General features: G+C 40.5%; 3 protein-coding genes across 5 annotated transcripts; all 3 read right to left on the minus strand.

Moving 5' to 3' along the window:
- Positions 1-7,694: 7,694 nt before the first annotated feature.
- Positions 7,695-9,096, minus strand: twist1b (twist family bHLH transcription factor 1b). 2 transcript variants are annotated; one of them, XM_084357118.1, is made up of 2 exons: positions 8,551-9,096; positions 7,695-8,264 (listed from the first exon to the last, which is right to left on the minus strand). In XM_084357118.1, exons 1-2 carry the CDS (start codon positions 8,962-8,964, stop codon positions 8,184-8,186), a joined length of 495 nt encoding a protein of 164 aa, XP_084213244.1. In that variant the 5' UTR covers positions 8,965-9,096; the 3' UTR covers positions 7,695-8,183. The 2 variants fall into 2 exon arrangements, with proteins under 2 accessions (XP_084213244.1, XP_084213243.1); XM_084357117.1 differs by having other exon boundaries at positions 8,432-9,096.
- Positions 9,097-25,367: 16,271 nt separating this feature from the next.
- macc1 (MET transcriptional regulator MACC1) lies at positions 25,368-36,499 on the minus strand. Its single transcript, XM_084356546.1, has 5 exons — positions 36,381-36,499; positions 30,381-30,503; positions 28,269-30,307; positions 27,989-28,177; positions 25,368-27,285 (listed from the first exon to the last, which is right to left on the minus strand). Exons 2-5 carry the CDS (start codon positions 30,493-30,495, stop codon positions 27,082-27,084), a joined length of 2,547 nt encoding a protein of 848 aa, XP_084212672.1. The 5' UTR covers positions 30,496-30,503; positions 36,381-36,499; the 3' UTR covers positions 25,368-27,081.
- Positions 36,500-43,936: 7,437 nt separating this feature from the next.
- On the minus strand, positions 43,937-46,908 carry sp8b (sp8 transcription factor b). Of its 2 annotated transcripts, none has more exons than XM_084357154.1 (2): positions 46,811-46,908; positions 43,937-46,384 (listed from the first exon to the last, which is right to left on the minus strand). In XM_084357154.1, the coding sequence occupies exons 1-2, from the start codon at positions 46,829-46,831 to the stop codon at positions 45,047-45,049; spliced, it is 1,359 nt and encodes a 452-aa protein (XP_084213280.1). In that variant the 5' UTR covers positions 46,832-46,908; the 3' UTR covers positions 43,937-45,046. The 2 variants fall into 2 exon arrangements, with proteins under 2 accessions (XP_084213280.1, XP_084213281.1); XM_084357155.1 differs by lacking the exon at positions 46,811-46,908 and adding an exon at positions 46,559-46,713.
- Positions 46,909-72,089: the final 25,181 nt, after the last annotated feature.

Consider the following 72,089-nt stretch of genomic DNA (forward strand, 5'->3'; position numbering starts at 1 on the left):
CAGTCCATCTGTCTACGATCACTTAAACTAATATGCGTTCATACAGCCTGATGACACAATGGGAAGTAATTACTTCCTTAATGTCAGTGATCGTAATGTGGACTCATTCTTCAGGAATCCAACCAACCACAGTTTCTTTGTAAGAAAGTATTTCTCAAATCTGATTTCTGTATTTTTGCTCGGGTGAAGTTGCCAGAAACATTTCTTAATCCGCAAAAGATGGAGCCTTTATGTAAAAATGTTATAAAAATAAATGAACAGAGATGGAAAGTCAAGTCGGTTATCGCTCAGATCTTATCAGACTGACCGGTGTGCCTGAGTGAAGTGTTGCTCTGCCAGAGGTCACAGAGAGCTGCGAATCAAAGGGGGAGCCAGAGGTTGACCAAACACGCTGTTCTCCCACTGCCCTCATGTAAAACTATCTGCCAAACACCAGTGGTCCTCTTTGAACTTGATTTAGCACTAAGGTCACAAACAGCCGGTCCTCTGTTGTGGAGGACGAAGCCAGCACCCTGATGACATGGGGATAAGATGAGGTCTCTGTTGTCTTACACTGAGATTATCAGTGGCTTCTTAATGGGCTCTCAGAGAGACTTCACTTTTATAAAAGTATATTTCTAATAACTAGTCAGCTTTTTAAATATGTGTAGATTTTAGATGTACATATTTACAATCATTTCAGACATAATACTATATAATACTTTTTTTACAACCAGTTGTTTTTCAGAAACTCTTAAGTTCATTGTTTGCTTGTTTTTATGGCTGGTGTTGAGCAGTATATTAATGCATGAGAATTACAGTACAGCTTATCAGAGAAACACAAAATATTTTGAATTATTTACACAAAGCTGTTTTTGATAACTACACAACCATAAAACTAATCATAGATGCTACAACAACAACAAAAGAAAAAAAGAAAAGAAAAAAAGCTTCATATTGTTACTGTTGTTCTTGATGTCATTGTCTTCGTCATTCGACCAGGTGGCTCGTCTGAAGGATCCTGACGCCACGTGCGAAGAGTCAGCGTCCTGCACCGACACTCCTGCTGGGATGCGAGGAAACACACGATGAGTCATAACTTATAGAGAACATTAAAGCCAGGTGAGAACCGGCCTGAAGCGACGCATGATCAGAAATGATCCTGTTTACAGCTCAGCGACTTACGCTACGGCAACAGTCAAGTGATGATTAGAGCTGTCCAAAATGCAAATATAATCCCCTTATTTGTTTTTCTCCATAGTTTCTTTATACTCAGAATATTTGACAGTTATGAAGCTTAACATCCGTTTGTTGGTGCTATATTCGATCTGAGCACAATTTCTGTGCCATGATAGTTTATATAAAAAAGTGCATCTTTAATTTCAGTTACGGCAGCAGAAGGGCATTTGGGTGGATTCACACAGCAAAAGAGATTATGTTCAGTTCTGGCTTAGCATCATGTTATCTTGATGAGCAACATGACCCTCAACAGCCGGTTTTCATTTTGCTGTTTACTGCTACATTTCTGTGCATTTTCTAATTTCTATGCATCATAAAATTATAAATTATAAACTAACTTTTTCTTTTTGCTGTGTGTGACTAACCACTTCGGTCTGTATTACAACAGGTTTTTGCAGTGATGGTCAATTAGATTTTCCCTGCACCCACATAAAGCTGCTTCCTGCTAAGAATTCACTAAATTGGATAAGAATAAAGTATTTAAGGTGATTTGGAAGGAATAAGGAGATCATTGTAACTCAAGGTACCAACACATCAATTATCAGCGTGACATAAGAGTCCCAGTATTCAGCGTTGGTGGGACTGGTGGGCCAGCAGGTTAATGAAGGCAATGGGATTACTACCCGGTGTGAGGAGCGCCCTCAGGGACAGATGCAGGGATGCTGCGTCATTAGAGCCCAGTTATCCCCCGGGCGATACACAAGGACAGCATGTCTCACTCAGAGCCTCAATAAGGGACAAATTGTGCTCCATCTTTAGTCACATCCAGGAGGAGGTTGAGGTTGAAACTAAGGTGACATCCTTCACAGCACACATAGGTTATTATAAGAGAATGGTATTGAATTTGAAAAGATTGAACTTTTCACTCATGTGCGTCCGTCGTGAGCTTTTCTAGATGTGTGGCTGACTTTCCAGAAGGAGTGAAACCCTCATCAAACAGTTTACATTTTAAAGTGAGCTATTCTTTTTCCCTCTTCCCTCAGAAAATAATCCTTCGTATTTCATGCTCAAACTGGGGCTACAGTTATACATATACCCCGTCTTGATTGAACATAAACAGGAATGTTTGAAATCATTGCGTTGGACCACGGCTGCCCTCCACTTCATCTGTATGTTTATACTTCCTGCGAGAGGCCCTCTATTTATGGACAACTGAAGAACACAAATAATCATCCCCCTCCAGTGAAAAATCTGCTTTTATTATCTGCAAAGTTTTGCAATGTCTTTGTGTACGCTCACGCCGCCTTCTGATTGCCTGTTTATTATTGCAGCGTTTCTGCTGAGCCAATGGGGATCCGGCCAATTCCAGAAAGGTGCCAAGCCTTTCCCAGCCCTTTTCCTGTCTGTGACATCATTGTGTATTCCCCTAAAACACACTGATCCGTGTCTTGTCTGCAACCTGGGTGGCACACATCACACGCAACGAGGGTTAAACACAAGGTGCACACGCTTCGACTGTGACCTTTTGGACGTGTATCAAAGGACGTCTCCGGTCGTGGATAGAGTCACATCGCCTGCCTGAATCATGGCGTCATTCCTCATGACCAGTGTGATGAAACGCTGACCTGTAATGGCTTCGCGTTTTCGGTTGAAATCTGTAATTTGCCAACTTAACACAGAGGGTGTCCCCAAGCCTTCAACCAGATTTAAACAAGCATCGGTTAACATTTTCTCAAACAGCCAGAGGTGTACGAGTCTGTCAGTTGTGTTCGCTTTTATCCAAATATCTCGAGAAATAATGTGTTAACATTGTAATTGTTGACCATAGATCATTTTCCTCGAGGATCATACCACTTTTCAGAAAAAAAGCTTTGTGTTGTCGTATGATCTCAGGATGAAAATCTTTAATTATTGCAAATGAGTGGAGACGATTCATTTAATGCTAAAGTTTTTGGTCTTCTCTCTGCCAACATTCTTCATTCTTAAATGCACAAATAAAGGGTTGAAATATGTGTATTGACTTTTGGAGGATAAGGGATAAATAATGCAGTTTCTGTCTGCTTGATAAGTAAATCAACAGAAAAAGACATTTCAATCAATAATTATGCCAAATCAAACACACAATCATCCCTCTCACCGTTTTGTTCTCACATGTTGACATTAATCATGTACGTGCACCGCATCAAATGCTGCTGGACCTGCACAGAAATGTTCTTTGGCATGAGGTATCCTCTCCTCGCTACGCCAGGTTAGAGAGTATTCGGGCCTGTCTTGGATCAAACTGATTTATATAAAGAGAGTGTTTTATATTCAGGGGAAAGTACTCTTGAAAGCGAGCTGCATTTCCAATGTGATTTTGACTACTTTGTTATCAGCTGACAACCTTCGAGAACGGTTGATTGTCAAGAGTGTGAATTGTGATGTTTTCAAGACATACAGTACGTTTTGGATTTCCTTGACTGATCGTGAAAAATGTTTCAGTTCTTTTGTTCAAACTTTTTTAACTAAACGAGGCTCATTGCATTGCATTGCAGAAACAACAGTTCTGGTGCAGGGAATTTAGCACATTTGGCACTGAAAACACACCTGCGCTTAAAAAGAAAGAAAAGTGGTTACATGTTTTAGATTTAAGAGAGCACTCTCGTCTTAATCCTGAAGCACACTGATACATCTACACCTAAATCTTAACTTTAATTCACAGTAAAACAGATTCATCTTGGTGCGAGCAAAGCACTTAGAGCTCCAGCGCTGCACATCTGGAGACAAAGAAACTCAAATAATCTGTCCCAAGATCATCTTAAAGTGGCTGTTTTTCTGGTCGTGTAAGCTATCATCATTATCATCTTCCTCCTGCAGTGAACAGAGGAGAAGAAGGCGGAAATATGAAATTCCAACCTTTATTCTATGACACACAGTTCCTCATAATTTGGTGCCTGATCTCATGGGGCTGTCATGTGAAAAAGTGCTCACAGCTGCAGGTAGCAGCTCATTTTCAAAGGTCAGTGAACCCAACAGGTACCTGTAGTTGCCATCTGCTCTGAGACAAACATAGATTATGTATAACAATTTTTTTTTTTTTATATTAAGAGCATATTTCCAATCAAATATTTCCTCAAAATCATTTTCTCTGACATTTTCTTTGATGTGTTTTCTGAAAATACATTACAGGCAGTGAGGTGTTGGTATAGGCTAATAAAAGCAAACGCACATACCAAGAAAAAGATTCAGATTTTCCATCTTTCTGACTCTTTCTATCATTCACACATAAAACTAAAGATCTCGCACAGATGTGCGTCGACTCGATGTCGACGGTTTCCAGCATGGCTGCTTTCAACTTTCAAGTCCATTTTGTGGACAACAACTGATCTGACTCTTCACATGTGCATCAAATAAAATGCCCTCTCAACACAGAGCTGCATTATAGATGTTAATGTATTCAATAATCAGCAGATGCAGGAGGAATGCACTGTAAGCTGTCTGTTTCTGTTTAGCCTCTCCTCTGTTTCCTTGCCTCAAGTGCAGTCCCGGACTCTGATCTTATCTCCATGCAGCTCAACTGCTCCTGGCTTTAATATGCACTTTCTGAGGCATTGTTAAAGGTGTGGATGAAAGTGTGTGTGTGTGTGTGTGTCTGAAAAAGTTTGATCACCAACTGGAGCGACTTTTCATTTCTCACTCAGACTCAAAATGGAAAAATCTGGAATTTCACTTAAAATTGTGGATCTGGCAGTAAAGTCTGCACCTGCTCCTTCCTGTTGAGCTCAGAAATAAACTTTTAATTTGAAAAACTTTAAAATGTCTGGTGTACATATATTGTTAAGAATAATTATAAGGGGTCCTGTCATAAATTATAAGTCACACCATATTTTCTTCTCTCTTAATTACGAACTCGACCAATCAAATAACGATTTATGCATGCAAGGAAATAAAAACAACCAGAATTATTTTTTTAAAAGTGGAAATATCTTTTAAAGAGGCAGAATTTGGAGGTAAAAATAAAACTAAAAAATATGCTATTGTAGCTTAATATCCACATACATTGGATAAGATGTTTGGCGTGATGGTCACCTGTCAGCAGCAGCTGCACGTTGAACGAACAGCGATATTTTGTTACGAAACCGAGAGATTTTATTTTGAATTTTTTTCAAAGGCAATTGTTGTGATTTGTGTGCCAAAACAAAAACGTTAATCTATTAAACTGTAATACTATAATAACAATAATAATAATAATACTAATAAAATAATAATATTAAAAACAACTACAACTACTCCCACTATAATAATGATGGTAATAATAATAATAATAATAATAATAATAATAATAACAATAATAGGGATAGTTTTATAACTTTTAGCAATAAAAGTTTTTGAACGTTAAAGAAGTTGTATGGGTTTTTTACAATAAGCTGCACAAACAAATATCAGAACAAATGAATCATTTGGAAACTTGTTCCTCATGTAATAAAGATAATCACAATCAGAAACAGAGAAAAAACGAAGTTAAATGTCATTTGATATTGCAGTTATTTCCGTCCATTTTTAGACGTAACTTATCGTCCATGTGTGTCACAACAGTTCCGGTATATGGGGCTTAGTCAGAGTTTGATGTGTGTCATCCATTTCTTTCCCCCCCTCCCAATAGCTGGATGATAAATTGTCGTCCATTTCTGAGTAACTCCCCTCCTTTAAACCTCCTCCCTCCCCCAAACACACACACACACACACACACACACACACACACACTTCGCTTCAAAGCAGTCTGAAACGTCGACGGCAGCAGGCCCGTTACTGTCGGAAGCTTTAGAAAAACATCCTGACTTTCACATCTCACCTTTCAGCCAAATCACCATCGAGTCAACAACATCTTGCACAATCACAAGTGTTTCAGCCCTTGCCACATGTCCTCTCTCAGCCTACCTTTTGTCTCCGCGCGGTCAGCCTGCGCCACATAAATCCCTGCAGGTGTCCACTGTTATAAAATCCACTTTAATCAAACCTCCTGGATGATCTGCATGCACAGCTACAGCCTCACAGCTCGTGTCTGCGTGGAGGTAAAGCTCCTCCGAGCTCTCTCTGTCTGCTCTGCTCTGCACTGCACGGCCAGCCTGTGCACACAGTCTGAACATCTGCTCATTTCACGTGACTTTTTTTAAAAATACTAACATCTGTTCTAAATAGGTTTCATTCTGTGCCTCTGCATCGTGTCAATTGCCAACTCCTCTCTCCCGAAAGAAGGGAGAGAGGGAACTCATTTCAGGATTCACTGCGTAAGGAGTTAGAATTCGTTTTTAAAAAGAAAAGTTTTTGGGGGTGATGCATGTCAGGCTACAGCTCGTGTTTATCGCAGGCCCTGTTTATTTATCTGGTATTAAGTGAATAGCCTCAACTGTAAAAGTTTCAAGAGAAGCTGTTTATTGATTTAGACTGAGCGTGTCTACACTTTCAGCGAGAATAGCCTCTATGTGCAGACCCACTGCGTGTACCTTCACGGCCTCCTTAAATTTCATAGACATCTGGGAATTCCATACATGCCTCGCAAGCCAATTACACACCTTCAAACGGGCACGCACTTTGATTTGGACAGTGAGAAACACTTTCCCAGATCAGTGGGATCAATCACAGTGGGAGAGATTTATTTGGTGACAATAGTCGGGATTACTTTTCGTGCGTAAAGACGCACAGAGGCCTTATCTGTTGGTTATTGTGTTGCGCTGCAGATGCGCACAAAAAAAATCACATACGGTGAAATAATGTCATTTTGGGGGGGATTTTGTCATCATGAACAGGCAGTGTGATGTTGCAATTAAATCAGTATAAGAAAGTCGTGTTAGTTTGATTTCTGCTTTGGGAAAAATGTCTTTAAAAAACGCTTAAAACTCATTGTTGTTCATGTTCAGCTTCTGTCAGAGGAGACACTGTGTCATGGGCCCAGCAGCAGGTTGACACGACCCCAGTTTAACTTATTTACTTATAATGGTGAGTCTCAGATCCAGCCCTTAATCCAACTGTAAACAACTCCAGGAAAAACAGAGAGTGAGGGAGAAACTGGAGACTGCTTTTATCATTTTAATTAAAACGGAATTTTAACTCAGTTCATACAGACTGACTTTGTTTTTTTTTTCTACACCAGATTTTTTTCTTCAATAAACCTTTTTTTCCCCTTCTTCTCACGTTTAAATTATGTGTCAACACTGGCATTTCTCCTTAAAATACTTTTAAATGACGTGAAGAATTTATAAGCCATGAATTGTTTTTGGATGTGTAACAATATTTTAGACAAAAAAAAAATATAGCTGCATGTTTCTCCAACGCTTTTGCTCGAGCCAATAATAACTCCATCTGTTTTCCCAAGTGACTGGAAGCTTTTGTCATTAAATCTGATACGAATCGCTCCACGTGATGCAGGCATGGTAGCTATTTCATTTCATGTGGTGATTGTCTCGCAAAATGCCAGTGGATTGAGTTTTCATTTCATGTAACTGGATTAACACAAAAGAGAAAAAAAACCAAAAACAATAAAAATAAAACACTTTCATCGTCATTTTCTTTAATGCAAAAAAAATGTACAAACATTTACAAAAAAGATAATAAAAAATAGGAATGTATTCGCATCTCAAACACAGGATCTATCCCCTCCATTTCACCAATAAATAAATAAATGTTTTCTGAAAATATTTGTTTTTAAAGCACAGGTTAGATCCACACAGTCCGCCTTGCAATGTGAGCTACACCACCAGTTGACAGTCTCACACCAAACACTGAGACAACTGCTTCAATAATGCACTTTGACCTCCACAGACACAAGTCCAAAGGCATGCATTAAACATTTCATTTCTTTAACAACAAAAAAAAAAGGACTGAAGATATTTTCAACATTCGTCGTCAACAACATGAAAACACACCAGAAGTTTTTTGTTTTTTTTCTGGAGCTAACACACACACACACACGGCTGCAAGTCCCAGTCGGGCCTCTGCAAAGAAAAAATAAAAAATTTAAAAAAAAGATCCCCCAGAGCTTCTTTGGTTTAAATAGATTGATCCCATGTATCCAGCATTGGACTCCAGATTTGTCCCGTCAGAATGTGATAAGTAGAATCAGCAGTCACCTGGAAGGTCAGACAAGCATTCATTAAAAAAATAATAAAGCTGCTTCAGGGAGACCACAGTACAGTCGTTAAAAACATTTCTAGTGGGGGTTTTCCGATCGCTCTCATGTCTGGATCATGCAATTTTTAAATTGTTTTTATTATTTCTAGCTGAAAACCAAGCGTACCATTTAGGGCATAATTTCTCCAGATGCTAGTGAGATGTTGACATGGACCAAGCGCCCTCCATCCTCCATACAGAGAAGGCGTAGCTCAGCCTCTCATGAGCCACATAACTACAACTTGCCATTTTGGAGTCCAGCTCGTCGCTCTGCAGCACCTGGTAGAGGAAGTCGATGTATCTGGCTGCGAGTTTTAGGGTCTGTATTTTGCTCAGTTTGTCCGAGGGCAAAGTGGGGATAATTTTCCGCAGAGCCGCGAACGCCTCGTTCAGAGACTGCGTCCTCTGGCGCTCTCGGACGTTGGCCATGACCCGCTGCGACTGGAGCTCCTCGAAAGACTGGGGGCTGCTGCTGCTGGACTTCTTCCCTCTTTTCCCAGGGGTCGGGCTATCTGAGTCCTCCCCGTTTTTCCTACTCGGTCTCCTCTTCCTCCCACATCTCTTCGGCTGTCTGTCCAGCTCCCCCTCGCTGTTGCTCAGGCTGTCCACAGGAGAGACAGGCGCGCTTCCCGACTCTTCCCCCACATTTTCCTCAGACATCTCCACTGCGGGTAGATGGCGGCCCAGAAAGTGTCCGACAAGTTATTTCCCTCTCATGAAGTCACGGAGTTAGTCCACCTGTAGGTCTGTGTGGCTTTGGAGACACCAAAGTATCCATAGATGAGTTCCTGGGAGGACAAGCCTTTTCCGATACTTGAGAAACTTAGGCAGTTCTTATAGGCTGCATGGCGTAAACTTTTTGGGGAGGGACGGGATTGGTCAAGAAGATGAATTACGTGAGTGGAGGGGCGGGAGCACGAGGAACTATCAGAAAGGCTCCTGATACAAAGTGAGAGCTGGGAGAGATCACTGCAGTTTCACATCATTGCACTATTATTGCAAAACCAACCGAAATATAGATGTGATTTTAATCATCATGACTATAATATGATTTTTACTGCACGAAAAGTCTTTTCATTTTATTTTAATAGGCTCATACAAGCTTGGGGAAATCGAATGTTAAATTGCCTCATTACGCATAAAAGCTCCAAACGAAATCGCGTTTAAAAAACATGCAATTATAATTTAAATGTACGCTTTTTAACTGCCTTTCTTTTCCCGCACGTCTGAGCGCAAACAGTGCGCATTTTTATCCTTTCCTGCATCCATCGGCATCAGAATAAAACGCCCATTTTCGCGTGATTTCAAATCACTCCTCTTACATGTTTGCTATAATCTCCAGTAATTGCACGAGCTGACACTTCTTTTTAAAAATCAGCTGTTATGCAACCTTGGCACATCTCCGCAGGCCTAACCCACGTGGATTCTGGATTTATGTTTCCATCTAGTCCTACTTAAATCAACTGAGATCAAAGGACGTTCATATAGGCAACATATGATCCCAATCTTACATTTTTGACATGCAGCCAGTACTGCAGAGTTTCAAGCTTTTGCTTGAGAGGACTGCTGCATGCTCTAATTATATCTCCCACAAGAGGGCATGTGTTTGGTATTGTGCAATAAACCACAATATATATGTAAAACTGTAAAAAGAAAAAAGAAAAAACATTACATAAAGTTTATATTTCCTTGTTCATCCAGGAAACAACACAAGAAGTTATTATTCCTTGTTGCTTAGTCAGAGATGAGGAGGGCGCAACTCTGTGTTTAAGACCCTCTGGTATTTACTAGGCTGGTGATACAATATCCATCTTGTTTAGTGGAGGATTACTTTGTTTAGGTTGAGAAGGCCGTGGTCCACAGGAGCAGCATCTGGTTCAGGAAACAGGGGGGCAGTCAGGGTCAGAGGTCGCAACACCGGCGAACATCCATTTACATCGTTGAGGAGGCCTGAGAGTGAAGTACTGTTCCATGGGGAGACACAGGCTTGTTTAAGTGTCTCTCTTTGAATCAGACATTTTACATTTAACTAAAGAGATCCACTTTTACTAGACTTGTTTAAATCACTCTGCTGCAAAGTAAATATAAAATATCACAGCTTTAAGTTTGGAACTTGTATCTGTACATGGAGATGATGATGCTAAGTGAAGAAAACAAGAGAACGAGCAGCTCAAGCCTCTTGGAGGTGAGTGTACCTGTCTGCTGGCCCTGTCCATGGTGCTGATCTCAGCACGCACCACTCTCTACCTGCTGTACCTCACAGGTAAGTAGGCAGACCTCCAACCACTATAGCTGCATCTTACTGCCTTCATTTCTTATGCTGTAGCTCCTAACTAAAGTAGCAGTAAGTAGATTTTACTCTCATATTTAATCTGCTGTTTCTGCAAAATAGAAAAATCTGAATTCACACATGCATGCAAACAAAGGATCACAGTTTTAGATTCTGGGAAATCAATATCACAGAGAGCCTATCATGGCCATCGCACATCACCACCCTGGTAAAAAAAAACAAAAAAACCCCAAAAGAACAGAAAAGGCTCAACTTCCTAAGGAAACTTGGGGAGGCTACATTCCAGAGCCAAAAACATCTCAAATTGGTATGGCCCGTGCATGGCCCGGGACAGGACCGCACTGCAACGGGTGGTTAAACCGCCCAGAACATTGTTGGTACACATCTACAGAGCATCAGTGATATTGGAGAAGTGAGATGTCTGCACGGAGCCCAAAGTAAACTAAAAGACAGCACCCACCCAGCCACAGTCTGTTCACCCTGCTGCCATCTGGCAAAAGATACAGAAGTATCCGCTGTCATACCACCAGACTACAGAGCAGCTTCTTTAAAGTGGTGAAAAGTAACTACGTACATTTACTCAAGTACTATGATTATGTACACATTTGATGTACTTGTTTTTTAATTGTGTATTTTAATTTAATGCTTCGTGATAACACTATATTTCAAAGGGAAATATCAACCTTTTACTCCACTACATTAATATTAACTGTAATTACTTCTCAGATTAAGATTCTTAATGCAAAATGTATGACCTGTTCATCAATTATCGTTTAATACCCAACAGTGAAGTGGTTCAAATTAGCTCACCTAAGAACTATAACATTAAGGAACTACTTACATGTTTGTCTCTACTTTTCTTTTAGTAAATTGATTTGAATACTTCTTCGACAACTGTGCCTTTACCAGGTAGCACACATTAAAGAGGTGAGAGGAAACGAGGGCAGATGACCGGTTGTTTCTCTTTTTAATGTTTTTTATCCACTCCTTGTCATTTTTGTTTGTTTTGTTTTCCCTTCTTGACTGATGTGTACAGTATGATTACTCCTTCTCTGCACATATCAGCTGAACTTTATGATTGTACAGTTTGTTTTTTTAACATGACGTTTACATTTTTCATTTTACTTTTCCAGGAGAGTCCCATTGAGATTTTAAAGGGGACCTGACAAGTCAGCAGCATAAATGAAACACATAGTCACCAAGAGCAAAAGGAAAGCAAAAGGAAACAAAATACAGTAAACAGCATTGGGAGACATTTCTAGGAGTCAGTTGCCCTAATCAGATAAATCAAAACATCGACATCCTGAGGAATCTGCTTCTATTTCTTTGATTTTCATACATTCTTTGAATTTCAAGTCATTTTGCAAAATATTCCATGCAGCATTTTTCCTCACTTGAGCAAATTAAAACAATAAAACCAGATTCCAGCCATATTTGAACTTGGCATGTTGTGATTGTCTGGTCAGCATCAAAGACTCCAAGTCCATAAGAATGCACCATCACCCCCTATTTAAGAACAAAAATAATAAAGAAAAAGCTAGTATTAACACCCACGCTACATGTACATTTCTTGGCAGATCGCTCTGCAGAGTTCAGCTCTTTGCTGCTGAAGTGACTCTGAGAAAACACAGCTGCTTCTCGGGAATATGATGTCATCATGGGACAACTCCAGTGTTGATCTTTAATAAAGACGAAACCTTCATCAGTCAGTTGCAGACTGTCAGGGCCTGACAATTACAGGAACACAAAAAGGAGATAAACAGCGCCGGTTGTTTTCCGGTGTGATTTACCGGACATTGCTGTGGCCTGGAGCGGCCGATGGCTAATGACAGATGAAGAACGCCTTTGTCCTTATCAATGAGCAGTGAGTGGGTGTTATGATAAAGTCAAGTGTATATTACTGACTCATGCAACTTGACACACCAGTCATGAGTGACCCCAGAGCGTCATTAACCAGCCCTCCCCGAGGTCACATCAAGGCAGACACAACTCAGGCTCTCACTCACTAAGTCCTGAGCCAGAGCCAGATCCACAGAGACCTGTCTATTTTCTCTGCTCCAGCCCTGGAAGGCAGTGTTTCTCTATCAGCCTACTCATATCTATTGAAATAACAAACCACAGTCCTCCACATCTACGAGGCTCCCACAATTGACAGTGATATTCATGTTCACTCCATTAAAGTTCAACCGCAATGAGTGCAGTGCCAGCCCGCCAAGATGGATCAACTGCACGGGGATGAGAAAAGACAGGGGTGCGTTCTTCAAAGAGCAGATAGCCTCTAATCAACCCTCAGGACTAACGAGGTCAAACAGCAGAGATGGATGACAGCATTTTTCCTCAGCTATAGTCTCAAAATGTCCCATTCGGTGTAGAGAAATCCAGACATCATATCAGGGGATTTCTGATAACAGCGGTCCAGTGGTGCTGAGAGAGGATCTGCGGTGTTGAACTGGGAGGTGAGGATGAAAACAGCCTTTTATAAGCTGTCTGGACACATAGGGGCCAAGACTCCTGAAGTTAGCTGTAAAAGAAAGCCTTTGAAAGCAGACCGCTTTGATGTTGCAGGTTCTAATCGTGGTATTCCTGTGGCAGAGCACAATTCAGCTTTGTCAAAGAAAACCGAGCAAATCCTGCCCAGTCCTGGAATCTTATCTCATAGAAAGCTTTGTTTTTCCTGCGTAAAAAGGGGCGCATGTGCATGAGCGTGAGTGTAAAAGATGTTCTGTTAAAACTATTTGAGTCGTCCTAATGACCCTGTGGGATATCAGACAGCTCTACTGCACAATGACACCTTATTAGCCACTAAGAACCAACAAACCTCCAGTATGTTTTCACAGCTTGGAAGCTCCGGGTGATGTGGGGTCTGAGGAAGAACTGGCATCCCAGCAGTATAATCACACACACACACTCACACACACACAAAACAAACAGAGGCCTTCCTCCAAGGGTTTGAGAGAAAGCGTTTCACTGGTCTCACTTTACTCACAAAACATCAGCACATCACTAAACAAAAGCTCGGCCAATCACAGAAGTCTGCATGCAACCAACATAACCTCACTTCCTGTCAGTGAGGACTGTAAGATGACCAGCAGCTCATATATTGTGTGCCCTTGCCACTGCTAAATCTCGAGGCCTCTGAGCCTGCTGCCTATAAAGCTCGCTGCCACCCAGCAGACCACACACACACACCCAGGCTGCTGTAACACAGGGACCAGTGCACTGACCCGTGCAATGAAAATATCTGTTCACAGAGTTACAATAGCTTAACCATGTTTTTGGCCACTGTATAGGAGCTTGACAGGTGTTAACTATAAGTAAGAGATACTCTGACCGTTAAGGAAATGTGGCTGTTTCTTTTTAATTTGTCTTTTGGCATCTTAATAGAGTAAAGCATTAAATTTGAGGAAAAATAGGCCCACAATTTTCATGAATCTGCAGCTTTTGCTCAATCTAGGAGTCTTATTTAAAGCTGCTTAAGATAGATTTTTGCATCATTAATTGTTCACTTTGCAACTTACACTTCTTGTATTTTTCTTTATTTTTCTTTTGAATTGTATTGCATTATACTGAGTTGTGTGTGTCTATTTTTTTGGGCACTCTATTCATGCCAGTGAGGGTGGACTAATCAAGGTTCTAGTGTTAAACAACAAGTTACAACACAGTTAAATACCAAATGCAGCATACAGCACGGATGTATTTGGGCTATAAATATGTCTACATACACTAAAAGCATGTTAGATTGGAAATCACAGTAAACTGCGGTAGTCATTCCTGCGTATGAGTACACATTTTACTGACAGTGAAAAGTGTTTAAAGGTCATGACACCAAAATCAACCCCTCCCATTCAGTGCTAGTGGTGTCTATGCGGATAGTTTTGGTTATACGTGCTGTAGTTTGAGGAATCTGTTTTTGTGATTTCTGACGCCACTCATACAATGGAATTTTGTTTGTGGCGCTCATAATATTGAAAAACAACATTCATGAAACTTGACAGCGGCACGTCTTTTCCAGGAACAATGCCCCAGTTACTCTTGATGATCCACAGACCTCGCTGTCAACAGTTTTTATTGGAATTATTTTCTGCAGATGAAAAAGTCCCAATGAAAAGCACATAGAAATATGAAACAGGTTACAGACCCGACACTGTTCATCTGATTTGGAAGCAAATGCAAATCACAGCTGACTGTCAGCAGTTCAACCACATAGTTATTGCTTTTCATTTTCAGAAGAAAGACAGCACTATGTCGCTTTGTGTGACGCTTTATGACTGCACTTCACGCAAAGATAAACTTACCCTTAAATAGAATGTATTAATGATAGTAGCATTAAAGTCATTGGTTAGATATTTAAAACCATTTTTGTTATATTTGTAGAAAATTTTCTTAACATCCTGACAGCAATTCATGAATCAAATGAGCTGAGAAAAATAAAATAAAATAAATAATTCTGGTGCCTGTGGCTGTTGCAGGCCTCCAACAAGCCTACCTGCTTGTTTACCTACTTACCATTTCCCTCATCAGGAAAAACAACCATATTGGTCAAACATTAAAAGCAGCTTATTACAACCCATGACAACATTTCTTGTTAGACGGCGATCTCAACCAGAGGTCAACGGTAAGTTCTTTTAACCTACTGTGTGGTTCAGAAGTACTGTAAAGCTAATTCATTTATTTCTAAAGTTAAGTTAATTCATAGGTTTGAGTTAATATAAAAATAAATATTTACAATGTGTACACAGCTGGCTATTTGTAGATTTATGTTTACACAATTATTATTTGCATATTTACATGCAGTTACATTTGAATCTGCCTCTCTGGTTTTCTTACCTTGGTCCGGGTCCTGCTGGTTCCTGATTCGCTGGTTCAGTGTTGTGTGTGCCAAAGACAGGAAGTGGTGTGTTACGTCCTAAACCTAACCAAGTAGCCGTCTTGCCTAAACCTAAGCAAACTGTTAGGTTATGATGGAGGTCCGGTACAGCTGGTAGGCTACACTGCAACGGTCATGTTGTTTTGGGATTCGTGATGTATGCAAATTTGGGAGTTTCTGACAATCGAGCTCTTCAGTTGTTTTGGTATGAGGATGTGTTGTGACGACCAGAATCTTCCACAAGGCGAGAAGCTGATATAATGCTTAAGCTAAGGGAGTTAGTCGCACTAGAATGGCAGACCAAGTGCAGCTAAATTTCCCACTAACATGCTAGCTTGACAGTGGTGAGTACTAACAGTAGCCATGCTCATTGCCTACATTCATTACGAAAATGTTTTGTGTTTTCTTGAGTGAGACATGCGATAGGGAAGCAACTCAGGAAAAATAGATTGTTCTTGCTGTCATTATCCCACACGCTAGTTCTTATTTTATTCTTTCACATACTGAGCATAACTGACAGGATGACTTGGAAATTTCATCACTCATGCGTCTCCAATGAAATAATAAAAGTAAAAATAAGAGTTGGGAATGATATCTCTACCTCTGGCTCAAAGCCCAGTGAAATAACCCTGGCAGAAAACATGCCATGTCACACAGACTTATCTAAGTGATGAGCATAATAGTAGTCCAGTAGTCCAGTGTGGTTCTTCACTCCAACCACAGGTGCTGCGAGGATTCCTACCACAGTCCCTGTTAATAAGGGCTGTGTGAGGAGAGGGGAGGTCAAACAGAGTGCTCCAGCTGCACGCGAGGATGAATAGCGCACAGGCGGATGATGGGCAGAGATGTGGGGGCGGGACCTGGGGAGTGATCAGGACAGAGGAGGGTCTCCCATCCTTCGCCAAAAACAACAGAGGAGGAGTGTGGAGGATCACGCCGGCTGCTTATCAGATAGAAAGTAGATAGATAGATAGATAGATAGATAGATAGATAGATAGATAGATAGATAGATTACACACACCCCTTCTTTTAGACACTATTCATGTATCTTTAAGCCCTACAAGCACACATCATAATAAATTCAAAGACAACCTTTGCAGGCAGTCAATTCTAAATTATGTGAGGTAGTAACGACACTAACTCTCGTCTGAACTGCAGCTGTGTGTTCCCATCTCCCCCAGATTTCTGCTCACCTCTGCTCCTCCCTGTGTGTCAGTTAGAGGCGACCTCCTCCTCCTCCTCCTTCAGTCAGACCAATCTGTCAGGACACAATAGGCTACCTCTCCAGCTATGTTGTTTTTGGAATGGGAACCCTTTCAGCCCTGCTTGTTCCCCCTCTTGGTTGACAGAAATTAGCCAAAAAGACACTCTTCTTTGAGGGATTTACAGTATCTCCCCGCTCTCGACTGACAGTAGATTTTTTTTTTTTCCTCTCTCAGGGTGTTTGTTTGCTTTTACTCATCAATGTGGAAGTTGTGTGATCGTGGCCACCCAGCTGGGGATCTCTTCAAGATGTGAAGTCATTCAGCTTTACTATCACCTTCAATACTTCCAATTGGAAGAGTATGACAGCACTTTACAATACAGCTCAGTAATACCACGGTAATAATGGGGTAATAGTTAAGTAATACTATGTAATTGTTTCAGTGGATATCTAGGAGGTAGACCGAGTTAACACTGGAATTTATGTAACAAGGTAAAAATGGGTAAAAAAAAAAAAAAAGGTAAAAACAAATAGAACAACAAGGGAATCTGTTTAGTAATGCTGATATTTTGGTACCAAAACTGAAAAATGAAATGGTTATATCAGTGCAATATATGGATTAAAAATGGTAACATGATGATGTCATTCAGTGACAAAGTTGCATTGTGGGTAGTGTAGGCACCAGGCTTTGAAAAGCACTTTTATCACTCCCAAAACACTGTTGGACTCATTATGGTAAATTTTATAACAAATGATCAACATTGATACAACAGAACGAGAGATATCACCTTCTCTATTCCACACATTCTTCTTCCTTTTCAAAACCTGGTGCCTACATTTCCCACAATGCAACTAAGACACTGAGTGACATCACTGGAGGTACTTTATTATATTATATGCAGCTTCCTCTGAAGCCACTAAAGGCTTTATACTTTTTACTATGACTTTTCCCCCTCTTTTCTATACTTTTCTTACATGTTTAATTTATAAATTGGTGAAGTTACCCTTTAAGGTTTACGGTTTAATAACCTAATACAGCAGATGAAACATGACATGATAATGAGGTAATATCGTAATGTAATTGGAGCCGTAATGTAAAGTGCTACAGGACATTAAAAAGGAACATGATTACTTACAGTTAACTGAGTGATTTCCTCACCATTATAACCAGCATTAGATAACTTCCCTATCAGGATGAGCTGCAGAGCTGTCATGACAGAGCGAAGGTGGACTTCTTCACATACTGAGCTCTCAAACCTGTTAAAGACATTACTCGCTGTTTGGAAGTGTAGACACCTGCAACTTATGTCTGTTCTCACCATCTGCTGCAGGACATTCTTTAAGTAAGGGAAGCAGGTAACAGGAATGTTTCTCTAATACAAAAATAAGCAGCAGTGGTTAGGGTCTGTCACTTGCAATTTTGAGGTACTTGTACTTTACATGAGTGTTTCCATTTTATGCTGCATTATACTACTCCACTGCATTTCAGGGGGACATTTTATTCTTTACTCTACTATATTTATTTGGTGGCTTAAGTTTCAAGACTCACAAGCAACTTCTCAGAGTGAGATTTGACATGTTAAATGTATGTTACAAAATAGTTTTCACTGTAAAGATTTATCTTATCCAAGACGTTTTCACCTATCATAGAAAAGCGGTGTCCAGTTGGGGACCGTTGTCATTTTCAAGAAGTCTTTTCCTTTTCCGATGGAATTATTCACTTCACCTCAGTCACCTGTAAAGTACTTTGCCTCGCAATAACCTAATAAAGTTTGAATGATTGATTAATGAGTTGTTAGCAGTTCCGCCAAACATGAGGCCCCCTCTTAAAACGTCCAGTGGTTTCATTTAAAGGTGCAGTAAGTGATTCAAAAGAGAGATAGTTGATTGTTGAGTCTTGATCCCAGGCTGTTAAACACAGATGCTTTGTGTTGGTGTAAAATTGGTAGTTGGTTTTTAGACTGACATTTACAACCAATCCTTGAGTCTTATTCCCAGGTTGTCAAATACTGGCGATTTTCTTTCTTCCAAATCAATTAAAAATGTCTGTTCAAGGCCGAAAGACGTAAAATTATCCAATATTTTACAAAAAAGGAAAAGATAGAGAAAAGTTCATAAATATGACTATAGATTTGGGTAGCATAACTTTGTTTTTTTTTCTTTCCCACCCAAAGAATCATCCCACGACCCTTCAGATATACCTTGTTACCCTTTGTGGGGGCACAACCTGTAGTTTAGGCACCACTGGACTAAACTGTGAATAAAGTAGTTAAAACTAGCTCCACCTCCAACAGGCACAACCATAAAATGCTGCTTACACATGGATGCATCAGCATTTACAATATAATTTTATAAATATGTAATAATACATCACTCAGAGGAGCCATTTTTCCTGCAGAATGAGTACTTTTATTTTGGGATGGGATTGCCGTCTGTTGATAGAGCTTGTGCTGTGAGGTTGGTGCACTTTTTTAGAAGAAACCATTAAATACAGGCAAAGTAGTGAAGTGCTCATTATTAAAAATGCTGTGCTGCAACCCTTAACATTCCCCCGTCTCATTCCCAGCCCACCTCCATCTGGTTTTTACATTATTGACGAACTGGGAGTGTCACGGTTGGTACATCAGACCTGTCAGCAGACACGCTCTTTGCACCTCCCCCGCACCATCATGGCACACCTGACAAAACTTCTTACTGCCAGATAGGATGTGATCACATCAACAAAAATAAACCCAACAGGGGAAACTGGAGAAAGACTTTGCCATCATTCCACTGACAGCGAAGTAATCTCACCGAATCAGGCACTTTGTTGTGGTCTGAGGTGCAGATGCTTTCTCAGATGTTTATCAAGAGTATTTGTGTCTTCTCATTTCCCCTAATCTTTATCACAGTGTTCTGCCATGACGAAACTCTGTGAGGTTGTTTGATGGAAAAAGTGAGAGTCGGAGAGCAAAGTGAGGTGTCCAAGGATGTGGACGGTGATTACTCACAAAGCTGCTCCGAACGCTGCCAAACACTCCAGGTTGTTTTTTCTTCCCTGTGAGTCATTTGGTAACAGAGCTTCCTCCTTCCCAGCGGTGGTCATGGGAAGAGGCTCCAAGCAGGCTGTTAGTCAGCAGAAAGGCATTGAACTCTGGGTAACAATCAACACCTTGTAACACACACCACAAACATCTTCAGCTAAAACTGGAAACATACAAACCATTACAGTTTTACAGTGCTACAACAGTGTCTATATGTTTTCTGATATGAACAACTTGCATCCCTGATTTACATGATATTCACATTAGTGTGTGCGATAAATGCTATTTATATTTCCAATTTTAAAATGCTGTTTCAGTTGGAGCCACTAAATTTCAGATTTTCTACCAGAGATTTGCTGTACTTGTTCCCTTCTGCTGGGGTTTCCTGTACTTGATGTATATGGACTCCAACTATAGTGCAGGTTGCTGTGGTCTCCGCATTTAATCATTCACTCAGTGACTAAAACACCAGTGATAAATGAAGTGCAGCCATAGAAACTGAAAGCCCTTGTCCTTTTTTTCCTGACTTTTCTAATTGCTGGACTTTCTCTGCTTTCACATCATCTATTACCAAATTATTAGGGCTCAACAAGAAATGGGGGAAGGAGGGTGGAGGGAAGGGTGGTGGTCTTAGAGACACCACCGGCACCTTTGCAGCGTGCATAAATCACCAGGCTAATAAATTGAAAGCTAAATGACTTCTTGCCCTCTACATATATCATGGAGGCAAACCAAATGAAGCCTTATATACCCTAGAGGACAGAGGAATGCTTCTGTTCATAACAGTGATTTGTGGATGGCTCCCCTGGCTGCTGGCTTCAGAAAGCAGAGTCAAACTGTTTGGACTACGAGCGTGCTTACTTATAGCAGCATGGTTAGGTAAATCAGATGTATATCAGCATGTGGACACGAGTTAATTAGGAAAAAGTATTCAAACATCCAACAATGTCTATTTTTATTTGCCCCTTTTATTCTTCAAATATATTTAATTTTATATACAACTGCGATACTTACATTTGTTTAAACAATTAAATTCTAAAACAGGATAATAATGTGTCTCAGTACTTTACTGTGTTATCATTCATGGCATGCCACGCTGAGAAGTTCATTGTATGTGATCCAGTAATTATTTACTTATCTGGTAAAAGACATGATGATACCATTATTATGTTTTCATGTATGTCTTCGTGAGCAATAACACATGAAAGACAGCACAAATGAAGAACTGTGGACAAGAACTGAAACTCACTTAAGACCAATACAATGGCGCCACCCACTGGACTGACACCATCATGCTCTGTGACGTTTAAATTTGTGTCTACCATGAAAACACAGTGAACTGTAGCTAATAATGATTGTTTTCACTTTATCAGCCCAAGAACAGTGAATTAAAGGTCAACTGTGAAAATGGCCAAAATTAGAAATTTAATGATAAGAAAAGTTGAGAGTTTTCTCGGGCAGCTGTTTACATCCAGCGGTGTAAAAAGGATCCAAAAGTCAAGTTTGAGTAAAAGTAAAGATGTGGTGTTAAAATATTACTTTAGTAAAATGGAAAGTCACCCATTCAAGTGGTATTTGAATTAAAGTCTAGAAGTATCTGATATTAAAAGTATCAAAAGTACAAGTAAAAGTGAATTATACATACAGTATATTTACATGTATGTACAGCATATACTATACTATACTATACTATACTATGAGTCAAATGATTATCGCCTGGATGATGACCGGATATTCAGCATTTTTCTGAATATTGGAATCAGGGATTTTTTTAGTCTTTTCAATCAGATCCATTTTTCGAATTGATTTAAAAAATACGCTAACTTGGGGCACCCCCTTAGCTCAGTTGGTAGAGCATTTGCCCCATGTATAGAGGCTGTGTCCTTCATCTTGCTATGCTTTCCTGTCTAATAAAAGCCATGAAAAGGCCAAATGATAATTATTGTAAAACAAATTGCACTGCAGCTCTGATGAAGCCTGCGACCGGCAATATATGTAGTAACTAAAGTTATCAAATAAATGTAGTGGAGTAAAAAGTACAATATTTGCTTCCAAAATGTTGTAGAGTCAGAGTAAAAATTCAGAGAAAACTCAACCCAAGTTAAGTACAAGTACCTCAAAACTATGATTAAGCACAGTACTAGAGTAAATGTAATGAGTTACAATCCATTGTTGTTTATAGCAACAGGCCAAAATCACTCCTGCTCTTGTCTGTTAACACTAAACCACGCGAGGAGTACAGGAAGCATTAAATGTATCTTCATAATATGACGTATGGTCAATTTCTTCTTAGTTTGTGCATCATCCAAATTCCTATGAAGAATGATGCACCAGTGGACTAAGTTTTTCTTGGCAGCTACCTGGGATCAGAGCCAGAGGAAACAGCATTTCTTTCTCCTCTTAAAGAAAATAAAATCCTGCCAGCCTCTCCTTAATCCCACCTGGATCAGCAGAGCAGATCGAGCATCTCACCCTGTCCATTGTCCTGATGAAGAATCATCTGGGACACTTCTTGAAATGCAATCTGTGAAGCCACGAAACCAGGAAATACACATGAAGTATGCTGAACAAACCTCAGAATCTCGGACGTGTGCCTATATTACTGTAATTAAATGGTGCAGTCAATGGATGCACATAAGAGTGAGAACGTTTTCAGTGTCACATTTTGTTCTGCAAAGAATTCACAGGAGAGAGGAGACGCTTCAGCATGTGTTGTCCTTGATACTGTTAAATAGTCCCACACTGAAAGGCGGGAGTGTCAGTGACAAGGACTACTTAAAGTGTTAATTTGTTGATGTGTTAAGAGGAACAGCAGTGGTTCTGTGAAACACATCAGCAGTCTGGAGGAGCTGTTGGCGGAAAAACACGACTGAGATATATATATAAGATGTTTTGTGATCATATATTTGGACTGAGAACAGTCAGTCCAGAGTTCAGAGTCAGCCCTTCATACAACTAAAAATGCTCCTTTGTGTGCAAAGAGGTAAAAATAGGACAGACAGCGGTCTACAGAGAAATGGACAAAAACAAGAGATGAGTCAAACTTCAGCCTACTCTCGAAAAGAGGATGAGTAAATGTGGTATGTCATAACAAGCCAGTGTTGTGGTGGCTCTAATGTGGTGTGTTCATTTTCCTGGTGTATTTCCTGGTCCATAAATGCCAGAAAACTCAGAGCAAGAAAAAATAGTTGTCACCTAATGGGGACTGAGTCATTCAGAATAACAACACTGATAATTATAGTGGACAAAGGCTCACTTAACGGTTAAAGAAAACAACAACTGAAGAGAGAACACTGTTGTAAACAGATGACGATAGCTGTTTTGTAATAAAACATTTGCAAACATATCTTCTCAATTTGGATGTTGCACTCAAACAGTAGAGGGCGGCATAATTACTTTAACATGCAGAGGTTCATCTGTCAAAACAGACAATATAAAATCTGTACTCAACACTGCAAGATTATCCAGATACAAAGACCACACCACCACTAAATCCTATACACTAGACCTTTAAATAAGGCCTGAGGGAGGCTTGGTTTTCAGAAGAGGCCTTTAGGGTTCCTATATTTTGTAGATATGCAGCATTATTTGCAGTTTCTATTTCAAGCTTTTTTGTGATTAAGTAAAAAACATCCTCTGCTGTTTGGTAGTGACGTTGTGTCCAAACCCATCACCATAAAAAATTCAACTTTACATTTCAGTATGTACAATTGTCAATTTTCTGTTGTGTGAATGCTTATGGTCTAGTTAGGTTCAGGCATAAAACACTTATACCAGGTTCAGGCATATAACACACAGGGTTAGGGAAAGATTATGTTTTGGCCTACTCAGCTGTGTCCTCACTGACATGGATGGAATATGTCCCGACATCTTGTCTAAAATATCCAGTGGTTTAGTGTTGAAAAGGCATCCCTAACAGATGTCTCTCGCTCGGCAGTCTGCTTGCCCAGCTGTAATGTCCACATCAGCTCATATACATATACTGTGAGCACGATGTGACCATATCGTAGAAATGTTTATTATGCAAATCAAACATACACATTTGAATGTGTGTGGTTTGCATGAACATAAAATGTCAACATTTTATCCTGGCGACTAGACTGCTTGTCGACAGGTGAAACAAATAACAAGAGGTGAAATATTTCATATCTTACGACAATGTAAAGCCTCAGACAGGCAGCAATTTTCATAATAATTAACTGCATGTTATCTGCCCTCTCACCCCACTGCTATAAAAGGCTCCCAAAACAAAAGCAGTCACATTTCATTAGTCACAGGGTTTAATGCCTCGCTGCATCTGAAAAATGGGGACCTAAAAAGGCAGTGTCCATTTTTAAATTGGATGCCTCAAACATTTTTCATTTGTTTCCCTCATTTCACTGTAAAACTATCAGTATTGCACACAGTATGTTGTCTTAGCAACCATACTAACTCTATAGGAACATTTGTATCATGTACCATTTATGATCTAGGTCTCTAATTCTGTATAATTCATTCAAGCACATTCATTCATTCATTCACATGAATGTGAATTCAAGCTACATATTCACACACACTCATATATATACATATATATCATAATAATCATAAACGTTTGATGTTCACAGCTACAGCAACAATGATCAGCATTGATTGAATTAATCACTGATGAGCTTTTTGTTCTATAACTCATTGTTAGCTGTTTATCTGTGATGAGTCATATGTTTGAGCTTCAGGTAGATAAACTGACAGAGACCTTCCTCTGAACTGACCCTCATTCATGTTCAACTCTCACTAAAACAATGAACCTTTGTCCTCTCTGTGCTCCCAAACAGAGGATGCAGTGAGAGCAGCTCACAGGCCAGTGCTGCAGATACTGTACGGCCAGAGGGAGTCTGCAAATAAATGCTTCAAACTTAGCTATATTCATTTGTTTTGAAAACCAGTTCATTAACGTTTGCATACACTTTACACCTTGTAAGTTTGGATTTGTATCAGCATGAGAGCAGATCCATGCTTCATCTTCTTTATGAATCCTTTATGTTTGAGGAAAAATGTCCTGTTATCCGTCTCAATCCTGTTTTTTCTATGTTTTTCCAAGCATTAAGCTTAACACTCAATCATGCTGTACAATTCACTGTTTTTTCTTTACTTGCTGCCAGAGAAGTGACACCGTTCTGGCTGACTAGGAGGTATTAACGGGTAATAAAGGAGGCAGGATATGACTAATCTGTCTGATGGATGTTTATACAAAATTTGTTATCTTAATGAGAAAATCTCAGGAGCAATGAGCAAATAATTTCTTGTTTGGCTTATTATGAAACATCTAATCCACAGTGTCATATAACTGTTTTTGACCTTGGTGTTCCCACTAAATCTTTATCATCAGCTCTTACATAAAGAACCTCTTAAGTACAACTTATACAATCACTCTCAGCCTGGGGATTGAATCAGTCCACTCTGTTGCCTGATACCATTTTCATTATTTGATTTACTTTTCCTGAGGTGTATTCAAAGAGCCAAAGTAAAGTCGGTTCAACAAGCCGTACTCTCTGTTTGATAGAGAACCAGCACACAATGCTCTCAGCTGAAACTAGCTTAAACAAACAGTGACGGGAAAAGCAAACAGTCAGAGAAAATCAGTGGAAAACACTTCAGGGGAAAAGTCATGTTTTCTAAGGTGTGATTAACTGGGAAAATTACAAATGTCAGTTGTTAGGTATTAAAATGTGGTTTGAATAACAGGTATAGTATTTTCTGTCATCTATTATCTCAGATAGTTTCCTGCAGCCAACATTTATTAATATCTCATACAACAATCCATTTCTGTACCAAAGATATGAATAATTGTCTTAACATTTCAGTGACTGAAGGCACTTCGTACTTTACATGGCACCACTCTGAACAATGAGGTTTCCATTTGGCAATAAACACATAATCATACAAACATTAAACACATGCACATAATATGTAACGGTTACATTGCATACCTTATATGAAATTATCTGCTTTGTACATATCTAACACATAACATTACGGTATAAAAATAGCACATACACTAATATTTAAGACAACAATAGTTTATGACACTTGTATAGTAGCATCTTTAAGGTTTGTTTACTGGCATCAGGAAACTTTCACTTTGGTAGAACATTCTCAATTTTCAGCACAAGAACTTCAATACGGATTAACATACTGTCCGTATTGTTAGGTAGTAACAGTGTTCACATTTATCGGTTTTCTCACCGTCAATTCAACTAAAACTAAAACCTAAAAAAACCCACTGATATAAACTTTCACAGGATCCATAAAGGTGATGTGGATCCATGTAAAAAAACAAACTGATTGCACTCAGTGATTTAAGTAATGTGGTACAAGAAACTAGATGCATAAATAATAATTCAGAAACCTGCTCTTTAGGTAATGCAGGTTTACAGAAATAGTAAATGTATTAAAGCAACATTATGTGGAAATTGGCATTTTGTGTGATTTGGCACCCCCCACAGCTTCTCATTGCAACACCACTGTCGAAAATAAAAATCCCAAGTCTGTAACAATTTGTCAGGTGCTAACCACAAACAAAATGCATTACATTATAACAATTTGTATGTTGAAGTAAACATGTATGTAACGCTGTCATCCTACCCTCTCACTGAAGTCACTGTATCATCAGAAATGATTTTGAAGCTGTTATTTAAAGGTGAAAAAGTTTCATAATGTTGCTTTGAGTATCTGAATAGACCATATTCACATGGTGGCTATTTTCCTCTGACATCACACTCAGGGTGGGAAACTAAAATGTCGTCCTGCTGACAAATTATTGTTCACAGCTTCCAGATTGATCTGCATCTTTAAAGATGATGGATATTGAAAATCCAGAAGACCATCAGGGCATATTTCGAGGGGAAACTCGACTTGATGTCCCTTCAGATTTTCACTGTTGATCCTCTTTTCAGTTGCTGATCAAACGGCCACCAAAAAGGCAAAGGAATAAAAGATCAAAAACAAATGTTGATTCAGCTTTTGAGATTATTGATACCCAGTGTAGTGTAATTAGTACACCAAGGACAGCTGAACTGATAAATCTAACAAACATTCGACTGAAAATGATCTACCAAAATGAAATTTCACTTTAAGGCTTCATCACATTTGCAGACATAAAGAGAAAAGTGACTAACTATACTTCATTTTCTTCTGTTTGAAAGCTGAAGTGACATTTCTTCATATATTTTACACTCATCAAGTGAAATCTAAACATATAGTGCAAGTACCCTGATCGAGTTCCGATAAAGTTGCTTCTAGAGAGCCAAGTAACATTGAAAACAGCATTAACACCTTGATGTTTTGTGTAACAAAACCTCTCTGGTTTTCTCAAGTGCATGGAGATCATCACTAGAGTGCACTTGCATCAAGCTTAGGAGTTTGGGAACGCAGAGGCTCGAAAGATATCGAGACAGTTCACTGTGATGAGGGCGCCGGTCAGCTGCCTCCACTGCTTGGTGGCAGGGTTTTTCATTTTGTCCAGGACCAGGTGCAGACCCTGGATCATGTCCCTGTAGCTGTCTCCATGACGCAGACTCCAGGAGTACAGGAAGTCATATGCGGGTTTCCACATCGACTGAAACACAGCGGGAAATATGGAATAAAATGCAAATCATAGTCACTAGATGTTGGAAACTCCATGACATCAGTATTATCTACTGCATTTAATTCAGAACATTGCTGCCAAGCTTTTAGCTAGGACAAGAAAAATACTTATCTTATACTTATCTAACCTAACCTGGCTCCTCGTAACTTTTAGGATGTTTTAAAAGTCCTATTACTTGTTTACAAGGTTCTTAATGGCTACATTACCAGCTCTTTGTTATATAGAGCTCCCTTATAGTCCTTCACAGGCTCTTAGATCCACTACTGCACTTTATAGTATGGTGATGATGATGATGATGATTATCATTATTATTATTATTATTATTATTATTGTTGTTGTTGTTATCATCAGTGTTGTAAAAAAATACCCAAAAGAGTAAAAGTAAACAATTATCCAATCTGATATTTATACTTTTTCTGATTACCTCAACTATTTTTCTTTGTTTTGTTTTTAATCTGATGGCCGATAAAATCATTAATCTAAAAAATGTGCTACTTTGATTCTGATCAGCATGCAATGTGCAAAGTAACTAGTAACAATACTCAAATAAAGTACAAATACCTAAAAGTGTACTGAAGTACAGTGCATGAGTAAATGTACTTACAGTAGTTAGATTCCATCACTGATTAGTATTATTATATCCATTAGTTGCTATGTAATGTGTTCAACTGACCTGGGGACCGACTTCTCCACTCTTCCCTCGGTGCGGAGCCTCATATCCTGCTATCTGAGCACTGGAGAGTTTTCCCATCTTCTCTGCAAGCTCCCTCCATCGCATTCCCAGCTCGACAGCAGTGGACAGAATGACTGTGTTCTGTATCAGCTGCGCCACAAGACTCACAGAGTCCATCCTCAACAGACCCTAAGTACAGAGATACACATCACGGAAGATCAGAAAACCATGGACAACGCAGGGAATCAAAGCATACAGTGAAACTGGGTTGCATACTTACCACCATGAGCTCATGCAGAAACTTTTTCCTGGTCTTCTCGGCGTGGCAGTCTTCCTTCAGCTTTTCCAGCACACTGGCCACTTTATCAGCCTCAGTTTCGGCGTACCTCCGTGTGATGGTGTCCAGCGACAACTTCTTGTACCCTAAAGCATCGGCGAAAGCTCTCCAGCTGGTTATGTGCTCAGTGACCAGTGTCTGGATGGCGGAGTACATGTAAGTCAGCTTCTTGAAGGGCAGCGTCATGTTGTCCAGGAGGACCTCTGTGGTGATGTGAATGCCGGTGAAGTCGATCACTTGGTCTCTGGTTATGAGCTTCATGTTTTTGCAGTGAACCAAACCGGTCCTGCCTCGGAGGAATCCGATGTACCACTCCTTCACTTTTGAGTTACCCACTGACCTCACGGTGTCTCTGGAGAGGAGAGCCACAGTGTCCCCCTTGAAATACTCCAGAAGGTAGTCTACTCGTGGCTGACGCAGAACAGACTTCAGGGCTACACCGTACCACTGTAGGTTCACAGGTCTGTCTGTGAATTTGGGGAAATCTGGAACACTTTCCTCAGGAATTGCCATTTCAATCCGCTTTTCTACCTGCCTTGACACTCGCTTTTCAGATCTGATGGGTGCCGCGGGAGGGGAAGGCACGTGGAAATGTGCAACAGTTGCAGCGTTTGATTCGTTCACTTGTAGGTCCAATTTAAAAGGAGTCATTTCTGCATTACTAGCACAAGATAAGGCAACTGGCAGATGTAAAACTGTCCCTATTTTGAGCTGACTTTGTCTCACTTCTTTCAGTTTGTCCTCAGGTTTGATTTTAAACACAGAGTCTGTGAGGCTAATGGCAACATTAAAGTTGTTCACTTTCTCTGGTTTAAAGCTGTGTTTCCCCCAAAGCTGCAGCAAAAGCAGAGGCTGGTTTTTGTTTCCTCTGCAGATGACTGAAAACGGAAGCTTCGGTGGAACATCCTCGTGACAGCAAACCACTATTACAACCTTGAATGATGGATGGATGTACCTGGGGCCATAAACTGCCACTGTGATTTGACGTTCAAGGTAATCCCACACTGATGTAGCAGGGGGCTGGATTGCAGACGCCTCCGCGACTGCAACCACATAAAAATGTGTCTTCAGATCCTGAAGCTTCATCTGCATCATGTTCTTGTGAATGTAACAGTCGTTCACTTTAACATAAGGTCCCCCTCTTTTGCTAGACACCAGCCCCACCACAGTAGTCATCACCTGACTTAACGGGTCGCTCTTCACCTTTCCAGACAGCTTAATGTCCAGAGAGATACTCTCCTTTGTGCTGATGTTGCCGAGGACCACCTCCACAAGTGGACTAATGGTTGTCACATAGTTGTTATTGAGTCCAGGAGGAGGGTCCAGCATCGCCTTCAGTGTAAATTCCTGGACCTCTCCCGGAGGAACATGGCCCTCTGGGATATGGATGCATATTTCTGATTCTGGTAACTGTACCGAGCCTCCAGCGTGGCCGATCCTGGAGATGACCTGAAAGTCTGTAGCCTGGGTCTGAGCCCACCCTGGACTCTGGCTCATCAGATTTAAGTCCAGGCATGAGCGGGTTAGCTGCCTGTGGCTCAGCCACGCCATCTTATAGGCCTCTCTGTCGTTCTTTAGCCACTCAAAATCTGGGTTCAGCACCGGCCCAGGCGGCCTGAAGCTGTCCTCCCGTTTTGGCACTTTTCTCTCCAGATCGCCCAGAATGTCTGAAGCACTTCTCCATCTCCCTGATCTGTTGCTAACTTTGTGTTTGTTTTCCAAAAAGTTCCCCACATTGCCTTCATCGGAAGACGAACTACTGGCGTCGTCATTGTTAGCGTCCAAATGCTTTTTATCATCTTGTTTTGAGTTTGCTGTGTTGGAAATGTGTTTGTCTGTGCTGCTGTGTACAATGTCATCTAAGAAAGGATTTGATCCTGACAGTTTGTTCCAAAAGGGGTTTTTTGACTGAACTGAAAGTGAGACTTCTGGCTGCAAAAGCAGTCCCTCTGGGTTCTGTGTTGTCCGTGTCCCGAATATACCTGTGAAAATATCAAAGTTTGGTTAGGACGTCTGTTAATAGCATGAGTTTATGCTTCAAAATGAGGATTTTACCGTTGAGGTTGTCACTGGCTGAAACACTGTCGTCCAGATCAATCAGTGTCCCCTCAGATCTACTCCGCATCAGACTCCCAACACGACGGAAGGACGTTGTTCTTGTGGCTGCCATGTTCTCATCTGTAAAGATAAAAACTATGTAGTTTGATATTGTTATACTATATAGTCCTTGTACCTGAAACTTTTACTTGTCTAAAAAGCTCTATTCCCTTTATTCATACCTAACATTATTCTCAGGCTGGACAATATGGCCTTAGAATAATATTGCAAAATTTGTAGGCTGTATCACGATGCATGATATGCATCTCATTGTTATACGAGTCAGGGTCAATGGGAGCGATCCTTTTTGGTTCACTATTTTCATTTTCACTGAAAAACTATTAAAATAATGATGATGTGACATTTGTTGGGGTCTGTACCAAACACGTTTTCTTACATCTGGAGAAGAAGATTTGCAGATGAGAGCATCTATGCAGCACTACAGTTCTTCATTTTAATGATGTTTTTATATACATTTGACCTTTATCAAAAAATCTCAGCTTCTGTGATTTGGATATTGCAATTTCAATAATATTTAAATTAAATGTGCAGACCTAATCTTGATATTTTGAAAAGCACTTCATAAATGCTCGGATTTGGTTCCAAAATCAAATATTACCATAATTTTGACCAAATACCTTGATATCAATATTGCTAATTACAGCAACATTTTTGATAAATAACCGTAGAAATGTGGATATAATGACTTAATGGGTAAAGGCAAGTATTAGAACAAGGAACTTGTCACTTTACTGTCAAGCAGCCTTTAAAACCAGGAAAAAACAACACTTAAGTCATATAATGATATGATATCCAATATCTAAGATGATAAGATCTCATATCACAATAACGATATAATAGTTATATTGCCCAGCACTACATTATTCCTTAATTGATGCATGGCTCCTGAAGTAAAACAGAATGACTACATAATAAACTTAACTTTCATACTCATTAATACAGCTCATCGGAACTGAAACAATTAGTCCAGAAACTGGCTCGCTGGTTTACAACAATATCAACAACTCTGTCAGTCAAGTCATTATTAAAGCAACTCACTTTATCGGATACAGCTTCTCAAAGTGGAGGAGGGGCGCCGCGTGAGTGGCAGCCTGTTACAGCAGCTCTCGCTCACCTTTGAGCTTTTTCTTCTTTTTTTATAACTTTTAGTACTTTTTAACTTTTTTTATTTACTTGACTTTGGAGCTCTTTCTCCGGGCAGTATGGAGACCAGAGTTGTTTTTATCGCTCTGGTCTTAATTCTGCTTCTTTCGCTGTTTTCCGCCGTGTCCGGGGAGCCTGTACGCGGCCCTATTGTTTACAGTAGGGATCAGCTGTTGGCCCTCAGTAGCGCTGCGGTGCCGCCGCTCGAGCGGCCTGATGTCCCGCGGGAGTTGAAGAGGAGGAGACGCGGGTGCCGTGCCGGAGCTGCCCGCCGTAGCAGGAGGAGACGCTACCGACCCATCCTCCCGTCCATCATCATGGGGAATGTAAGATCTCTCCCCAACAAGATGGACGAGCTAACGGCGCTGACCCGGCATCAGAGGGACTACCGTGAGAGCAGCATCATGGTGTTTACTGAGACGTGGCTAACGGCGCAGACCCCGGACACAGACGCTAATCTGGACGGATTTCAAATGCGGCGGGCGGACAGGACGGCAGAGAGCGGTAAGAGGAAAGGAGGAGGGCTGGCTGTGTTTGTTAATGACAGATGGTGTAACTCTGGACACATCACTGTTAAAGAGCAGGTCTGCAGTAAAGACATTGAACTTTTAGCGGTTAGCATGAGGCCGTACTTTACCTCCCGAGGGAGTTCACACAGGTGATCGTACTCGCTGTGTATATCCCCCCCTCTGCTAACGCTGATGCAGCTTGTGACGCTCTCCACTCAGTCACAAGCTCACTGCAGACACAGCACCCACAGGCCCTCTTCCTCATCTCTGGGGATTTCAATCATGCCTCTCTGTCCTCCACCCTGCCCACATTCACTCAGTATGTCACCTGCCACACCAGAGACAATAGAACACTGGACTTATTCTATGCCAACAGCAAGGAGGCATACAACTCATCCCCCCTCCCTCCCCTGGGAAGATCTGACCACAACCTGGTGCATCTCCTGCCTGTGTACAAGCCCCTTGTAAACAGACAACCAGTGGAAACCCGCACAGTTAAAGCATGGACTGAGGAGTCTGAAGAGGCTCTGAGGGACTGCTTTGACTCAACTGTGTGGGAAGAACTGTGTGTTGCTCATGGGGAGGACATCGACAGCTTAACAGGATGCATAACGGACTACATCAACTTCTGTGTTGAAAACACTGTACCCACCAGGACTGTACGGTGTTTTTCAAACAGCAAACCCTGGATTAATCCTGACATTAAGGCTCTCCTTAAGGAGAAAAAGAGGGCCTTTAGGTCAGGAAACAAGGAGGAGCTGAAGGCTGTGCAGAAGGAGCTGAGGAAGAAGATCCGAGAGGGGAAGAACAGCTACAGGAGGAAGATGGAGGTCCAGCTGCAGCAGAGTAACATCAGTGGAGTCTGGAAAAGCCTTAAAACCATCTCAGGACTGAGGAAACCAGACTCCCAGGCTGCCGGGGATCAGACGTGGGTGAACGACCTGAACCTATTTTTCAATAGGTTTGACCAGACACCCACCCCTCCCCCGGCCCATTCATCTCTGCTGCCCCCCACCACCTCTTCCCCCCCCCCTGTTTCCTGCCCCATTCTCACCTCTACCTCCCTCTCCACTGCTTTCATGTCGCAGACACCCTCCACTGCCCCCCCTGACATTCACCCACCTCCCCCACCCGACACTCAGCCCCCCTGCTCCAATCTGTCCCTCTCCACTATCCAGGTGAGGAATCAACTGAGGAAGATGAAGGTGAAGAAGTCCACGGGTCCAGACGGGATCAGCTCCAGGCTCCTCAAGTCCTGTGCAGACCAGCTGTGCAGGATTGTGGAGTACATCTTTAACATGAGCCTGAAGCTGGGAAAAGTGCCACTGCTGTGGAAAACCTCCTGTGTGGTACCAGTACCAAAGATCCCTCACCCAAAGGACTTCAACAGCTACAGACCAGTTGCTCTCACTTCACACCTGATGAAGACCCTGGAGCGGCTGGTCCTTGTCCATCTCCGCCCTCTGGTGGGTCCTTTTATGGACCCACTCCAGTTTGCCTACCAGCCTGGCATCGGAGTGGACGACGCCATCATCTTCCTCCTGGACAGATCACTGTCCCACCTGGAGCAGCCTGGAAGCACTGTGAGGATCATGTTCTTTGATTTCTCCAGTGCTTTCAACACCATACAGCCTGCACTGTTGGGGGACAAGCTGGAGCTCACGGGGGTGGACCAACACCTCACGTCCTGGATCCTCGATTACCTCACCAACCGGCCACAGTATGTGAGGACTCGGGACTGCGTGTCGGACACGGTTGTCTGCAGTACAGGGGCCCCACAGGGAACAGTCCTGGCCCCTTTCCTGTTCACCCTGTACACTGCTGATTTCTCCCACCAAACACCCCACAGCCATCTACAAAAGTTCTCTGACGACTCTGCTATCGTCGGCCTCATCAGGGACGGGGATGACGGAGCCTACAGAGAACTTATTCAGGACTTTGTGGACTGGTGCCAGCGGAACCACCTCCAGCTCAACGCCGGGAAGACCAAAGAGCTGGTGGTGGATTTCCGCAGGCGCAAACAACCCTGCATTCAGGTGAACATCCTGGGAACGGACATTGAGATGGTGACGTCTTACAAGTACCTGGGAGTTCACCTGAACAATAAACTGGACTGGACTCATCACACTGCAGCAATATACAAGAAAGGTCAGAGCAGACTCCATCTGCTGAGGAAGCTCAGGTCCTTTGGAGTGCAGGGGGCACTCCTGACTTCTTTCTATGACTCTGTGGTGGCATCAGCCATTTTCTATGGTATAGTCTGCTGGAGCAGCAGCATTTCGGCAGCAGATAGGAAGAGACTTGATAAACTTATCAAGAAGGCCAGCTCCATCCTGGGATGCCCTCTTGACCCAGTGCAGGTGGTGGGAGACAGCAGGATGATGGCCAAGCTATCATCGCTGCTGGTGAAGGAGTCCCACCCCCTACAGGCCACTATCACAGCACTGGTCAGCTCCTTCAGTGACAGGCTGATACACCCCAAGTGTGTGAAGGAGAGGTATCGCAGGTCCTTCCTTCCTGCTGCTGTCAGAGTCTACAACCAGCACTGCTCCCAGTAGACCTCACTGTGCACTGTGCAATAAAAAAACTCTGCACATATCAACACACTTTCTGGTTTGCACAAATTGGACAATTTTTTATATCCATATTTATTATTTATTGTTTGTAAATAAAAATACCAACTGTTTAAACTTACACTGTCCATATTATAAATAATAAATACTATGTCATATTGTAAATACCAATTTCATATTGTAGATATTATGTATATACCAGTTAAATTCTATTTTTTATGTCTTATTATATTGTTTATTTTTTACTTTTATTGCTGTTTAAGTGTGATACTGTCCTTTGGCTGTTGTGACAAAGAAATTTCCCCATTTGCGGGACAAATAAAGGAATTCTGATTCTGATTCTGATATGACTATTTTCTGATTTTTATAGTCTTCAATCATCTTTAATCTTTTGGACTGTTGTTTGGACAAAACAAGCAATTTGAACAAGTGATTAGTAGAGATTGCGATTAGTGTTTTTCATTACTTCCTATTTTCATTTTAAAAGAGATAAATCAAGAAAATATCAAGCAGACAAATCGATTCAATACAAGTAATTGTTAGTTGCAGCTAGGGCTCAGTAATATATCAAGAGACTATATACTGTGTTTGATTTTGGATGTCGTAGTGTTGTCATTTCCTTGTTTTAAGGGCTGCATTAGTAAAGTAATGTCATTTTCTGAACTTACCAGACTGTTCTACTTGTTCGAATACTTTACCCTCACCCACTTAGTTATATCCACATTAATGATGATTATCAAAAATCTGATCGTGTTAACACTTTGTCAAAGTACCAGTTGTCATCCCTACAACATTGTTGCATCATCGATAACAAGGTAATTGGTCAAAAATATTGTGATATTTGATTTTATGCTTTTGAGGAGCTTTCAGAATAGCGAGATATATATCTTGTATCCAGTTATAGTCTAAAATATTGCAATAATAATTTTTGAGCATATTTCCCAGCCCTGGTTGCAGCCCAGAACTTATCAATAAGCAGACTTATATTTTGAAATGTTGTGACACATGTCAACAACAGCTACCTCCACAGTAAAAAGGCATGTGAGTGAAGTTATTGTTGTGTCTCAGCTATGTTTCTCTCAGCACCGTGAGCCTGAGGGCTTTCCGCAGGGCTTCCTGTGTCTGACAGAAACTGTTCCAAAAGAGGGAATAAAGACTGAACTCTTCTGTCTGTCACTTGTTTGTGTAAAGGGACTCTACCCATTCATGACTTGTCACAGTGAGTCAGTCATCAATAATGTGGTTTCTTACACCAGTGCACAAAAACAGGTTGGTCTTGTCAAGCCTATGACACAGTAGCCGGTTCTCTCAGGGCTTGAAAAAGAGCAACACCACTGTACTACTGACAGTAAACATGTCTATAATACTACAAGACAGGCTCATTTCATTCACACTGTGCTGTGATTTCTATAGTAGAGCAACCTTTCTTGCTTTATAAACTGTTCTGATCACAATCTTGTGTATGTTTGGTTCATTTGGTCACACTGAATCAGCTGAAGGTATTCTCAAACATTCACTAATAATCCACACACCCAGCAGCACAGAGTCAGAGCTCCAGCTTCCCTAACCACAGCCACACTGACAGCCACCAGCCTCTCAACAGGTGTGTACACTCTGTAGTTACATATGAATAAAGCACTTCCTATTAATGAAAAGCAGAGAAGAGCGAAAACCACCAAACACGAGAAAAAGAGAGCAAAGTTTGAGCTCACCGTCGTCATGAGATGGTTGTAGTTTTTCTTCAGCGCGTTGGCAGAAAAAGAGGCCAGTCCACTATCATTTACACTCCTCTTGCAGGGCGTATCTGTGAAAGTCGGCCTCCTCAGGTTACAGCAGCTCTGTTTGCTCTCAGGCACCACGGAGCATTTTGGGACTGGGAGTTTAAAACAATGCAGGAGCACCGGAGGAGGAGTGGCCTCTCGTGGGGTTGGCCACTACAATACCCAGCGTGCACCTGTGTGTTTACGCACGCGGCTTGCAACACCTGAAACTGAGCGATACCTGCGGTTTCGACAGGAGTGTGAGGTTAGAGATAAGAAAAGGGCTGCAAAAACATGCTAGCACTCAGGCTGAAGGTTAGTTATTCGACGAGGAAACATACAAGAAGCCCCTCAGTTAGCATTTAGCTTGAAATTAAAGTACAACTGTTTACATTGATAAAGCTTATACAGTCCAAACAGCAGTGGGAGGGCTAGGCAACAAAAGCAGGTGCTATTAAAAGTGTTATTGTATATAATAAGCCAGAAATAACTTCTTCTTCTTCTTCTTCTTCTTCTTCTTCTTCTTCTCATTCTTCTCCTTCTTCATCTCCTTCTTCTTCCCCTCCTCCTTTCAGTAGCTTAACAGGTTTTTATTGATTTAACTGTGTCATTGTCACTGTTGTTGGTGAGTGACTGTAGATCAAAATCCCAAAATGAGTTTAGAGGTTAATCTCATCATGTTATCTCACTGAACAGGTAGCACACATCCACGGTGATGAAAGCCTGAATAGATCATAAACTGAGACTTTTCCTTCTCATTTGATCTGTATAGAAGTAATATACAGAGAGACTATTATGTGTGATATTTGCATGTTGAGGTCTATAAAAGAAAAGTTATGACCTCAGCTTGTTTGAGAGGTGAACTGTTTGTTCTGCAGCTGACGAACATCTATGTTAAAGTTGAAATGCTCGATCAGACCTCTGGTGATCTTTGGGTGAAGGCCCTGGCATCCAAAGGCAGCAAGTTCTCCAGGAATGCAACTAAGCACTCTTGAGTAGATTATGAATTTTCATGTAACAAATATGGTCAGTGACTGCTGCAGTGGTCTGGACTTAAGCATGACTAATTAACCTCCGCCGACACAAGGTTAAAGTGTTTTATAATTCTGCACAACAACCATCGATTGTTGAAAATGTGAGCAGTTTTGTTTTGAAGCTAAATGTCATGGTAATGGTGGCGTCACCTACTTATCATGATATGAAACAAAACAGGCACAATCTGCATACCTCCCACACTCCACCAGACACACAGTTTCACACAGTCGCAGTAATTAAATTATCAGCACTGAGTCAGATTATTACGTGTCAAGAAACAAAAGACACATAGGTGAGTAAATTCTGCTCTCTTGTGGCTGTTTTGAGAATATCAATGGGATTTTTTGTTTTTAATGTATTTTTACTTTCAACAAATCTCATGAGAAGACAAAACCATCTACTGCCTCTGTATCCAAAGCCTCGTATAGATTATTTCTCTGCGACTCACAGTTGCATTGTTCTCCAAAAACAAAAAATACATATATGTTGTGCTTTACTCCTGTCTGAACAGCGTTTCCTAAAAACTACAGCCGGCAGCTGTTTATGGAAATTACTGAGCCTGTTTTAAAAGTAGATTGGAGAAGTCAAAGAGTGTTGAAAGACACATTGTGGTGATGTTTTTTTTTACATTTAATAAGTTTAGAATAATTACAGACTCCTTTTACAAAATAGACTTTTTTCATTAAAGTCATTTTGAAATGTCACGCCAACAAAGCACAGGTGTAAATAAGAAAAGTAATGATGGACAAATTCCATTCAGCTGCTTCAGTTTCACTGTCACGCTGTCATAAGCCATCGTTAATGTAATGTAGTAACACCTGTGCTTTTCATACTCTGACAGGTCAAAATGTCTGCTGTGAAAAGGGCCTGTCACTCATGGTAAGATGTGTTTTGTAAGGTACAATTCAATGAAATTGTTCCAGTAAATGTTCATATTCTTTGTGTTAGATCCACTGGCAGGCCCATACTGGAAATTAAGATTAACTGTAATTCTTTAAGCTTTTTACAACCACAAGACATCGTTATTTCAGTCTAAAGAGAGACACTACAGATGAAAACATAATTTTTCATGCACTTGTCAATTTTGAGACTTTGGTATATGTTGCTTCCATGTCTTCTTCCAGACTAGTGGAAAGAAAACATCCAACGTGCACAATTATGTGTTTAATCTAGTTCAGATTTCTGTTCTGGACATTTATGCAAATTAAAGCATGTTACATTAGTGTTTTTCAGCCATGTCCCTGGTGGCCCCCCTGCCCTGCACGTTCTAGATGTTTCCCTGCTCCAACACACCTGATTCAAATGATAAGCTCGTCATCAAGATCTGATAACAACCCATTCATTTGAATCAGGTGTGCTGGGAAACTTCTAAAACATGCAATGCAGGGGGGCCACCAGGAACAGGATTGATAACACTATGTTAGATAATGCCTCATTTTTATATTCAGACATAACATATTAAAGAACTTATAAACAATAATTATCTTAACATGATGATCAACTGGGGAAGTTTCATGGTGATATCTATTTGTTAGAAGTTTTAGTGTTTTTTCTTAAAAGAACCGCTTTTTCTTGATACAGTTAAAAGATTGCTGAATTTTTTGTGGAACACATGATATGTGTTCACATTTGTCTTTTTTTGCAGCAAACTAGATTTGAAGTTCATTTTGTGTGTTTGTTCAGGTGAAATGACTTTGTGAGTCACAACTGTGGAATTCCTCGGACATTTCACGTTCAGGAGCAGACGTCAACAAACCCTGCTAATTGCAATTTGCATAGAAGCAGCTTCATAAATGAATTTAGGCGTTTAGGAGTTGACGGAGAACTGCTTTACAAAGCCATTTTGATAATAGAAAATAATGGCATGCATCGTAATCGAGTTAAGAATAAGATATATTGGATTTATAAAACTCATTGGCTCCAATCTAGAAATGGTGCCTGAAACTTGCATGTTTGTGCCACTTGGTGGAGCCATTTCTCTACCCTTTTTATACCATTTGATCAGACCTCAGTGGTTTTTACTCTAAATCCACTGAGTTCAGAAGTTTCTTCTGTTTTTAGATTTGCACCAATACAACAAGTAAGAAACTTTCCTCATACACTAAGGCAGAAGCAATAATGCAGAATTTTTTTAAATTTTGTGAAACTCGGTTTACAGTGTACTCTAACTATGACAACTATAAAATGTGCACAAGACTGCACTGAGCTGCATGTAAGATCTTTGATGGCCAAAATAAAGTCTACTCATTTCTTCTTATGGAGCCGTAACATCAGTGTAACCTTGCCATTCTTGATTCGTCTGATGATTGTTTTCACAATCAGTCAATCACTGAATCCATAAAACACCAGAAAGAAATTGAAAAAGGTCTATCCCCAGAGTTGATGTCTTGTCAAACCAAAAATCCAAAACCAAAGCAATTAAAGCAGTAAACACTCATATCTGAACAGCGGAAACCATCAAATTCTGCCACTAATTGAGTAATTAAGCATTTGTCACAGCTCTCATTGTGATATTTGATGCCACAGATCTTCAGTACATATTAAAGTATCCATTGGTATTGCAGTGACAGGAAAGCTTTGGTAAACCTGTTTTTGAAGGTTTATACATTTGGCTATAGATGATGCTGGCTCAGGACTTACCTGCTGCAGGAACCTTCATCCTGACTGGAGCAGTCTGTCACTTTGTTGTTAAAAATGATTGGGGTTGGTTTCATAAGGAAACTGGCTGCATTTAATGGGATCATGTTGTTTAATCTCAACTCACTTTAAGGATTTTAAGGGGGATCACCCTGATATGTTTGTCTCTCTTCCACTGACAGTGTCCCCTCAGAAGTTTGCTCGATCCTGTAGCGTACTGACATTTATTTTATCGACACAGACGTTAAATCTGGAGAACCAGCAGAGCTTCTCTCAGCGAGGTTCTGTCTGTAGGTATTCCACTCAGTGATCAGACAGGTGAAACACCACCTGTGACGTGACTGAATCTAAATTGCATTGTATAAGGGCACCCCTTGTCAGTGTTGCAGCAATTACTGTTAATTATTTTGACTAACCTCTTAACCTTGTCAAATTGCCTTTCCCAGGAGATTGGTTGGTTTGATGACAATGACAGTGCGGTTGGTGGTTTTAAACCACAAAATTGGCCACAGATGCATCATCGGTGAGAGGTGCCACCGCAGCACTATGATTTGCTGGTAGAGCTAGAAAACCCCAATATATCTCATTATATCAACAGCAGCTGGCATTTCCATGAAGGCTCGGTCAAGATCGTGATTCAACTTGAATTTTATTAACCTCAAAATCACTGATATATCCAAGTGTCTTTGTGTAGGATGATATTAATTCTCTTTCATGTTTCTAGGTGACTGGACCAAAGCTGTGTTTGGCTGCAAACATGCTGTGTGCTCTGACCATAGCTGTTATCGTGGCCTTCATCCACAGTTGGCAGCCACCCTCTTCATCCTGGCATGTGCGCCCATCCTCTCTGAGGCCAACTTCATTCAAATGAGGGTAGCAGCGGCGGGACATTCCTCTGAGGACCAGGTGATGCTGCAACAGTCTGTGAGGGTGTTAATAACACCGAGCCATGCACCCTAAGGCGTTTTTATTACTGATTTTTTTTTTGACTGTTTATGTTTCACTCATCTGTCGAGGCAGGTAGAAACTTTAAGACAGAAAATGATGTCTTCTCTCAAATGTGTAAAGTGAAATATAACAGTGCATTTTGATATCAGTTTATGGATCCAGTCTAATGTATGTTTAGGAAAAATATTTACTATTTTTGAAACTACCCACTACTTTGTCAATGATGTGGTCTCTGAAATAAACAAAACAACTAATATATCATACTTCTCGCTAAAGGGAGAACTTAAGTTTTCCTCACAGTCCACTTTGAGTTGTGAACAGTTTTTTAAAACCTGTAAGTAAACATGGCACCTAACAGCCGTCTCTACCTTCAGCTTAAACTCTGGTTGTCATTACTGATTTTTTGTGAATATTGAAAAAGAAGCAGTGGTGGGAAGTACATTTACTCAAGTACTGTACTTAAGTACAATTTAAAGGTACTAGTACTTCACTTTCATATCTCATTTACTCAATAACTTAAGTTAGTTACTTTCTAAACTTAGATTTTTAATATAATTAATCATTATAGAATAGACTTTCTAGCAGTGAAATGTAAAATGTAATTAATGAATGCAACATTAAGATGGTGAACACATTAATGCATCAATAATTATAAAATTAGACTTTCACTTTTCGTACTTTAAGTATATTTTGATGCTAATCCTTCTGTAACTTTACTCATCTGTGGCCTTATATGACTCTATAACTTGATCCCAAATGCCAGAGTGCTTCAGTGACCCAGAGAAGGCAGAATTTCTACAGTCACAGCCCATCTGCAGCGCTATTTTAGTATTTTAACCTGAACTTGCTTGGTTTTACTTTTAACTTTGACTTTTTCCCTTGCAGTGTTTACAGCTTGACTGCTCCATTGCAGAACACGTATAAACAGAGGAGAGGAGGCAGGAGAAGAGGATAGTGGGACTAGCTGCAGCCTCGTGACGACGCTTGGAAATGTTTGTGTGTTTAAGAAGATACAAGTTCACGGTGTCATCATGGGCCGTTTTCAGGACTTCTAACAGTCGAACAGTGTGTGGTGCTGGATGTCCTAATGTACTGCAACAAAATGAACAGCGTCTGTGTTGGAGAGCAAGAGGCTGTAAGTACTTTATCTTAGATTACTAATTTACTCATTATTTCAAACATTTTTAAGCATTATTAGTGACTACATGAAGTTCTTATTATCCTTACAAGCCAGTGGTGCATCAACACTGACTGACGCACATCTGAGCCAGACCTGTGGCAGTGTGTGATTCAAAAACATCAGGTGGGTGAACCAATTCTTGTGATCATCTTATGTTAATGTCCTTACATGTCTGGTAATGTGGAAAAAGTCCTTAATGTTCATATTGGCTGAATTTAGTGAACTTTTACTCTCAGAGTACTGCAAAAAGTACTGAAATACTGAAAAAGTAGTGAAATAAGAGAACACCGAACCACACATTTCTCAGGCACAAGACTGGATCAAAGTTGGACTTTAAACTGCTGTTGGTTGATAAATGCGCTAGATGGCGCTACAAAGCTGTGCGTAAAAAGCAGTCCAACAGAAGTTTGAAAGATGCTGGCTTTAGTTCACTCTTCACGATAAACCCAAGAGACAGAAATCAACAGCACTAGTTCAGTATATAATAATAACTAGAATAGCCGATATTTTCCATGTTTAATTTTTTTGTTCAACAGTCTAGAGGTTCTGGACGTCAGTGCGCACACTTGGATGTGGCTTTAGGTGCGTAAAATATAATGCATAAAAGCTCCAGAAACGACAATAAATGTTTTTAAAATAGGAATAAGTGGAGATATATATTATGCGTTGTAACTGAGAGGAAACAGAAAATCCAAACTGCTTGCTTAAATGAGAAGGGGGCCAATTGTGTGATCTTAGACAGTGATTTAAACCCAAATATACATTATTACGAAATAATAGAAAAAGAATAGTGAATAAGGATTAAAACAAATGTAAATAAATAAATGCAAATTGTAGTTTATGAAAGTTTAAAGTGATAATTTAGATTTTTTTTTAGTAAAAAGACAAGTGATTTAGTCAAACTTGTAATCAAGTCAGATTCAACCTAAAGGGGAACAAGACTCCTCGCCACAGAATGACCTTTTCTGGAAACTGTATTTCACTATTTATATATTTACAGACTGCTGTTAGTAATGTAAACATTTATCTGTAAACATTAAAACCTACTGCGCATTTATTCACAACACTATTTTGAATCGACAGCAGGTTTCCGCTGAAAGTTTGATTACAAAGGAAAAAAAACTTCGAATATACATTTTCGGATTTTTGGGAAAAAATACAAATCAAACCCAAAGAAAATATAACAGGACGTACATCTGGAAATACAACAATTAACGTGATGTGTAAAGTATCATACAACTATTAAATGCTATAAAGTGTGTGTGTAAATGTGATCAGGGGTCTTTGACCTGCGTTGACTCCGGGCTCAGACAAGTCTGAAGTTTTCGTTTTCACGCTCAACAGAAAAATGGACATTTAACTGGGAATAATTAAATTTCGCCTGAATTTTAATTCCTATAACTCTGCTTTTTTAATTTTATTTTTTCTGCAGCAGACGTTCCGTTTAATTGTTTAATTTTACTATCAAAATTTAAATTAATTTCTGGGTGAGGCCTCGATCTCGCTGCAGGCCCTTTTCCCTCACCCTGGCCTGAAAAACGTGTAAAACCCACCAGCTGCACACGGAGGTCACCTGTATTATTTCACAGTCATGATTTAGAAAATAAAACATAACATGTTTAAATATAAAATGACAAACTCGAGACTCTCAGGTCAGCCGTGGAAAAGGATTTCTCTCGACTCAACAACCAAACAAACTGAGTCGATCTTCTGAATTCATACTGACTTTATTGAGTGGCTCACATAAAAAGCCATTCTCGGAGGAAGAGAGGAAAAAAAATATCATTGTAAAATTAAAACCACTTTACAACATGCTTGCTTAAATTAAATGAGTGGGTAAAACAGTAAATGATTTCAAAACCTTACAAATAAATTCAAAGTGCGCCTAATGATAGACCCCTAAATACAAGAAAACTCGTGGTTAAATATAACTCCCCACAATACATTTTCATATCATGTCAAAGAAAAATCAAAGTACATTTCCGTATATTTTTCAAATATTTACTAGAGTCCATATACAACTAGAAATACCTATACAAAATCGTCTCCTGGACAAATACATTACTCACCTTTACATCGGGCTGTAATTATTCTAACCTACATTTCTCATTATTTACAACACATTTTGCAGCGAAGTGAAGCTAAAGTAACCTCACTGCTTACAAACTTGGCGCACGTACTGTAGGCTGTGGAGTGAATAAGCAATATGTGACATGAACCTACAACTGCTCCTGCGTTATGACGGGATCAGACGGATAAAAAGGAAACTATCCCCAGCCCACATCTCCGCGTACTCTACAGGTATCTGCCCGTCCGTCCGTCCGTCCGTCCACAGGGACAAACATGAACAACATCTCCTGCCCGATAATAAAGTGCCACAGTTTGGTTTCTGAACAACATGTATGACAGCAGTAGCACGACTTTTTGCAGGCCTACATTTTTCACAGCAGTGTTTTTCTTTCTAATGTTTGCGTCTCGCACCCTGGGATATAAAACATCAAGGGAGAATCCAGGACAAAAAGAAGTTTCTGTCCTGTCCCAGTGCGCAGTCCACAATAACTTGATTACACTTTCACGCCGCGGATGTATTAATGAGAAGTTTCTGATGGCACAGCTATGAAATTATGCAATTAGTAGTCTTAAACACTTGGAAAAAGTCAAAGAAACGTATAGGCCTATTTTCTCATTAAATGGCGACACTCATGATGAAGCATACACCAAAGTATGTCCACTTTCAAGTCCTCTCGGACAAATTTCACAACAACACTGTGTTGTTTGACAGTTTTTTTTTGTTTGTTTTACTTCACTGAGGGGAGCTTTAGAGGCCGTTCATGCCTACTCCCTGGGTTGACTCAGGTGGGTGCAACAGGTCGGGGGAATGGCACGGAGGGCTCCCCGGCGCGCTGTGCTCGCTGTCGGTGTCGCTCCCCCTCTTCCCTCCGCTGCCCCCGGAGCCAGAGCCGGCGGATCCTCCGGCGCTGTGAGTTTTTACATGTTTACTCAGGTGATCGCTCCGCATAAATCTCTTGTTGCACACCGGACAGGCGAATCTTTTCTCGCCGGTGTGTGTGCGTAAATGTCGCTGGAGCTCGTCGGAGCGCGTGAACCTCTTCCCGCAAAAGAGCCAGTTGCACACAAACGGCCTCTCGCCGGTGTGCCACCTCAAGTGCGCCTTTAGGTGAGACGTTTTCCCGTAAACCTTCCCACAGCCGGGGATGTGACAGCTGTGGAGACCTTTTCTCCGGAGGCTGGCGCCCGCCGGTCCCAGTCTCTCCGCCTCCTGGCAGTTCGGACAGTCGCAGGTGGCTCTGCCCGAGTAGCGCCGGGCAGATGACCTCGGGGACCCCGCTAAAGACGCAGGTGGACCCCCGGAGAGCATAGTCCCCCCCGCCCCGGCTAATGGAGAGGGGCTCGTGTCCGGATAAGAGGATAACACCGGCTTGAAACCGTCCATCAGGTGCTGGCCGGTTGTCAACAGGTGTGGAGAGGGACTTGTACTGAAAGCAGAGTGACTTAAACTCGAGTAATCAGAATTATATCCGCCCAGAGGAGAGTGCAAGGAGGTCTGGAGTCCACCGGAATGTAAGGACGTTTGTAGTGCTGCTCCGTTAGGGTTCTGAACATCAATCCATCCCGCTCCCACATCCCACCACGCAGAGGCTCCGGTGGTTCCGACCTCTCCTGTCGGGATACCGGGATGGGACGATTTGAACCAGGACTCGTAGGGATGCGCAACGCTCATCCTCGGATAGATGCCCTGCAAACTGTCCACTGAGGTGTGCACCTTCGAGATGAAGACCGGCTGGTGGCTGGACTCTTGGGAGCTGCTCGAAACCGAGGCTTGGAAAACAGAATAATCGTTTCCGAAGTGTGAACTAGATGAGGTACCAGACGTGAGGGAGAAGGCACTGGATCCGGGGGAGCTGTTGGTGCCGAAAGAGTCCGAGATGCCGGCTCCGTTACGGGACACCCCGAAGCCGGACAGGCCGGATCCGAGGCTGCAGCTGCTCGCGGCGGCTCGTTTCCACGGGTGGAAGCCTTTTCCAAATGACGAGGAATTATCCGAAATTGCGGACGGTGAAGGGCTCGGACTCCCTATTTTGTTGCATGTTGCAGCTAACATGGCTAAAGGAGTCGATCCTAACCTCGGCTCCTCCTGAAAAGCACAAGAAAACAAGCTGTAAGTGACCGATCAGCGCCAACAAGTCTAACAGGTTCAGTGCAGAGATTTCTATGCGGGGGAAGTTGTTTCCCCAGCTCGAGCGGAAAAGCTCACATATTTTTTGAAAAGTTTTGTAAATGATTACAGTAGAGTATTATCGCCTCCTACCTGGACGAACAGAAAGTAGACAAGTGAAATGCGACACACAGCGCTTACAAATGCATGCCAAACAGGGAAACGTGCGTGTTTTGAGCAGCAGGACAAACTTAGATCCCGTCTACAGAGCCCCGGCTCTCAGCTGAAAATATAACCGAAGCACTGCCTTTGCTGCTACTTTGCGGACTGCTGTAAGTTTAATCCCCCTCCGCCGGACAATGACAAGAACTAATTAAACCAGTAAGAAAGTCCTTTTCGACTCACCCCTAGAAGTGAAGTTGCCATCACACAAAAACACTGCCCTCCTCAGAGGATCTTTTTATATTTATGAATCAGAGCACTGTTTTTTTAGAGGTGTGCAATACAATGATGTGTTCCGCCCATTCTTCCACAATTGTAGGCTCCTCTCCGGCTTTGAAGTGCCGCTGTGACACGGGCGACCAATCAGCGGCTCCGTCCCGCCGCACCGCCACATACTACCGTGAGGTCATCAATAGAGCGCCTCAGACAGCTCTCCACCCTCCTCCTCCACCCACCCCGCCGCCCCCTCCATAATAAAAGACAGCGGAAGGAAGGTAAAGTTAAATGAGAGTGAATTAGGAAGGAGGAATTAGGGGGCCACTTATTGAAATTTTACAGAACATCACGTTCCATAAATTTGGAGAAAGCGGAGCGATGATGATGTAAATAAATAACAAAAAAAAAGGGTCGGTGGAGTTTCACCAGAGGAGAAGCAGCAGCAGCAAAGGACAAAACATCAGCATAACACTGTCAGTAAAATCAAACACGCATTTAAGTTCAATTTCGCGTTTTCTTTGACTTTGGTTCTTCTACAGCAGCTCTAAAAGTTTCTAAAACTCCTTTTTCCAAATATAAACGTGCGTAAAAGTCGAAAAGTGGGTCAACTCCACTTCATCCTGCGCGCGCGCGTGTGTGTGTTTACAGATTTCAGCTGGACCTTATATTTTAGATATATTTTATTTTATTAAAAAATAAATAAAATAAAAAGAAACTCATGTTTTTGCATTTGACTCGTGTTAGAAACTTCTGGCTCTGGTATAAATCCCCCCGCGGGCTTTTTCTTTTTTTTTTTTTTCTACATGTTTTAACTTCTTAAGAGTTAATATACACAAACTATTACACGACACACAGAGGCTGCTTTGTTCAGATCGTAGACCTATATTACACCGTCTCAAACTTTGACATTACTGTAATTGTTCTCAATTATCTCCAACAGTTTTGATTAAAATTGTTAGATGGCGCATTCCGGTGGGAGGACTGTTCACTTTTTATGATGCTCTTAAAACAACACAGGATGGGGAGGATGATAAAGGGTCGATGTGGTTGACTTTGGAACATTTTCAGCCTGGAAATGACAGAATCCAAACTCAAATCCTCATGATTGGTTGATTGGTCGACACAGAGAGTGTCGGAGCCGCAGAGATTATTAATTAAAGTAAGCGATTGCACTGAAAATAAAAAGATAAGACGGTTTTATTGAATAGGTTCATGGTGACATTTTGTTAAATCCATAGAGGAAGCTGCTGTTACATAATAACAAGTTGAAGGCGAAGCGTGTGTTGAACCCTGGGACTCTATTAGCATGCAGTGTGCACTGGGAGCATAAATTTCATTTGAATTTCAAATTTAATAACGCAGGAGGTTTTTAATCATCCGCAGTTTTATTTGTTTGATATTAACATGCTTATTGACCGGGTCTGTTGACCAGCTTGGTCATTACAGGACAGGGAAAAGTTAATTAAAACGACCAGGGATTATTCATCACATCATCTGCCTAACCCATGTCGCTTCCTTTATTACACAGCGTGATAGATGGACTATCTGATTAATTCTTGTGTTTCTAGGATTGGACAACAGCTTTTGGGATTAATTTGCACTGCTTTGCCTTCAGGTGTAAAAAATGAAGGAGCGGAGAAAACTAAAAGAGCCAAAATTATTCATAAGGTTGCAGTTTAAAAAAAAATGTACGTGCACTTATCTTAATTGTTATTCCTACAGCACATGTGTTATTTACTTATCAACATCTTAAAATATTTAAAGACAATTTAGGACATACATTTTAATTCTTAATTCAATATTTACCTTTATTTTAAGTTATTCTTTAAATGTGTGTCCGCCTTTTTCTCAAACTAACGCGCAAAGTGTCGCTTTCATCGTTACAGGGAAGATGAGAAATAACAATACGAGCCATGTATTTATTAGAAAGCAAGGACAGAATTTAGATCATCGGAGAGAAAACACACACGTTCACTTGGCTCATTGACGTTGGAGATAAGAAAGAAACTTGCATCGATCCGTTTTTTCTGCTCATTCATTATTTTATTCCCGTCGAAACCGACCAATCATACGAACTGTCGAAGAAGAAGAAAAAAAATCATAGTAAGCTGTGAGCATTATGTAACCGCGTTTAAAGGCGAGAAAGTAACGAGGAGAATAAAACCTACATACCGTGCTCCTCCGCTCCGCGGTGCATTGATTGACCCTCGACGTTTGCTCTCAGCAGAGTACAAACACAACATCTCCTGCTGCCGGTGTGTCTGTGCACCACGCCAGATAAATGTTACACTGGCAATTCAATTAGGAATAACTTCAAGGAGAAAAAAAAATCCCGTCGACCCCTGCCTCCTCTACAAAACTCCTAACAGGCATGTAAAGATATTATTACATATCATTTTATATTTCATCATAAAGCAATTAAACATCTGTGATCAATCTGCTTTTCCCCTTTCCTCTCCCTCCTAGAGGGGATTCATAATATCGTGCGCAATGGGGATTTTACGCATTTGGAGAGCTGCAGCTACAGGGGGACATGTTGGCCTCTGGGTGACAAATTACCAAGTGATCATAGCAGCAAGACTGATGTCAGAGGTCAGTGTGATAACTCGTCGACAGGAAGCGTCTTGCTGCAGAAGCTGCAGAGGTACAAGAGATGTTTAATCCACTTCAGGATTTGATAATTTATTCTACCTCTCCAAAAAAGAAGAAGAAGAAAAAAAAAACAGCTTTTGTTGCCTGTTGCGTTCACCATCTCGAGGGTCGCTCCTAGTTCATATGGTGTGCACAGGTTGTTCTAAACGCGCGGCTGTAACTGTAAGCCGCATTGAACAGATGTCCCCATTGAAGGCTTTCTTCTCCTACACACATGGGCTATATTACCATCATGAAATCAAACTCAAAACCTGTCCCTTTCGCCACCATAATGACCGAGTTATTCTGGGCCGCTGAGCACGAACAAAGTGTGTTCAATATTGCGTGCTCCAGAATCACTGCGCTTAGAGAGCCGAGAGAAAAGGAGTCAGGGCAGAGATGCAGAAATGCACTTTAATGTGGAGATTTACAAAGCGACGCGATAATCTGAAGAAGGCCATACGATTTTTTTTATTTATTTATTTTTTCTGGAAGAAAAGTGAAGGTAATCACTTGTGGCTTTCAGAGGCAATTTGAAGAGTGCTGTTGCTCAGGGTACATAAAGTCATAATTACTCCCATTTTTTTTCTGCAGTTATTTTTAAAAATAGAAATACACAGGGTACATTATTAAAAGTCATGATATTTAATTAATAAAAAATAAGAAACAGGCAACCATAGATAGATGGACTGATAGACATTTCTTCCTGCTGCATCAAAATATTGTTACTGTCCTCGCTGTGTGCAGCAAAGTATGCAGAGCAGAGAGTAAGAGAGCAGGCTCTGTTGGTTGTTGTTTTCTCTGTTCACCAGGAGGTTGCAAAGAGCAGATGTCCGTCTGCACCGTGAGCTGCCAAGTGGGTCCGGAGCGGGGCAGCCACAGACACAAGGGCCCAAATGGTGTGACAAAAGATGTGCAGGAAGCCCCTCTTCGCCTGGGTGAGCCACAGAGAGGGTCTCCCCGTCTCTGCCAGCCTGCAGGGACACTCGCAACACGAGCCAGAGTGGTGGCAGCAAAGCCATGTGCTGCCGGCTGCGAATGCATGGTACAGCCGACGCTCATATCCACACAAACATAAATACACATGCATATGCAGGAATGTGCAAATACGGGCCAATCCCATCCTTGCTCACACCTGCACACTGCACTCAGAGGACAACATACACACATTTAAAGGCTTCGTATAGAAAGTCAGTTATTTTAATTATTTGTATTTCAAATGAGCTGCTGACAGTAATGCAAAATGTGGTGACATGAATTTTAATGATGTTTTGAATGGCAGAAAAACAGTCAGCAAACACAAACAAGTACATCTATCTATCTATCTATCTATCTATCTATCTATCTAGTACTTTATCTAACGTTGACACGTTTCCTTGGCCCACGAGGTCACAAAAAGTGGGTGAAAAGGCCCTGAAAGTGTTTCAAGCACAGGTGTGCAGCATGGCCCGAACTGAAGGGGTGCGCTGAACCATAAACAATGATATAAATGTCTGGCAAATAAAATGGCTAGTTAACAATCTTTTGACTGCTCTAACCTCCGAGCCTTTGTCGGGTATCGATCAGCCAGCTGTTCCTGGCTTTGTCTGGCAGGACGGGAGCCTCTGGTTCCTCCTCGGGATGAATGGAGGGAGCCGCCAAAAAACTCTCCTCTGCCTTTCAAGTTGTGCAAAAAAATCAAAACAAGACGCTCTTCATCACCTCCCGTCGGTCAACATTTATATGTTTATCGCCTTCACTTCAAATAAAATCCTAAACTGAGCTTGTCAGGCTCCTCGGGCTGTTTAAAAGCTTTAATTTAAAGTTGCCTATTATATTTAACAACCCCCGACGCTGGTTTCTTTGTTCACAGTTGCCATGTTGTTGGTTTGCATGGAAACCATGTAAATGGTAATTTGGATGGGCATAATTTGTCTCCCTATATTAAGATAATTGTATGTTAAATAACGAACATCCTCAGAATTGCAGTGGGTGTCATGTGATGGGTCTTGTCACGCAAATATGTCAAGACAGGGTGCTAATGGTGCGTCTCAGCACCTGTCAGTCATAGAGCAGCAGCAGTGACGTCCTCCCGTCACGACTCTATACTTCAGTGCTGCCCTCTTTCAATCTGGACTGTTTGCCCTTCTCTCACCAAAACCTAAAGTCTGTGTCACAATTATAAAATAAAAAGAGTTGCATAATTAATTTAGGCATCTGTTGAATGGTGTAGTTGGATGTTATGATCTGTATTTCCCAGGCTTGCTTGTGGTGATAGATTACAGCGTTTCAAACACAGGCTGTTTATGATAAACCGAGATAACAGTGCATTTTGACGCCATTTGGCTCCACTGCTACATCTGTGGGCCATGAGGTCTTCTTATTGACTTTCACTGAGCCCAACATTGCACTTTGTCAGTGTGAGCGGCAGCCTAAGAGACAGGCGGGCGAGGCAGTCATACAAAGTGAAGTACTTAGGATTAGCCCTGGCTCTTCAAGTTTCAGTAATTATCCTCCTGGAGGCATTCTTGTTGTGTTGGATAATAATGGAAGTCCGGGTGTACGCCTGTCACCTCTCAAGTGTGGGTGGAGGAAGCCAACGAGAGGCACAGGACAGAGAAATGTTTGCTTCTGTCTCTGTTATGTCATCGGAGGAGCACAACAGCAGGGCAGACTTGTGTTGTTTGCGGGGACGAAGCTGCACAACGACAACAACAACTGATTTTTCCTCTGCAAACACGTGACACTCGACTTGGAATCTGTTCAGCTGTGTGCGATGTGATAATGAAACATGTTCTCCAAAGGTGATAATGTGTTCTGAGATCACGTGTAATTACCAAGTGTCAGGCATGTGTTTTTGATAAACAAATCTGTTAAAACGCGCATGTAACACACACGTTGCATTATTTGTTGAGAGCAAGTGTCATCTGATTGGCGTTGATTACATTTGCAAGCTGCACAAAAATCTGATCCTATTTCTTCCCTCTCTTGTCAGACATTCACACAGGAAAAATAACTTTTTCATCCAGTTCTCAAGTGTTGCTTCAGTTACATTTTCCTTGAAGTTTCACTCGAGTGCTTGTTAGAAAGGCCCTTACATCCAGCTGAGAAAACACAATGCTTTAATTAAGAGTCAGTCCGATTTCCCAGAGGGGAGATTGTCTTCTTCCATTAACTTAGTTTATCATATAATAAAGAGGTTGCCTTGTCCTTCCCTACCCAGACAATTGGTTTTAATCAGCCAGCAGGTCTTTCATGGCTGATAATTTATGCTAAATTGACAAGGGTGGAGGATATCACAGAAAATCATTATGACAGGGCTCAGGTCACTGCCTGTCACCGTCTTGTTTTATCCTGTCCACTGAGCTCAGGGACAAGAACCAAACTCACAAACAGAGAATAAATGTGATGGAAATATTAGCTTGTGGCGCGTCTCCAAAATAACTATTTAGAATATAATAAAGGCTTCGTGTGAAAGTTTTGGGCACATTCATAGTTGCAGTAGCCACTGAGATTTAGTTTTAAGTGAAGGTTAAAGCGGCAGCTACAGATTTTTTTCATTATTGATTAATCCAATGATTATTTTAACGATTAATCGATTAGTCTTGTGTCAAAGAAAATGTTAAAAATGCTCATAACAATTTCCCAAAGCCCAAAGTGATGTCTTCAAATTGTTTCTTTTGTCCAACCAAGAGTTCAAAACCCAAAGGCTCTTTATTTACTGCCATAAATGTCAAAGAAAAGCAGCAAATCCTAACATTTAACAAGCTCGAACCACAACATGTCTGGCAAAATCAAAATAGTGGGCAACCTTTTTTCTTTCAATCAACTAATCAGATTATCGACTAATCGTTGCACATCTGGTGAGCTAAATACACACAATGACAGCAAGTTACAGCTTAAAAGGACATCAACACTCAGCTTTTACAAAGCAAATTAGAAAAGACAGAATCAACAGGTTATTTTTCTGTTAAAATGTATTAATATTATGTAGAGCTGCACAAATAAGTCATTTAATCAATTAGCTGATCAAAAGAAAATGAATTGCCAACTATTTTGATTAACAATTAATCACATAAGTCATTTTTCAAGAAAAAATGTTGAACATTTGCTGGATCCAGCTTCTTAGATGTAAAGATATGCTGCTTTTCTTTGTCATTTATGGTATTTAATGATGAGTCTTTTGTTCAACTGTTGGTTGAACAAAAGAAGCACTTTTTCTGTCACTTTGGGTCTTGGAAGCTTTTTTCATGATTTTCTTTACATTAAATAGACAAAACGATTGATTGATTAACAGTGAAAATAATTGGAGATATCCATAATTTTATATCATGATATTTTCCCGCCCAATTATCGCAATGCACGATATTATCGTCGTTGGGGTGGGGATTAGGTTTTTTCTTACCATATAAAATTATAGTATTTTGTTTTATTTGTATTTTATGTTGATTAGTAGTATGAATAGTATGAACAGATAAAGGAATGACAGGTTGTTATTCTGTTCGCTTCTTTACTTTTCCCTTTGCAGCAACACTTTTAAAAAACAAAATAATATTAAATAGGAACATTTAAATATATATAGAAAGTGTAAAAGTATAATATATTAAGTGCAGCTTATCTGTCATTGGTTCCCCTCCCTCCAAACTCAGCCAGGGTCAGCCAAGAGAGAAATAACACTGTAGTAATTAAAAAATACAAAATAAAATCAGTCGGAGCAGTTCCTCTCACACAGCTGTTCGATATTCGATATTGTGAAAAATATTGCTCATGACGCCCGATATCACGATATTCGATAAAATTTTATATTGGCCCAAGCCTGATAGCTGCAGCCCCAATATCATGTGAAACTGAGTTGCTACAATGACAAATTAATGTCTGGGTCGAAAGAAAAACCGCAACACAAGAGCAACAGATTATTCCGGTGATTGCACAGCGGAGTCCAAAAGCATCTGTTGTGACTTTGGTTTTTAAGTGCAGGCTGTGCAAGTGTGAAAGTACAAATTGTGATTTGAAGTAAAGGGGGGTGGTGGTGGTGGTGGTGAGAAGAGAGGGAGAGGATGAGCATGAGGAGGAAGCCGGGACACACTTCTCGCCTTGCAATTTAATCACTGTATACCCAGGCAAGTATTGACAGTTGTCCTGTGGAAGCTATTAAAGTTGCTGTCCAAGGTTAAATGAAATTGCAGTTTATCAAGGCAGCATTGAGAAAATAAGGGAATCTGTTCATGGCTGTTGATTAATGTGGAGCGTGATCAACACAAGGGGTTCATTAAGCTATACATCACCGGGGTAATTTAACATGTCATCGCGCCTGCTGTCGCTCCCCTTCACACGTTTTGTGCATTGTGTACGGTCGCTGTACATGTCTGAGTGTTTGTGTGTTGACCTCATATTTTGAGGCGTGATTGCGCCTGTGTGCCTTCGTGTTTGCATGATCAAACTTCAAAAATCCCTCCTGTTGTCAGTGTAAACTATCTCTCCAGAGACTGGCACCAAACGAATCACTTATGTGTTATGAGGGCAGAATACAAACACAGCATCATGTACTTTAATTCATGTGACAGAAGTCATTCAGGAATCTAGCTGGTGGGGAACACGTACAAGCTTCTGCAAAAAATGTTGTGATTTTAACTCAAAACAGTGTTTTTATCCTGATCATCATCTCCTTGTATCCTTTCATCTCATCACTCTGCTGATTTGATCACTTGTAGTTGCGCAGCAGCTGACGAGCATACATAGAGGTATGCTAATCAGGCCTGGGACCTGGAGCTGCTGCGTTTTGTGTGTGTGTGTGTGGTTTCTTTTTTTTTTTTTTTTGCCCGGTGGATTTGTTTACTGGTGGATAATTGATGGTGCTTGAGGGACAGGCGTGAGTCGGACATGAATCACGAGCGACAGGGCTCATGATAAGGAGCTGAAAGTCGCCTGTAATTAAGCCGGGCACTAGAGACCAATTGTTTGTAGAATGATTTGGTCGGAGCTAATTGACACTAATTGTTTAATCAGATTTTCTTCCCCTCCATACTACGAGCAAGTGTGCTGTCTACCAGCACCTCAGCGCACAGTGTTGTGATAGAAGCCCACACTCTTCGTATGAGATTGTTGAAGGGGCTCGAGATGGTTGGACTGCAAGAAATGCATTTTAGCCCAGTTTGAGATGTGTAATTTGACTCTTTTTACACATCATTTATCTCTTCATATGGGAATTTAGAACCAAGTAAAGTCACTGTTAGTGATATTAAACATTTTAATAAGGTAGAAACATACAGTATGATTGACAGCCCTCTGAGAGCTTTCTGTTACGACTGGTGACATCACCCAAAAGTATTTTTGGATGAGGAGGAGCTGATTGATCTTTTGAGCACATTTACAGAACAGACACTGTTCTTCTGTTCTATAGCCGCAGTCATGTTGACGAGCTGTTGAACAGAGCAGATTTATGACATTTGAAGAAGGCTCATAAATTAGCGCAGAAGTACCCATGATCCTCCCACACTCGCTACTCCAAACCATCCTGTTTAGTGTATAAATTGCACAACAGCTGGTTTTGCACTCTGTCGCAGTACCGACTAAATTACAGTGCAGAACGTTGCACTGGGAGGCCATTTTGGAAGAATGGCAGATAATTGTGTTTTAATACCTGTAATACTTTATGAGTCTGGGTCAGCATCAGAGCCACAACACAAATTTATGGCTCATTTACCAAAACTGTTACAGCAATGTTGGGTTCATATTACACAATATCAGAACAAGTATAGCTCGATCCAGCAGACGTAGCATGTAGAGTTGGGTCCGATCCGCTCCAATAACGATATCCTTATGTAGCCTCACTCATAATACCAACAACAACAATAAAAGTACAAGAAGAATCAAGAAAAAATAAATCTGCTATTAATAGCAAATATCCAAAGTCAGGTATCAGAATTTGAAAAAAAGTGGATTGTGCACCTCTTAAGGGCGTCTGATTTGGTCGGGAATGACAGTGGACATCAATCGATCGTTTTGTCTGGTGTGGTGTGTCTTAGTGGATGACTAAGACACTACCTTTCACCGCATCTTAAAAAAACCTGGCGTGTCAGGAGTACAGATAACTCTTCCATTTCCCTTCTCTTCTATTGCACAACTGTAAACCTGATAAAATGACAGGAATGATGTTGTTGCTGTGAGGGGGAACTACAAAAAAGATTGACAGTCATCGTCACTTTTCTCCTTCGTTTTAAGGTCAGAAGCACGGTCATTCCAAGTGTGCCATTGACAGTAGCTGGAATTGCAATTGACAGTGGCTGGCCCAGCTGGCTCAAACGCCAGTTGTTTGACGCTCAGACTGCAGCTCGCGTTGTGTTATGATTTGCAGGTGACAAACTCTAGAATGCAAAAACTCGTGAAATCCATCTTGCGTAGCTTTAAGCATCTGCATCGCCTCTGCATTCACATACTTGCGCGGCTCATGTACATGGCATTAGGCTCTTCTTCCTCCATGGAATAAAATTCACAATAAAAAGTGTCATAGTTGATTTTGTTTGCAGTTCAATGGGTCCTGCAACAGTTTTACGGAAGTCTCTTTCATAATGTTGCAATACAGCGAGTGGCCACTGGGTAAAACCGGAAGCAGGGCTGAGCGGTCTAAGTAATACATTCATGTGTTGTTCCTTGAGGTTGGCTCCTAGTACCTCCTTCCCAATAACATCACGCACGTTGCGAGAGACAGCAAGCAATGATTGGTCAGGGGGCAACGTGTAGTCTGTCATGTCTCTCTGCCAAGACATGGCAAGAATTTATGACTCAATGATTGCCTAATCTGACACAGTGATCATCATAACAGACAAATGTATTTTGTAGTCTGAAGCTTGCATTAGATGAGTTGTGACTCACAAGGCTGGAGCTTTTTTGAGGCAATAACTGGAGTAATGCCACACTTTGACATAAATGTTCTGACGTAAAAATCCGGATGTGAGCTGACACCACTGTGGATGCTGTTGTTTTTTTATTGATGTCCTAAAATCAATGTGCACTCACTCATTTTACATGATACTGCTGCGTCTGCATCCCAATTGTGGTTGATTTTATGTTGATGTAATAAAAACAAGCAGAGCGTAACACACAAACATGTTTTTATGTATGCTAAGCTAATTTAATGCTGCGTTCTCCGCTTCACTTTGAACTCACTTGATCAAGTATATACAAGACATAAACAGTGGTTGTGAATGCATACGTGATAAAGCCTATGTAAACAAATAATTACATTGGCAGAACACTTCCTGTCAGTGTTTCATCATCAACACTCAGTGTGAAGACGTATTCTAAGTTGAGGCTGCAGCACATGCAAGGAGCTGTTTTAGTAAGATTAAATGATGAAACGGAGCAGATAATTAGAGACAAGTCTTCCTTCTCCATCTGATTAAATCCAGCAAGTCTGAGTAACGAGCCGGTGATGGGTGGAGCCGAACACACGAACATGAGATCTAACATCATTACATTTAACGGCAATTAAACCTGTAGCTTTTTTAATTAACACAAACTATGATGGGAAATTAATGGTTATTACTCAGGGGCCAGCAGAGGGGAACATTGGATATTCCCTGCCCTAATGTAAACCACACTGAGCAAGTGTCTTGTCAGGTTCACGTACAGCTGCTTATGATGTCAAGCTTAAAGGATCAATTTAACCAAATTACAAAATAACATTTTATTTGTAAGCTTTGATACAGTTGATGAGATGACAAAGAAACCCCACAGATTATTTGATCACACATGGGAGGAGTGTAGTTGTAGTTTCACAAAATGTAGGGATGGATTATTAAAGGATCAGTTCACCAAAATGACCAAAAACCAGAGCAGTCGCCAGAATAAAATGTTGCTGCTCGGATACATTCAAACTTTTCTTACGTATCATATCAGCATTTCATATCACGCTTAGATTACATCTTGTCAAGAGGTGAGAGGATGTTCTAGGCTGGACAGCTAAGCGAGAGATCATTGTTCAAGATTGCGTTTCAGTAGTTGAAAGTGGTAAATCACTGGACATGTTTAACGATAATTCAGGACATTTTCCAGCCATGTAAATGGGAACCATTTGACGTGACATCAGGACAATTTCCTGCCATGTTTGAGGCGACAGAACCACAAAACCTTTTCCTAACCCTCCTCAGTATTTTTGTGCCTAAACCTAACCAGACCTTAAACATTGTTACGACAGAAAACTGAAAATTGACACGTAGAGTCGCAACACATCAAACATTAAGTTCCATCATATCTGTGGTTTGCAGGAGTGTTGCCTGCCTGACATCCATCAGACAGCCACCAAAAAATAATTGAGGTTAATTGAATTTAATTTGGAGAAATACATACAAAACTCAGTTTTTCTACAGTTTTGTTTGATTTATTTGTGATTTGAAAATATTTTCGGTTATTTGGGCACTGATGGAAATTAATTCAATACATTTACCTAAATACTGTATTATAGTTACGAGGTACTTGTACTTGTATGGTTTAATTTTATGTTACTTTATACATTACTACTCCACTACATTTATTTACAGTTATTAACATCTTAAGTTACTACTTTTCAGGTCATGGTGTTGAATGTTTATGAAATATTATACATGATTAAGTATTAAAGTACCCAACTATATACTGTAGGATGAACTGGATGAACTGACTCTTTGATAATGCATTCCTGCATCTTCTAAAAATTCTCTCACATGTATGAGCTGTGGCACTTCTTATGTGCTGCACTGATTCTTACAAACCAATACGTTTAAGATGAGTATTGTATTAAATCTGTGCTGACTAAAATTAAAACCCACATGGATCCTGATCATTCAGCAAATACACATCTTGTGTTGTTTGTGTTTTTTTCATCAAATAAAATGCAACCCAAGTTGGAAACATCCTAGCTGACCCTCTCTGAGACTGTTTTAATAGTATTGTTTTTAGTATCGCACATTATTCACATTCCAATTAGCATTTATCTTGTCTGTGTCGCTTTTCAATAAAGTTTTCTGATTTATAGTGGAAGGCTGCCTTTACTTTGTGCTAATAATTGGATGCTATTGAAAGGATGAGTTTCATTGATTTTGTGGATGACTGGGAGCATTACTGGCCCAGACCATAGATTGTCAGCAAGGTCTGTGTTGAGCCGGGATCGATGCCGGTGAATCTTCCCCTCTGGTTTTTATTTACTTCTGTCTCCATTGATTGAAACATGCAATAGTTCAGGGGCTATTATCACACTGACGCTAAGTTTCTCTGTCTGCCCATTGAAGTAGCTCCCTCTGTTCCTCGGCAATATCTCACTCCAGCAAGTGCTCCCATCTTTCCCTTTCTAACTAATGAGTTAAGAGTATTGCTATGACCTGTAAACATCAATCATGGAGAAAGAGGGAGACAGTGACTAACTGCACCGGCAGAAGAGGCACGAAATGAAAGTGTACAATAAAAGAAACATCCAGGTTGGTGTTTGTTGGAGAATAATAATACCAGGGAAGAATTAAGATAATCATCGAATGATTGCTAGTTTGACGATTCATGCTAAATCATCTCATATAAGTAGAAAATTTGAATTGTCTTAATTCATGTAGGGTGACTAATAATACCCTGAGACTTTAGCTGTAAATAGGAGACAAAGAAAGTGAAACTTTTTTGTTCGCTCATTGTGAATTCAGTGGCGTGCTCTTAATCCAATTTAGTGCTCTCCGAGTCTGAAAAAAGCAATGAATCTCTATTCAACTGTTAAAATTAAACTTCTTTCAAACGGATAACTTGCACAATCTGACTTGTAGTGTCTGCCTCGCTAGATTGTTTCCACAATACAACATAGAGATGCTCCCGTGTAAGTGGCCCATGCTGCGTTTACATATCTTATTTCCTGACAAGACAGCAGAAAGGTCAGCGTCCTATCCAACTGGGACTCCTCATGATTGAATGTAATCAGTATGTACTTGTTATTCTGAGTGCCGGGCCTTTCTTTTATTTGCTGGCCCAGAAGTTAATTTCCCTGGTGACCTTTGTGTAATAAAACAGTATTATCTGTTTCTGGAGCCACAACAAGGAAGCAAATTAGCTTCCTCAGCAGTGTTTTGTCACCGAGGAGATCGGTTATAAGTTTATTTACTTTAATTAGATTAAGGGTGCAGTAAAGCCATGCGTCTGTGTGGGCATCGTCCCCTGTCTCCTTGCATTATCTGATTGTCCCAGCCAGTGAATTGGACAATGGTTATGCATTTTAGTGATTGTTCACTGCAGTCAGTCAATGGAGACATGTGCATATATTAGAGAAGTGTTTTTTTTCTTCCTTTTTAGCTGCCTAAATAATCAATTTGTGCACTTTTTGACTATTAGCATGCTTTAAAGATGTAAATCTACCTGAGCATATTGCCAGTGTTTGGCTTAGACAAAACGTGACAATGGTTTTCTGCCTTTTTCCGCTGCATAAATAATCAATCTTTGCACTTCTCAGACTATTTTAAGCCAACCTGAGCATATAGCCAATGTTCGGCTTGGCCACATTGTGACAATGGTTTTGCATTTCAGCAACTTTTCACTCGCTTCAGTCAATGGAGACACTTGCATATATTAGAGGAGTGTTTTTTCGCCACATAAATGATCAATTTGTGCACTTTTTGACTATTAGCTGCTTTAAGAAGTAATTGAAGTTATTCTGAGCATAATGTTGGTTTAGACAAATTGTGACCATTCTTTTTTTGTTGACATTTTTCACTCCATTTAGTGTTTTTTCTTCCTTTTTTCGTCCCAAAAAACATCAATCTGTGCACTTTTTGACTATTTAGCATGCTTAAAGAGGTATTTTAAGTAAACCTCAGCATAATGTTATGTTTGGCTTCAACAAGTTGTGACAATGGTTTTGCATTTCAGCAATTTTTCACTCCATTTGCACATATTAGATACGTGTTTTTTCTTCCTTTTTGTGCCGCATAAATGATCAATCTTTGCCCTTTTTTTCACTATAAGCCTGCTTAAAGAAGTAAGTCAACCTGAGCATATTGCCAATTCTTGGCTCAGACAAGTTGCGACAATGGTTTTGCATTTTTATAATATTCTACTTCAGTCAATGGAGACACTTGCACATATTCGAGAAGTGTGTTATTTCTTCCTATTTTGCTGCATAAATGCATCAATCTTTGCACTTTTTGACTATTGACATGCTTAAAGAAGTAAGTCAACCTGAGCATATTGCCAATGTTTGGCTCAGACAAAATGTGACGATGGTTTTCTTCCTTTTTTCGCTGCATAAAAGATCAATCTTTGCACGTTTCTGACTATTAGTGCCTAAAGAAGTAAGTCAACCTGAGTATAATGCCAACATTTGGCTCAGACAAATTGGGAGCGTTTAAAGGGACACAATCAAGCTGCTGATTTCTCACACTTCTGCACGAACATATGTCACCTGATACTGTGGAATTCTCTAATCCTTCCCCTACTTTTAGTGGGAGTGACACGTTTCCTTTTAAACTGGATCTCTTTTTTTTAAGTGCACTCAAACAAGCTCCAATGAACACCTTACACTTCCTCTTCGATATATCATGTACAATTTGTTCCAGTATACTGCTTCTTGATATATTTTTATAAAAAGGTAACAAAATAATGTGTAAAATGTGTTTGTTTTTTTGTACAGATTTCTCTTTAAAAAATGGTTTTAAGTATTTAAATGCTGCTTGTTTTTCTTTATTTCTAGATTTAATAACAGTTACACTTCACAGATTTATTTTCTGTTTTAAATATCTCCTATTGCTGTTGCAGTTTAGACTAAAGGTGAATGCGAGAGGAGAGGCTGTGAGCTGTGGAGGCCAAAGTGAATGCAATGCTTTACTGACCCGAGGAATCTCTTTTATTATGGGCTCTTTGTGCCTCTCCCTCCGCTGCTCTGTCAGGCCATTCAGACCCAGTGGCAGCCACCTACATTATATCCTGGATAGGCAGGACATTCATGCCTTTTTAACCCATTGTCCTTCCCCCTGGGGTGAGGGCCCAGAGCGGGATGTGAGAACCCCAGGCTGGGCATTGTGTCCCTCTGCGCTCTTCACACACCCGGCGGGGGACTTCCTTTCTGGTGTCACCGAAACCTGTGTGGTGTAATCCGCAGCTCCCCGCTGAGCAGGATGGGAAGGTTATTAAAAGTGCCTCTAATGTCTCGTTAATAAATCGCTTCCATTTTCCGCTTCATTTCTAAGTAATCGTGTTGGGAGTGTGGATAGGAAGGAATGTGTACCCCGCTCCTGTGTTTTCAGTATCAAAGCAGCATAAAAAATTAGCATGTCTTTTTATTGTCAGCTACACATATCAGGGACGCACGAGTACAGATCCATTAGAGATGTGACCCTCGCATTAAAGATCAAGTATCTGGACTGCTGTGTGACGGGGTCAACCTACAAGGTGTTGATGCTGCTGTGATTGCCGGAGGAGAGATTTTTAAACACACTGAGTCCAGCCTGAAGGTTTCAGGTTAATGGTGTCTTATACTGTGACCCGGCGGATGCTGCGTTTAGGTCTCCTCTGGGGGTAGCTCTATAAAGCGGCAGAGGTCATTTCAGTTAGAGTGCTGCTGTGTTAAGAGGTTAGAGAGCAGAGGTCCCCACAGCGTGGTATCACAAGCACTCTCCATGATGCGTTAAGGATGCTGATGCCTCTGATTGCCACAGTGGGACCTGGAGGTGAGGTTAGGGATGGCTCAGGACTGCTGGGGTAATCCCATTAACTGTGACTCCTGTAGCCCTCTGTCCCAGTATGTGTGTGTGAGAGAGAATGAACGAGAGCGGTGTCTGTCTGTGAGTGTGCAGGGGGTGACCTGAAAGACATTAGCCTGCCCTGGAGGTCAGAGGACAGACGAAATTAAAATACACGTGAATCATTCATCAAATATGAGCGCGTCTCCTGTTCTCAGTGTGAGTAATCACCTGTCACAACTCGCCAACCATCAAGCTTCAAGTTTGTTAGCGCCGAGCACATTCACTCCTCTTTTCTCTCGAACTTGTTTAACATCTTACTTTTAATCAGTTTTTTGATCTTTCAACCTTTATTTCATCGCAAATAAGCACATAATTGTTTACGAGGATACATGACTCTCAGGTGTCGTGCATTGTACAGGTTATTTCTTTTATAAAGTATTATTAGTTATGTTGTTTGACAGTTTGAAGTAAGAGTGACTCGATCAGTGTGCAGGTAAGTGAAAGATCCTTTGAACAGAATCAGGTTTGTCAGTTTCATGTGGAGGTGCACGTCTCATTCATTAGTTAAGGCACCAGTGATAGCTGGCAATAAATAGGAACATGTCCAACGTGGCTTGTAAAGACAATTCTTATTGTTGGTTAATTGGTCTCAATTATCACGTGTCTCTCATTTTGGTGTGCGACAATTAGCTCAAGTTCTGCCTCGACTTGCACAAAATATGTATTGATGTCTTTGATGGGAGCTGAGATGTCACCATTGAGCTTTGTAAAAGGCTAAAAGATGGTGGCTATTATGTCGTATATATGCTGCTGGGCTATCTGCATTGCTTCCAGGGAGTCAGTCAATGCAGGACTACATCTGTGGAAATATAAGTGGGGCAGTTATGCCAAACAAAAAGCTATCAGTGATTCTGAATAGAGAAAAAAATAGTGAGGGGGTCAAACGTCAATGGCAGGGAGAAGGAGAGTGTTTGGTATTGTCAATAATGGATTCTCCGTTGGAGGGTGGGATATTCACAGGGAAAAAGCTTTTGGTGGGCGGGATGTGGTGGGCCAAAGTCATTCATGCAGGAACACTATATCATGTACAAACTGATAAAGCAGAGTAAACACATGATTAAGATGGAAGATGTAGCATCTCTCTTCCCTCTGATGCAGGAGGAAAATATGAGCTTCTGTCTGTTACTTTAGAAATGTAATTATCTTGTTTCTTACCTTTAAAGAGGAATTTGGATGTTTTAAAGGAGCACTGTGTAGTTTTGAAATTTTTAATCAGAAGAGAACTTTTATTCGTGTTTTTATGCCTAAACAAACTAAATAAACAAACACTTTTCATTTTTATTTCTGAATAAACAAACTGATCTTAAAGGACAGCACAATTTTATACGGTTTTACTTTGTTTATATGTGGCGGACCCTGCCACCTTTCTAGCTTCAAACAGGGTTCTGGGGACCTTATTGTCCCCTAAGAACAGCTAGTTTATTCGGTTATGGAAAAAATACATATTCCTGAGTTTGTATTATTTCCTCATTAATATTGTAAATATTAAAATTCTGAGTTTGAATTTGTTGTCCAAAACTACATAGTGCCCCTTTAAAATATCCACCATCAAGTGCAGTAGGAACAACTGGACACAATCAGCCTTTTTCACTGTTAAATTAACCAATTGTGGCACCTGAATCACTGCAGGATTGTTGATTGTTGTGTTCTTTAGGCAGTAAATTTAACTCTAATCTCCGCTACTACTCTACTTATCATGGCACAATTACAACAGAAAAAGTAATACTTTTTCAGACATGAGAATCTTTATGTCTCTGACACGCAGGATCATCCATGTTTAAAAGGGCACATTTAATTATTTGACTATAACTAATGCAGTGAAGATGGATATTCACAGTTATTGGTATTTGGAACAATATGGTGAGTGTGTGTATTGATCAGACTGGAGTCTTGTCGCGTCTGTCAATACCGGTAGATGAATCTAATTATGGTCCTTCTCTGTCTACTCAGTTAACTGTCAGCATGGGAGCCCTTAGCCTGTATGTCCAGTATGTGCTCACACACACGCACACACAGGCACACACACACGCACACACGCACACATACACACACACACACGTACACACAAAACTATCACAACATTAGGACAGTTGGCTTAGAGTCCCACCTCCTTCCTTAACATCCCACCATAAAGACTTAACACCGGTGCTAAAGCAAAAGCAGCTGTCATGGCTTATGTCATCTCAGTCTTATATGCATTTGTCTGGAGGAATTCACTCAGCTGTATATTTCATGCTGTTGACGTGGAGAATTAAATCTGTTGCATTATTTATTTGCATGTTTCGCTGTAATAGCAGAAACAACACCATGATCTCCTCATCCAGAGTGTGATGCACAGTGATCCAAACATTAATTTACTGTGAGAATACAGCAAAGGTTTTGTTTGGATAGACACAACACAGGATGTTGGGAGCCTAAAGATTTAACACATCCGCTAAATAGAGAACTAGAGGTGGAATCTGCATCCACCTTATACACAATAAGTAAATTAAAGACAGAAAGTACTTCTTGTTTTTTGTTGTGATAAATGTGTTTGATCATTTTCTAAAGATAAACCCCAAAGTTAACCCCACCAAGTATTTTTAATTGTCTTAATGTCAATTAAATGTCTCCATGGCTGCAACTAACAGTACATTTCATTGACGGTTAATCTGTCGATTGTTTTCTTGATTAATCAATTAGTTTTCGAGTCTATAAAACGTCAGAAAATGATGAAAAAAGGACAATCAGTGTCTCCCAAAACCACCAGTGACGTCCTCAAATGTGTAGAATATTCAAAGATATTCAGTTTACTGCGTTGGAGGAGTAAAAAAAACAATACATTTTTAAGAAAATATTCACACTATTTTCTTAAAAACATTACTCAAACCGAGTAACCAATTACCAAAATAATTTAAATTTAATTGTTGACAACTAATTTATTGATCGTCACAGCTCTGAATATCTCTGTTGTTTTTACTCTTTCTACTCTACAATTTTTATTTTTTGACTGATTGTGTCCTTTTTTTTGCTGCTGCAACCAATGATTTTTTTGTTTTTTGTTTTTCACTTCTAAAAACACCTGAACACAATCTGTTTCATGTGGCATCATCAGCTCTAAATCTTCATCAAAGCATCACATTAGGACTATGTCAGTCTTATTTACCAAAGCAAAACACTGAGTATTTGATAAAACAGTGTGCCTGTATTTCTGTGCAAACATATATTATACAAAGATAAATGATTGTAAACAAAAGCGTGAAATATACGGTCTGGTCCTTTACATGGTGCACGGAGCACCAAAATGCAGGCTAAGTTGGCCGCTGCATGTCACATAAAAATCTGTTATTTTCTGGAGAATTCACACTTTCTCTCTCTCTCTCTCACACACACACACAAAAAACAAGCTTTACACGTCATCCCCGGACAAGACTACACACACAAACAGGAGCTTGTGTCTTTGTTTGTTCAGTCTGTCACTTCACTCAGCCGCGTGTGGCCGTTCAGGGACTCCCCTATCTCCACAGCTTTTTCGAGGGAAAGTCATTTGAGTTCGAAATCTTCTTTGGCAAGTGCAACACTTCATCAAGGGTGAAGACTCCCCGGCTATCAAAGATGTATCAGTTGGTCTGATAAAGCCCTTGCCCTGGTCCCCGCACAGCAACATCCCATCATAAATAAAAGCAGCAGAAAAGAGGCCTTTGTCACTGTTTATCTGGACTGCTTTTCTTCCTCGCCCTTGATTTCCTCTTCAGAAAATTGATGCACCCTTAGATTGAAGCGGAGGGCTTGACAGGTAATGGTTAGTGTGATAACTGCTCAGATTTCATCAGCCAGGGCTTTTTTTTTTTCTTTGTGTGCAATTGTTGGAACTTTCAGCTAGATTACCTGTCATCCAGTGCATCAGATAAAAATGCAGAGTTGAGGAGATATAGCCAATACTGGGGGCAGATGGGAAGAAAAAGATCTGGATGGAGAATGTTGGATGTGAAAGGAACAGTGAGGACACAAATTTACATTTATCTGATAGTGAGGCAAATAGAACGTATTATTACCATCACAATCAGCGACGGTTTCCTCTTGGCACAGAGATTTGTGATTTATATTATGTGGTTTCGGTGGTGTACATGCTACATGTGCATATAATTTAGCAGTTTGAAGGGAAAAAACATGTCGCTGCCTGAGCTTTAATTTCCCCTTGCACTAAAATGCAAAATACTATAAGGCTTAAAACACTTCTGCGGCCTGTAATTTTAACAATGACTATTTATATGAAAGTATCTTTAAGAAATATATAACAATGTATAAAAAATGTTTCCCTTTTCCAACCAGACATTTTCAAACATATTTAAAAGGACAGCTGGGAAAAAAGATCTTCTCTGTATATGAGCGTTTATTGATTTTTTTTGTCGGGGGCAGACAACCTATTCAAGTCTAAAATAAAAAAGTCAAATCTGCATTTGGTCTTTTGCTCCACTGATGTTATGGTAACCAATAGAGCTGAAATCTTTGGCAGATGTGTGGCAGCAATTTTTTCTCAGCTATTATAGCATTATAAACACTCGGTTAGAGTTACATAAAACATGCATATTTTTGACTGGGAAATTTTCTGACGAGAGAAACAGCTGTGCTGGCCTTACAATGCATTAAGTATTTCATCCCTTTTAGATGGTTAAATTGTGCATGAAATGTTGCTGGCGCAGGGTTCTCCCGAGCTGGACTGATTAGGCAACATCTGTTACATTGGGAGAAATCCGTGTCGTTTCTAATTAGCTGTCAGGCTGCGGCTACGTTGTGCCTGATGGTGCCGAGGATCTGCCACAGGTTCCTCTCCTCGTACTGTCACCTGCTTGTGTGTCTCCCCCCACCGCCACCACTCCCCTCCCCTACTCTAGTTCCCCTTTCCATCCCCCTCTCCCCCTTACTCTCCCTCACACACACACTCATCAGCTGTAATTAGAGAGCAGGGTCCATACAAAAGAGCGAGCTGGGAGCCAGGCTCGAGCCCATCTGTGCAACCCCATCATCAGCGAGCACACAGCTCCTCCAACGCTGGGGGCCGCTCCCGAGCCGGGGCCCCCGCATGCTGATCATCTGAGCACACAAAACTTTCTTCCTCTGCCTCCCTCCTCCCTTGCCTTTATCTTTTCCTTTTCCACTCTGCTCTCTTTCACTCCGCGCTGAAAGAAAATCCATCCCAACTGGGCTAATTCATCTTGCTTTAATAAGGCTCAGAGTCTGGTAAATATTAAATGCGCCACAGTGAGGAACAGACAACACTGTGACCAGCTATCGACAGGATGCAGCATTAGAGGGATGGAATGAGCTGAAATCTATATGGACAAATTAACAAACACAGGAGCCTCAAAGAGACACTCACAACTGATGGTGTTTTCATTCACACACTATCTTGTTGTTTTAAGTCCTTATGTATTGAAGGTTTAAGCACTGACTCCCTTAAATCTCTTAATGTTTATTTTTAGCAGAATGTTTTTAAAAAAGATAAGATTTACTTTAACATCTCGTTGACCTTCTAAAGTGCATCAGTTACATTCATTACTAACTGTGTACACAATATGCCACTGCTATAGGTCAACTCCAGTGCTACTCATCACAATATCTGTCAGGTAATTCATTTCAGCAGCTAATCAATAATTCTTGCTTGCAGATGAACAAAAAAAACCCACAGCAAAGGCCAATACTTGTCTTTTTTCCCTTTATTTAATACATCAAATCCTTTTTGTCCTTCATTTCTTTTTCTCCTTTATTTAAGCAGATAACAGTCTTCTTAAGATGAAAGAAGGTAGCATTAACAGGTTAAGATAATATATGCTCAAAAGTAGTCAAAATATCTAGGTATACAAGATAGGTATGTGGTTTCAAAACTATCTAGAAGAATTACAAGAAACAAAACATGGCCTGTTTCTTTTGCATGAAAACTTAAATTTTTGTCATCTTGATCTACTTTAAACCCTTAAACGCGAAGACTCTTGCTTCATTTGTAGATATCAGCATACAGTTGCTGTATTTTTTGCCTGGGAAAAGCATACATGTTTGCATCTTAAAAATTAACCTTAGAGAATTACTCTGAATGACACAGAAGTGTAGTTGTGATGAAACATGATTAAAACTGACATTGTCAGTTTTAATCATGTTTCATCACAATTACACTTCTGTAGTCAAAAGCACGAAAGAAAAGAATCACTAACACACTCTCAACTCTTTCATCTTTTTTGTCATAAAACAAAACTAAAACACAGTAAAACTTTTTCTTTCTACTCCCAAACCTCTCAGTCAGGCTCTCGCCCTGTCATGACATAGTCAGACAACATACACGTCTGTCCCCTTGAGCAATCTCTGACAAGTTCAACTGGAGAGCCTGCGAGACGAGGGGAGGGGAAGTTCTGCTTGAGCGGCGCCTTAAGGCGGCAGATGAGACACGAAGATAATGTTGAGAGGTTATCATAGACACTTAACCACAACTGAGAGACGTCGTGGCCATGCCACCTTAAAATCAGATGTGTTATCTGAACGCTGACAGGTACGACTTGTCATGTACAGAGTATTAGTAACTCATGTTCTCTCAGGTGTCAGAGGCATCAGATGTGCTCTTAAACAAAGGGCTTGAAGGCTGAACTTCCCGTCAATGTTGAGACAGTTTGCTGATTGACTAATCTAATCTGGATCGTGTTCCATCTGTTACCTACATTTTATTATCGAGAGGTGTTGAAGATTAGATAGTGGAAAATGTGACACAGATTTGTTGTTGATGTCATAGGTCACACACCTTTAAGTAGAGCTAAGTTTACAATATGCAAGTTTCTGATTTGCTTTGAATAACTTTTCTTCCTGAGTAATTCATGTATCCCAAAATGTATTCATAACATTAATAATGTTGACATGTACTATTTTAAATCATCCGAATGCACAAGATATATTTTTGCCAAGGAAGAATTTAAAATGTTCTCCATCTAGTGAGTACAAACTTTACACTGATGGGAACTAAATGTTTTTGATAACTTATCATTTTGCACTCATAGGCCCTAGAATATTATTCATATTTAACTAAAAATGTGTCAGGTCATCATAGATCCACTACCTTTGCTCCCATCCCGTCTTTATTCCAGTTTCACATCATTTTATGTGAGAAAATCAGTGAAGCCACATGAATTGAAATGGAAAAAATATCCAATCCGACCCCAAGATACATAATAGTCGTCAGATGAGCAGACGAAAGATGATGAAGAAAAAGTTATAGGGGAAAAAAATTAGTCTGTAGATGTAGACGCAAGGCTGTCACAGTTCTGCTGCGAGCAAATCAAGGCAGGGAGAGGAAAAAATAGTCTGCGACCAAGAATGACAGGCCTGAGAGAATGTCACAGCAATTGTGGGGCCATCACTGGCAAGAGATGATGGGTGATTGCTTTGCGTTCCATGGCAAGTCCATCCTGGAGGACATTGCGCACCCTTGCTCATCTGTGGCCCAACCTTTGGCGCTGACATTTAAAGTGTTGATTTTGGAGCACTTATGCTAATTGTTGTAATTTTCCTGATGAAGCGCCATTCTGATACCTTGATGTGGCCAAGATAGTTTTACATTTTCTATGTGGTCCTCTTTGCCATTTGCACCGTGTAGTGTCAGCTCAGAGTGCTACTGAAAGCAGACAAAATTGCAAGCAAATTGCATCAGATTGCCAACATTGTGAAAAGGTAAATTGCTTGCAAATCTATTTAAACCACTGGCCTATTTTCATCAGCTATGGTGCTTGGTATTCATGATTGCTTAATTGACGACCTTTTCTATTGTGTAGTGCTTTATGGTGCGATGGAAAACAATCTTTACCAAACCAATTACCCTTTTTTTTCCTCCACACTACTACATTAGAGCTGTGATTGCAACGGCGAGTCCTTTGTAAATGAACTTTCTGGTTTCAGGGAATAAAGTGTCATTTGGTTGATATGATGTTGTTGTGCTTGTTTTTTTGTTTTTTTTTAAGGCTGCTAAAAAGATGGACTGTTTTAGTTATACCCTGTCCATGTGTGACAGTAATAAGGCTATAATAAGCTTGTCCATGTGAGAGACTTGTTAAATATAGAAATATTTTGTCACACTATCAATCATGAGCATTTACCCACTGCTTAGGTTTATAAAGCTTTCGATGTGGCCATTTAGATTTGGACATTTGTTGCAGTTTAAGGCATTATAGCAGCTTGCTGTGGAGTTAATAGTAATGACACTTGCAGCGAACGGACTTTCACCTCATCAATCACTCACACTTTATTTATGTAACGCAAGACATTCATCAAATGGAAAGTGTGGAACAAGACAACAGTTAGAAATAACAAGACTTTAAATAAGAAAAACATTTAAAAGGATAAAATAAGACATAATAAAAAGAAAACAATAATAAAAGAAAAAAAAATAGTTGTCAAAACACAAGTTGAAATGTACACACACTAGATGAAGCCAGGCTAATAAAAGGGAGTTTTAAGGTTTCTGTCAAAAATATTCACATTTTCAGCGGGTCTGGGAGCTACAAGTGTACTACCTTCTACCAACAAACACGAGAAGAAGGCTATTCAATTCGGGATGGTGATTGTGAAAAAACTGATTTTACGTATGTGGAAAATTTGTGCCGACATATGACTTGTGGCTGGGAGAAATGTCCAACACTACATCTTGAGAGACTGAGGCTTTATAACAAAGATAGAGGAGAGGTATTTGATAAGACATGGGACCATGTACTGAGATACCTTAAGGGGCAAGACCTACAAACTTAATGCTTCACTGTGCACAGATGTATATGAGTTTGCGTATACTTATACTTATTCTTTTATTTATTCATAGATGTTTTCCTTTTGTCATTTGCCTTATTGTCTTACTATGACCATGGACTGATACCATAATTTTA

The sequence above is a fragment of the Pagrus pagrus genome (genome assembly GCF_965226575.1).
Source record: "Pagrus pagrus genome assembly, chromosome: 7".
Classification (NCBI taxonomy): Eukaryota; Metazoa; Chordata; class Actinopteri; order Spariformes; family Sparidae; genus Pagrus; species Pagrus pagrus.

Bases quoted from the DNA above. Each gene is read 5' to 3' on its own strand.
- sp8b (XM_084357154.1), bottom strand. From the start codon at position 46,831: ATGGCAACTTCACTTCTAGGG. The intron at 46,385-46,810 runs GTGAGTCGAAAA...TGTGCTTTTCAG, and splicing joins TGGCAACTTCACTTCTAGGG to GAGGAGCCGAGGTTAGGATC.
- macc1 (XM_084356546.1), bottom strand. From the start codon at position 30,495: ATGGCAGCCACAAGAACAACGTCCTTCCGTCGTGTTGGGAGTCTGATG. The intron at 30,308-30,380 runs GTAAAATCCTCA...ATATTTTCACAG, and splicing joins AGCCAGTGACAACCTCAACG to GTATATTCGGGACACGGACA. The intron at 27,286-27,988 runs GTCAGTTGAACA...GCTGTGTTTCAG, and splicing joins GTGGAGAAGTCGGTCCCCAG to TCGATGTGGAAACCCGCATA.
- twist1b (XM_084357117.1), bottom strand. From the start codon at position 8,964: ATGTCTGAGGAAAATGTGGGGGAAGAGTCGGGAAGCGCGCCTGTCTCT.